Below are 72089 nucleotides of genomic sequence, written 5' to 3' on the forward strand. Positions count from 1 at the left end.
CACAGCCTCCCATGAAATACACAGGCAGCCTATAAAACGCAACCATACAGATTTTAGTATTTTCCCTAATAAGGATTTACCCATACAAATACATAAAAAACAGAACAATTCAGAAATATGCACATGGAGCTAAAAAGGTTTTAAAATTACCCTGAACAATCAAGTTTGAAAATTATCATGAGAATTGGTATATTTTTGTGTGTATTAAAGTCTATTCTCATTAATTTGGAGTTACCTTGTAATATTTTAAAATATGCTTTTAATACGAATTATAATTTGTGATTTTATTTAGAGCAACATATAGCCAATGACACTGACAAAATCTTTGAGGACAATGTGTTTTGTGGCCTTTTTCTGCCTACCAATACTCATACAACACACACATGCCCATACGCAAATACGCTCACACACATGCACACACCCCCACACACATGCACACACACCCACAAACATACACACACATGCTAGAAGTGCAAGAAACTCTTCTCAACACCAGTGGTTCTTCTGTGTGCAGTACAATTTGTAAAGTTAACGTTTATGTGACAAAGGCGAATGCTCCCAGCCATATCAGGCTCACACCCACACATCGTCTGGATTCAGAAATGTGTCACTAGAGGTCAGAATTCCGAGCCCCGGTCCTCCCAAGACAGAGGTGTGAGCACACACAAGTGTTCCGAATCCAGACGCTGAGGCTGGTGAAGGTGAGTGGGCTGGGTGGACATTTCCTGCTTTGGGCTTCCATTACTTTAACTTTCTGAGATCCAAACTTTCTCTCTCTGACTCCGAAAACTCAGCTTCTCTGCACCGGTGTCAAACCGAATCTCGGAAACAGAGTTTTGGGTAAAGTAGAAAAGAACAGCTTTATTGCTTTGCCGGGCAAAGGGGGACACAGTGGACTCCTCCCATTGAAAACTATGTGTCCCAACCAGGGAAGACTTGATGAGGACTTTTATAGCGATGGTTCAAGGATGGGGTTGCTGATACGATTAGGGTGTGCGCAGGGTCTGTACTCCTCTAATCTGGTCTCAGGTGATCTTCTTGATAGGTTTCTCTGGTTCCTTTAATGTAGCCTCAGGCAGTCCTTCTCTGCTATGAAGAATGCTGACATCTTAAAGAGCTTAAAGACAGTGTACTGTGTATCACTGGAGGGGGGGACCAGCAGACCCTGCCCCAAGGCTGCACTATCGTTTCCTGGCTGCCCCTCCCTTGTCTTCGCATCCCCTCCCTTCCTGGATTAGCAACTGTTTACACCAGCCCTTTGGGACTCAGGGATCGTCATGTAGGCTGGAGTGGAACAGAAAGGCTCCCATGCCCAGGAACCCCGCAGGGTCCTGCTCGGTCTCATCTCCATCAGATCCTTCTAAGGCAATTCCATATAGATTTGACATTATTGATTTTGAAATCATAATATAATGGTTTAAAAATAGAATTGTTCTTTTCATGAAATACCAGTAAATACATGCATTATCACTAGATTAGCCAGACCCATCGTAGCTATCACTGGTGTGAACATCTGTGGGGTCGTGTACCTCCCTGAAGTTCAGGTTCTCTGACAATAATAGGGCTGCTAAAAACGTAAGGTATTTCCTCTTGCTCCAAAATACTACGGTCCCCAGTGCCTTTCCATGGCCCTTGACGTGAACTCCTGGCCAGGGAACCGTCTACATGGGAAGGGTGCTCCTCCTGCCTTGTGAGCTCACTCAGCTCTCGCCTCTGTTTGTTTACACAGCAGATGCATGTTTACAGCTTTGAATGGCGCCTAAGTGACACTAGGAATTACTCTGCAAATGCCTTTCTGCCCAGAAGTGCTCCCAGAGCGAGCAGGACACGGCTGACGGCAGGAGAGTGTCAGCCTGCTCCGCCTTCTGCCCGGCCGACCCCGTGACCTTCTCAGCAGGTGTCACACACGGAGTTGGGGACATCCACGTCCCTGCCGCAGTTGCTTTCCTGAGGATCTGACTGTGAAAGGGACTTTTTTTTTTAAACATCTTTATTGGAGTATAATTGCTTTACAATGTTTGTTTCTACTGTATAACAAAGTGAATCAGTTATACATATACATATATCCCCATATCCCCTCCCTCTTGCGTCTCCCTCTCACCCTCCCTACCCCACCCCTCTAGGTGGTCACAAAGCACGGAGCTGATCTCCTTGTGCTATGCTTCCCACTAGCTATCTATTTTACATTTGGTAGTGTATATATGTCCATGCCACTCTCTCACTTCATCCCAGCTTACCCTTCCCCCTCCCTGTGTCCTCCCTGTGTCCCCCGAGTCCATCCTCTACATCTGCATCTTTGTTCCTGTCCTGCCCCTAGGTTCTTCAGAGCCATTTTTTTTTAATTCCATATATGTGTGTTATCATACGGTATTTGTTTTTCTCTTTCTGACTTACTTCACTCTGTATGACAGACTCTAGGTCCATCACCTCACTACAAATAACTCAGTTTCGTTCCTTTTTATGGCTGAGTAATATTCCATTGTGTATATGTGCCACATCTTCTTTATCCATTCATCTGTCGATGGACACTTAGGTTGCTTCCATCGCCTGGCTATTGTAAATAGAGCTGCAGTGAACACTGTGGTACATGACTCTTTTTGAATTGTGGTTTTCTCAGGGTATATGCCCAGGAGTGGGATGGCTGGGTCATATGGTAGTTCTAGTTTTAGTTTTTTAAGGACCCTCCATACTGTTCTCCACAGTGGCTGTATCAATCTACATTCCCACCAACAGTGCAGGAGGGTTCCCTTTTCTGCACACCCTCTCCAGCATTTATAGTTTGTAGATTTTTTGATGATGGCCATTCTGACTGGTGTGAGGTGATGCCTCACTGTAGTTTGCATTTGCATTTCTCTAGTGATTAGTGATGCTGAGCATCTAAAGGGACATTTTGATGAACTAAGTTCTGCTCAGATGACACAGGCATGTACCTCCCTGGCACTCTGAGTCACGACTGTGCGATTATCTACCAGCAGAAATGTTTCTTGCCTTTTTTCTCTCTCTAAAAGTTCTATGTGAGATTGGTTAAAAAGTGAGGTACATGTTTTGACAGGGCCTCTTCCTCAGAGTTACAACACTGAGTAATAAGAGCCAGACAACCCCTCCTCGGCACAGTTAGAAGCAAATCCTCCTCAGGGAACTGACTCGGAGACTCGGGAAGGAATCCGAAGGTCCTGACCGGACTCCGCTGCTCTCCTGGGACCCCGATCGGGGCTGGCTGAGCGAGAAGGCCTCTCTCTAAGTCTTCTGTGTAGTTCATTGGGCACCTCGGGGATGTGTGGTGGTCAAAAGAGTAGAGTGTGTCTCAGCCGCCATGTTGGGTGCGGCCCCGGCCCTGTTGCCCTCGCCGGCTCTGCGCATGCGTCTCGTCTGTAGCTGTTAGTAGAAGCCAGACCCCATTGCTCAGCGATCAGGTGAAGAAGAACCATCGCTTGTATGTGGTGGGTTCTCGGTCACTCTCCCCTGCTTCAATAGAGGGCTTGTTTCCCTCTGTGCCAAATTAAAGATATTTCAGTAAACTCCTTCCTTGAGGACATTCTTCCTTCTAGAATATGCTCGTGAGGGGATAACTCACCTCCTGGATGGCTATGAAATTCATGTCTACTTCTGGTTTTACAGAGAAAAGAAAAAGGATCATTTTCAGAAGACAGAGACGATAAGGTAGATAAGGAAGAGTTAACCATGAGTGAGGGAATCTTAGGAAGAAATGACAGGAAAGCAGAAGGATGGATGCAATTTTGAAATCATCCTTCTCTTCATTTTGAAATGCATACATCCCTCTTCTTTGTGTGTTCTGAATTGAACCTATCACATATTTGCCTGGTGACTTCTATTACTTAGATGGTTGGGACATATTTTTGACAATTAAGAAGGTCAACTCCCCCTTCCACACCTGGGCTTTCTGACCTCTGTATTTCTCTCAGATCACCTGGGTAATATCACTCCTCAGAACATGACCTTCATCTAAAGCTCTCAGCAAGAGGCTGTTGCTTTCAGCATGTTTACTAACGACATAAAAGGATTCCAGTAAATGCAATTTGGAGCCTTTATGGATTAAAAACGTCACATGCATGATCAAGTCTCCAGCTACCCTCCAATCACTAGGTGTTCCCAGGCTTGGACCACCATCTAAAGCAAGCATTTCATTGGTTCTCAAAACAAACACTGGAAAGGAAGTTCACATTTCCCACTGTGGTCTTTTAGGGGAAGCTAGCGAACCCCCAACCAAGAGGACAGGGGTTAGAGGCTGTGGCTTGCCCATGGTGACAGGCAGGGGTAGCAGGCTCTGCAGGCTTGCAAGGAACTGGGCAGTGATGATACATCCAGCAACTCCAACTCCTAGCAGCCGCCACGCATGTTTAATCGCACATGTGCACACAGCATTTCAATGCCATATCGTGTATAATGAAAAATGGAAAACCGTCAGTGGTGGACCCGTCAGATTACCATCATAAACAGTCTAGGGCTGGCCTGTATGTCTTGACAAGGCACAGCCACCAAGAGGTAGAAGTGAAAACTGTGCAGAGCAGCAGAAACAGCTAACCCCATCTATGTACAACAATGCAAATACAAACCTAATAATACATTGTACATTTACAAGTGTGCATATATAACCACACAGAAAAATGTGTGGAACGGGCATAGACCCAATGGGCAACAGTGGTTATCTTTGGAAAAACAAGTGAGATTTTGAGGACTAAGAAGGACTTCCACTTTTTAAGTTAAATAATTCCAATTGCTTTATGTTTTATTGCCAAAGCGAATTGATATAACATCTTATGCAGCAGCAACAAAAAGTATGGAAAAAAATATGATGATCGTTTTGTAGATCTATTACAATTGCTATAAAGAATGATTAGTAGGGGCTTCCCTGCTGACGTAGTGGTTAAGAATCCACCTGCCAGTGCAGTTGAGCCCTGGTCCGGGAAGATCCCACATGCAGTGGAGCAACTAAGCCTGTGCACCACAACTACTGAGCCTGCGCTCTAGAGCCCGTGAGCCACAACTACTGAAGCCTGTGTGCCACACCTACTGAAGCCCGTGCACCTAGAGCCCATGCTCCACAGCAAGAGAAGCCACCGCAATGAGAAGCCCGCGCACCGCAACGAAGAGTAGCCCCCACTCGCCTCAACTAGAGAAAGTCTGTGGGCAGCAATGAAGACCCAACACAGCCAAAACTTAATTAATTAACAAAAAAGAATGATTAGTAAATTCAGGTTAAAAATTATGCTTCCAAAGTCATAATAATTACAAGCAACTTGAACTCTCCAAAAACCCAAACATTCATCGCTTCACAGCCTATTTATAACCGGTCCTGGGATCTGCTGACTGTTTACACACCAAGAAACAATGCTACAAGGAAATCACATTTAGGCCCAATTAGATCATTCTACCTCATTAAAAAAATTCTTCCTGATTAAGCAAAATAATATAGAAAAGCAATTAAACATGGAGGCAATTAAAACAAAGGCCAGTCAGGGCTGGGAAGGAGGGAGCTGCTTTGACCCCAGTGCCCAGCTCCCAGCAGCTGAGCCAGCAGTGGGCACGTGGGGCCCTGGTAAGGGCAGGTCAGCTGTGAGCCTGTGGCCACCCGTGGATAGGGGGGATCGATCACCAAAGGCACAACCCCAGCAATGAACACAGCAAGGCAGAACAAGGGCTCTTGGCCTCACTGGACACAGAACCAGACGTAGCCTGGATGACCACTTAAGCCCCTCGATTTTCAGATGTGGGAATAGGCAGGGGGTCCAGGACCAGGCCCGGGTGGACTGTTCCCAGACTCCAAACTACATGAAAACCATCTTAGAGAAATCTAAGAATGTGTTTCTGGTAATCTCATCAACAATAACGCCAAGCTTTAGTCTTCAGGGCACCCGACAACCACTCCTGTGGCAGGGACAGAGTGGGGACCAGCACAGCCACAGAGCAGCATTCCCGGTTCCGCAATTCACATCTTACAGCATCGCCCCTCTGGGGTCTCAGGGAGTGAATTTAGGACACTAGGATTGACCTTTCACGTGCATACCCCTGCAGGATTGGACGCCAGGGTGGTTACATCCATCCCTTAAGACTTTCAGGCTCTGCCCTCTGCCTGCTTGTGAAACAAGAGGTGTGTACTAATCAAAGCTTCCCAAGAGCCAACGCCCAGGTAAATCCCAGCCAGAGGACTCAGAGACATCTGTAAGGCCAACTGGCCCGAGGCAGCGGAACACAATCAGGTTCACAGGTTGCATCAGACCGAAACTCTCCGGACCACCCAGTTCCAGGAACCGACCTGGGGACTTTGAACCCAGCCCAGCCTTCCCGCCTTTCGAGGGGCGGGACTAACAGTCCCCCAGGGTACCCGAAAAGACCACCAAATAAGGAATACCCTGCGCCCTCCCAGATTCACCACACCCCTTTCCCTTCTTCCCCTATAAAATCTTGCCCAACCCTCACCCGGGTGCGACTTCTCTGGCCCCTTTCTTTCGGACCAGTGAACCTCGCCCGGGAGCGCTCCCTAATAAAGCTCACTTGAAGCTTTCCTCTGTTTCGCGGTGCCGTTTGTTAAGATCCGACCTTACATCAACCCGCGTTCCTTTCTCCCCTGAGAACCTCTTTGGTCCAGGTCCCAATTACACCTTAGCTGAGTTCCTGTCACCTCCCCCACCTGCCGCCCCCCGCCCCCGTCTTTCTCCCTTCCTCCACCCACATGCAAATAACCTTTAAACTAATGTATCTATTACATCATACCACTGCTCAACAGTAAATCAACTCAACCCCATTAACAGCTATTATTATCGTTATAACATCTTACACACGTATCCTAATCCAAAGTTAAAAGGATTTCATATACACACTCGTGAATCGTGGCCGTTTTACAGGTGAGACAAGTGAAGTTCAGAGAGCGTTGCGTCAGTCTGTGAGAGCTGGAACCAGTCACACCGGAGGCTTCAGCCTGCCCTCGGGGGCTTGTGAGGCTCTGTTACAAATTATCTCTGGTCTTCAGTCTCACTCCTGCTCAGTGTGGCCTTTAGCTTAAGACATTTTATTTTCTCACTGTCCCGTGAACACAAAGGGCACTTTCTCACTTTGGTTCACACCATTCTCTCCCTCTATTTAAATATCAAAGATTTCTCAAGCCTCATGTCTAAACCCACCATTTCTCTGTTCAGACTCCCAAGGTCACTCCAGCCCTCAGCAGGAGGTCATTATCCTCTGGGGATGGACACGCCACCCTCCAGCCAATCATCATGGGTCCTGGAACGTGAACGTTGGTGATGTTTACATTTCACCCGACCTCACTGGTGACTCTTCCTTGTTTTCTTGCTTTGGCTGTAGCTGCTGTTGTTACTATTATAAAAGATGGTAAGTTTCTTGAAGGCAAGGATTGTGTTTATTCATCTTTGTCTCACCGGGTGTCAGAAGAGAGGGGATTTGTTAAGTGAGTGGATTTTAATAACAATAGTGATAAGCAGACGAGTCCCTTGGGAACACGGATGACGGTTCCTATTCTGTGAACTCCTCATGTTATCACATACTATGTACTCCTAAATAGTTACTGATCAGTTGGAAAAATATAAGTCATTTGTCTTAGTCTGTTTGAGCTGCTGTAACAAAATAACACAGATTGGGTGGCTTGTAAGCAACAGAAATTTATTTCTGACAGTTCTGGAAGCTGGAAGTCTGAGATCAGGGTGCCAGCCTGGTTGAGTGAGGGACCTCCTTCGACTTGCAGACTCTCCCTGTGTATTCACAAGGCAGAAGGGGTGAGGGAGCTCTCTGCGGTCTCTTTAGAAGGGCACTAATCCCATTATAGAGGCTCCACCCTCACTACCTAATCACCTCCCAGAGACGCCACCTTCTGATACCATCACTCTGGGGGTTAGGATTTCAACATGTGAATCTGAGGGGACACAGACATTCAAAACATAGCGTCATCTTTCAGAACAAAGCCAACAGGCTGCATCCTGAAAGACAAGGATGGGGCAGACCAGTTTGCAGTGCGTCTGTCGCGGGGTGACTCCCTGTGGCAGGGAGATGCCTCGTTGCAGGTGTGCGCACACTCGCCAAGTCCTTCTCACCCCTGCTGTGTCCGAGATGCCGCAACTCTAGGGATTGAATCCTGCTATTAACTGCTCACTGAACTCAACAGAGTGTGCGGGGGCCGGGGTAGGAGCCAGACTTGCAGCAGAAAGCCCCCGCTTTAGGCTGCATACAGATTACTGTCTGTCATGGGTTGCGATTGCAGTGTGAACTCAAATATGTCACTGGTTCAACTTAAACCAATGCCATGCGTTCTAACTGGAAACTCTAACCCTGAGGTGCGTGGGCACATGTGGAGGAGGGCTCGGGATTGGGGGATGCTCGCTGGTCCCCGAAACTCACAGCCATTCATCCGGGGGGCTGGGGAAGGTGCAGACTGAGAAATCCGGTTCCTCTGTGTCAGCACGTCCTCCAAAGGGTGGCTTCCCCAGTGACAGAAGGAGACCTTTCCTGGGAAAGCATTGTCATGCTAATTATTTCATTTGCTCCTCAAGACAATCATGAGAATAGGGTAAAGGAGATGTCATTAGCTCTATTTTTAGAGAGAAACTGATTTTCAGAATGGTGACTTGCCCGAGACCACAAGCTGGGACTTGGTCTCCACATTCCTGACTGAACATTTACGGAACCCCAGGCTTTTAATCTTCTCTGAGACTGTTTGTGACTCACTTCCAGAGGGACATTTGCTATATCCCCGAATCTGACTCTGGCAAACCTTGGGAACCACGACTAAGAAGAGGAGGAATCGGGGGGTGTTGTGTGCCAGGTGGAGAAGACACGCCTGGACACATCTGCCTCTGGGATGGGATTCCAAGAGTTTAGGAAGAGCCTTCACTCCAGTTGGTTAAACCAGTACCCACACCAGCCCCAGGCCCCAGCACTATAAACCCCTTCCCTTGAGCATTAATTTCTTTTAAAAATTCGCCTTTATAAAGTGCAAGTTGTCATGATATAGATAATACTTTAAGTCACCATTGATTCATTTTTCATGCATCAGGGAGGATAGCAGCGTTGGTGTGGGTCAGCCATCTATCTTCTGTCTCTCAATCTCTCTCTCTCTTTTACACACACACATGCGTGTGTGCGTGCGTGCGCACACACACACACACACACACACTAGGTCTGAATCTCTCTCTTTCCACAAAGGAGAACCCCAGAGCGCAATGACAAGGATTTGGTACAAAATTTAGGGAGAGCTGGAGACTGAACAGCATGCGGTTGTCCAGATTTACCAAAGCACAGCGTCATGGTGTGATCAATACTTTGCAGCTACCTGGAGAGGCGGGCTCTGCTCAGCACTTGGCTCCGGTCTGTGTGGAAAGCTCCTAGGATCAGCGGGGAGGGGGCTGGCTTGGGAATCCCTGGCTGTGGACCAAAGTGCCAAGGAAGAGCAGCCCAGCAGCAGCTGAGCCAGCGCAGCTGGAGCTGAGACAGACGAGGAGATGAAGAGTCAGGAGTCACGAGGAGGGCGCAAACACAGGTGATTACGTTCTAATCAGAAATGTCACAGTGGAGCCGTGCACAGGGTGCTCGGGTCACCCAAGAGGACCCAGCTCTGCCGTGGGGGCTGGGGGCGCTCGGAAGAGCGCAGGACTGAGCTTCATGTGGTTCCTACACTCCTGAGATATGGAGCAGAGGAAACTTCTGCGGGGAGGAAACAGTAGGTACCAAAGCGTGGAGTGATGAGAGAGAATGAGAATGCTGTGTTTGGAGAGAGGGCTCTGAGGGTCCTGAGGACGCAGGGAACCAGCACAGTGTTCATTGGGGGTGGGGGTGGGGGTGGGAGTGATAGGAGCAGGCTCATGTCTTAGATGAGAGCTGTGGGAACAGAGTTCCGGGAGAGAGGTGGGCGAAGCACCTGTGAGGAGACGCGGGGATGGGGCGGCAGCGGTGGAGAGGGCAGCCCAGGCAGCCTCGCAGGGAGGCGGGGGCCAGGTGCCCAGCCGTCCACCCTCTGACCTGGGAGGGCCCAGGTGGGCCGCGTGCACCCAGCCCACGACACCTGCACAAAAGGCTCACTGGATTTCCAGGTATCACAGGTTTCGTAAGCTTGCTTTGTTTTCACAGCTCTAGCAGCATAAAACAGAAAAAGCCTCTAGTTCACAGAGCTCAGAAGTGAGTAATATCTTGGGTTTTTGAAATCACATTGTACTGGTGGCCCTATGAGTTTATGACTAGCTGTAGCTGTTTGTAAAATTATCAACATACGGCAGTTCAAAATTCTCGATTTACTTTCTTGCAGAATATATACTAGAAAAAATAGTTTGGAAAGAGTTAAAATCTATAGAAAAACGTAAAAGGTAAACGTTCCTTTTTGATAAATTTTAATTCTGAAATGTCTATGGATATTAGGTCTTTGTTGAATGATTTCACCTCTTCGGTAAGAAGAAAGAAAGAAAAAGAGAAGGAAATAAGGCAATAAAAAAGGAAGGAAGGAAGGAGAGAGGGATGGAAGGAAGGAAATGATGAGAACAAGACAGATCAAGGTAAGATTGTTCACATTTTCAAAATTTGGGAAACACTGTGAATATCTACCTATAGGAGAATCACTAATAAATCATAATGTTGTGATATTATCCAATATTTAATTACTAATAATGGCAAACAAAGCGATAGATATATTTTCAGTGTAAATGCATGTAGGTGGTCAAACGAAATGGTGAATGGAAAGTAGAATGAAACCCCAGGCATCTGCACAAGCAGATGAAATGAAAGAGCCCAGTGTTGCCAACAAGGGGCAGAGGAACAGGGGAAGATGCACCTGGGCTTCCACCTCGCTGATGTCGGTTTTTATGCAAAGACACATTTTAAATGTATACATATTAAAACAGAGAGTTTAGGTGGCAACGTAGTATTTTCAAAACTTTTAAAAATTTGAGATTGCTTCACAGGACAATTTTATAAGAAAGAAATCTCCAGACACCCCAGTTTGCCCAACCGTTGCATCTAGACCCAGGCACACCTCCAGGCAGTGAGACGGCGGGGTTGGGGGGCTCCTGGTTGTGCCCACACCCCACCTCGCAGACGTGACCCCCGCTGGGGCCAGGCCGCTCAGCAGGTCCTGCAGGGCTTCCCCAGCTGCGGGGTGGTAGAGACATTGGGTTCTCTTTCTGTGAAGATGCAGCGGCTCCCCCTTTGCTGTAATCACAGGATTGGTGGCTTGACGCCGACAGCAACACCTCGCCAGCAGCCCCTGCACCTGAGCTTCACGCAATGGGGACCCTGTAGGAGACGGCTCAGCTCAGGGCTGCAGTGCAAGGCTCTAGGGGGGGACACGCTGGGTCACAGCCCACCTGCCACTACCCGCTGACTTTGCGTTTGGTCATCTGTGAAGTGGGAATGGTGTTAGCAACTGTATCTACCAGGAAGTCCCTGCCACGCTGTCAGCTCCCATCGGCTGTCAGCAGCAGTCTCAGACACATCCAGTGACCATTTTCTACCCCGCTCTGCCTCAGTCAGCTCAGGTTGCTGCAACAAGAATACCACAGAGGGCTAAAGGGCTGAGCGTCGGTGCACCTGCACCCAGGAAGAGCAGGAGAAAGCAAGGCTCCTGTGTCTCTACCAGGGTGCTTACCCTCCATGCAGCCTCCACCATCATGACTCAGTCGCCGCCCAAAGACCCGTCTTCAAATGCTTTCACATTGGGGGTTAGGGTTCAATAGATGAATTTTGGGGGGACACAAACATTCAGGCCATAGCAGTGCCTAATAAGCGTTTCACTCATGTGGCTCCTCATAAAAGGTATGACCTTTAAAAAATAATAATGGCAAAGGGATTGAAGGTAAGTGGGGATCAGGGCATTTTTAGCATACAGAGTTTATACAATATTTGTGTATTATTTAATTAAAATTTACTGGTTAGTCAGTACTTTATGCTTTGTTTTTACTTCCGTGTATTTATTTTAAAGGCTCTATAAAGCATGAATGACTCAGGATAAAGTGTATTATGTGAAAAGAAATATATTTATCTGATTGGTGCCCACATGTGGGCGGGATGAACCCAAGCCTTCCTGAATTCCACGTTCCTTACTGGTGAGGAATTTTTCATGATCCTTTGAAGCCACGGCAGCGTGAACCAGGCCAAAGAAATACGGATCATGATGGACAGAAATGGGCCAAATCCCACAAGCCTGTTTTAGAATTAGGCTCACAGCTTATGTCCCATCACACCTGTGACAGGCATACAGCACAGACGCCGGCAGACAACAGCACCTGCAGAGTCTGGACCAGCCATTGCCGGCCCTGCTGCCTGTGCTCCATCCCAGTCAGCGATGGTGCTCAGGTAGCTCCCGGTTTCTAAACCTGTTAGCATCTCACATGACATTTCTATAAATATCACAGAATCCAAATCTATAGCAAATGGATGGCTACACAATTCTACAGTAAACAATTAAACTCTTACATTCCAATCCTGAGATATTGTAAAATCGGAGTTACGTGTTAGTGTCAGTGCCTTTAGTGTAAACTGACCTCCACCTTGCTCTTTTTTTTTTTTTTTTTTGCGGTACGCGGGCCTCTCACTGCTGTGGCCTCTCCCGTTGCGGAGCACAGGCTCCGGACGCGCAGGCTCGGCGGCCATGGCTCACGGGTCCAGCCGCTCCGCGGCATGTGGGATCTTACCAAACAGGGGCGCGAACCCGTGTCCCCTGCATCGGCAGGCGGACTCTCAAGCACTGCGCCACCAGGGAAGCCCACCTTGCTCTTTATCAGCTGATTAAAAAGATCTATAACTCAAAGGAAGCCAAGCCTACCGATAGCAATGATCTTTCCACCAAAACAACTTAGGAAAACAGCCATTCTGCCCACATTTTAATATTTAGATGGTTTTGTTAAAACAGTTAGAAACTACTCTGAGGGGGAAAAAAGGCAGGTGCTAGTAAAGTGATTTGCTTCATTCTTCTATCAACTTATAGGTAAAAATCCAATAGAAAACCCCCCACGAAAGTAACCAACCTTAGTAACTCTCATGTGAAACAGAACGGAAGAAGTAACCACAGGAGCAAGTTTGTTGGATACATCAGTGAATGTAAAGTATAACTGGGCCTGAGACCGTACTTCTTCACCAAGGAGAATTAACCTGAGCCCAGCCAGGTCAGGATTCTGTAATGGATGTGTGTGCCCCTGCTTTGGAGCCATTGAGACTCGGAGGGTGGGAGGGGAGGGCGGGGATGGGGAATGGGCTCTGAGGCGTCTTGTGACCACATTCTTCTAGTTCCTCTTAGAATAAATGTCCCCGAGCAGGGATCTCAGCGGGTCTGCCTCGCCACCCTTTTCTACACATCAGTGCCTGCTCCGTGGACCTGTCCTCCACTCACTGGTATGGAAGCAGGAACGGATGTTTCCAGTCACAACTGTAACATCAGACTGCATTCTGGTATGTTAACCTTCTATTTGTAAATAAGTCTGTGAAAATTCTTGTCTTATTGCAAATATTTTAAAAGTCCATTTGTATAATAAAACCCAATGAAAAACATAGACATTTTGAGCCAATTTGTATAAAGTGAAAAGCATCAAAAACATGACAACCAGTTTGCACTCTCATACACTTAAAGTTTCTTTCTGTGGTGACAAGAATTAAAAGTGAGGCCAGGTAAGTGACCCATCCAAGGCCACACAGTGGGGTCTGACCCAGATCTCAGGATGTGAGGTCCCTTCCACCATCTGCTCAGTGCATCCGTAGTGGTGTGTAAACAGCAGAAGTGAGCCATCGGGCTGACTGTCTCTGTGTGATGACAGCAGCAGTGATGGACTGTTAGTCCAGCAGGTATGATGCGTGTACAGGAAGACTTTATACAGTACCTGGGACAGTCATCACCCTGCCATGAGGACACAGGTGATGTTGGGGTCTCTCAGCATTTGGAAGACGTGGTCCTGGTTCTGACTCTGTTCCTTGGGAACTTGATGAACTTGGGCAAATATTCCAGTCTGTGGACAATACTGTTCATGCTTAACGCTAAGTTCAATGAGACCATCACTATGGCCTTTACCAGCCCTAAATGTTTGAAGGCTGTGATTAAAACATTCCTTTCAATAGTGAGTTCTAACATGCGTAACGGCATTTGATTAAGATAAACTTACGCACACATTTTAAGCAATGCACTTTAAAGACAAAATAAAGTATATCATCTCCTGACTGAAAAGCCTCTTCTTTATTTTTATTTGCTTCCGATCCCCCTCTTTTGAGAAACAGAGAATAAAGAATTTTTTAAAAGGTGTTGCCCAGACTTGGCCTTAGCGAACCTAAAGAGGGAATTCATAATCACAAGATCCGGCCTGTTTTTGGACTGCAGACAGAAGGTAGAACAGGTTGCAGGCACTAGTCTTTCATGTAAAAGCAAATGTCAAAGGAAAAGCTCTGATATTTGGTCGTGGGCTCCCGCTCTCTCACAGGCATTTCCTAAATCCACGTTTGATGAGCTTTTGCCTGGCTATCAATTCTGTCAGTTCCCTCCGGAGCCACACAGAGTGTGCTTCATGGAAATGTCATCCGCCAGGACTGCAATTACTGGCACTGCAATCACGGGCACAATGCAGAACGGGTCGAATTCAGGTGAGAGCGAGAACCGGCAATCAAGCCTGGGGACAGAGAACAAAGCCATTTTCGCTCATTTGCCGTCAACACAACCATCAGGCCTTAATTACAGGCGAGTGTGGGGCTGGCTGCTGAAAGGCTGATTATTACGCAGCTCAGCTCCAAATCAGCTCGGTATTGATGGGCTGCAGAGAGAGGATGCCAGCTTGGCCCCGTGAAAAAGAACAGGCAGAGGGGACCCGCTCTGGGAAACAAAAATAACTCAGAAGGGAGGGGGAGCCAGTACCTGAGAGCCAGCTGAAAATAAGTCCCCCAGTTGTACGGTGCAACCGGGCGCCCGCCGCTCAAGTCAACACAAATGCACCTGCTCCGGTCAGAAGTGTTCAGTCCCGTGATGCCCTCTGTTTATCCTCCTGAAACCCTTCTTTTAAAACAACATTCCCTAAAGGTCCTCCAGACTCAAATATACTGAGTGCATTCTTTATTTCTATTCCTGATTTTTTGTAATCAACTTGAGAGCATTCTAAAACAAGTTCCCAACTCATCCCTCTCTCTCTATGTATATGTAATATGTATATATTTTATAATGTATGTAATATGTATATATTTTATATGTATGTAATCTATGTAATGTGTATATATTTTATATTTATATTTTATTAAATATATATATTTTTGCTTATGTCTACATTAAAATCTCAAAAGTTCAGTTCAAAATATCCTCTAGAGGCTGGGATATTAACAGTTAATTGCAAGCCCAATCATCTTTGAATAAAGCCTATGCATTAAAAATGAACGTACTATTTACTGGTAAGAACTGCACACACACACACACACACACACTGCCTATATCAAGGCACTTAAATTTCTGTATTAACTAAACACAAAATGCGTTTTCTTTAGTATTACTAAAATTTCATTGTTATACTGACAGCCCCACAAGAGTATGTGACTCAGAACTCTCGTGTTTGAAGTTCTAAAAAGATGCTGCTGTTGGTAGTGGGGTCACTTGGACATGGGTTGGGGGCCAGTCCCGTCAGGCTGGGGGCTCCACACGTCCAGCTCTGCAGCCGGCCGGGCTGGAGATTGGCCTTGCTCACGAGCAGGCGCACGTTTCTCGGACTGGAGGACCCCACAAGCTCTACGGTGCTTAACGCCAAAGTATTCAGCAAGGGAGCCTCACGTTTCCCGATCTGTTTTAAATGGCCTAGAGAATCAGCCCACCGTGTGCCTGCACTGGGTCCTGACACGACAGGAAATGACTAGTTCCTTGCAGCCCCTCTCATCCCTTTTTGTCCAGACTTTCATTCCCCCAGGATCTGGGGCAGTCAGATGCTCATTTCCCCTATCTTCTTGCTTATGGGGGATGGTGGGAGTTTAGGAAAACTAGAGGGAAGAAGCTTTCTTGCCAGTGAGCTGGCCAAGTGCAGGGGGGTCAGAATTCTGAGTGATGTGATTTTTGTAATCTATCTCCAAGGTAAAGTGAAAATACAAAAGCCTTATTCTGCTGGATGGACATCGGATTAATTTCCTAGTACCCTTGGTGACTGAAGACCTAGAAAGTGCAATCTCTTTGCAGATTCTTTTATGCTTGCCTAGAAGCAAACAGGTTTACTACTGGAAACTACAAGCAGAGATCAAGCTAAGCTACTGCCCCTGTGCTCCCTGCACAGTCTGGATATGAACATGAAGAGGGGCATCTTGTCACACCACAGTCAAGATATGAGGGACAAACCCTCACTGGTTCTCCAAGTCTGTCCCTCCCTCCTCCAATCTATCCTCCACCCAGTGGCAAGGCAATCTCTCTATGAATTAAATTGGACTGTGCTTCTCCCCACTCAGGATCTTCAACAACTTCCTAGTGCATCACACATAGGCTTAAACCTACACTCTGTATCCTGCCTACAAGGTGTCATGAGAACTGACGCTTCTTATCTCTCTTAACTCTTGGGTTCCTTACAATGGTTGACTGTAGCAGTTATCAAAGTGGGGTTCCAAGAACGCTGGGGGGGTCCTTAGTCCCTTTCAAGGAGTTTGCCAGGTCTTCCCTCATCCAGCGATATAATCTGTGACTGGATCATCTTCATGTGCTTCAGTCAAAACAATTTAATGCCACATGTTGACTGCAGACACAGAGGAGACTTCAGCTGTTCCTAAAGGGATTTGCTAAATGTGAAACACCCCTTTTTGATAATTTTCCTTTGTTTCCTTTGTGGAAAACATGGTTATTTTTCATAAAATTATGTTACTTATATTAACAGGTAATGGGTTTTTTAATTTAAAAATAAATGCATTTTAAGAAGGCTCAGTTTTCATTTTTAATGTGGTAAATATGACTCTCATAAATGAAATCTCTTGGAGAGCCTCAGAGTAGGAAGAGAATAGGAGGGCCTTGGATGCAGAACCCTTGAGCATCACTGATCTGAAGCATCAACTCCGCAGGCTGTTGCGCTTCTACACGTAAGTAAACTCTTCGTGCCTCAGGGCCTTTGCGCATATGCCATCTCTTCTTCCAGGAACACCCGTTCCAAGTCTGAATGTAACCCACTTCTGGTAAGGGCTTATGCCTCTTTCTTTGTATCAGTGCTGCACTTTTCCTTTATTTAGGACCTCCATTTCTGTTTTTCTTGATTGGTTATTTATTCTTTCTCTTCTCTTACGGGAAGAAAGTTCACTGAAGCCCAGGACTCATCTAACTTATTCCCTGGTGTCTTCACAGTGACCAGTGCATGGGAGGCGCTCAGTGAAGATGGGAAAAGTCAGTGCACAGGTGGATGGATGAGGTGAAGGGGTGTCACATCTCAGAACAGGTTTTACTACAAAGGTTCGGAAGCTTTGCTGTCCATATTCAACTGTGTAGTACATTCTCATTTGTCTAAGATGTTTTAAGTGAGCTCTTCCTTGGTGACTAGAGGCTGTGTCATGCCAGGGGATACTTCTGGAAACCCTGGGAGTTGGTGGAATGTTCCCTTTGGTGGTTCAGGATGGAGGGAGGATGAACTGAGGGAGCCCAAGAATCTTAGGTCATTTTTAGGTCACAGACTGTAAAGAACCCAGTCATAGATAAAGAAAAAACTAGGTCAGGTCTGAGTTTGCCAAGCAGATGCCATGGGCCTTTCTTTTGGATTAGGGACCCTGAGAAAATGGCAGAACCGTGTCCCTTATGAAGAAGATGTGAGATCATTCTGTGATATACCTTTTAATCTAACTAAACAAAAGGCATGCCAACCCAAAGGTGCCTGTACTTAGTGTCATAACACAGGTTCCTCAACGTTCTGCAGAAGGTAGAAGACTCCCCCTTTTCTTGAGCAAAGAGAAAGTGCTTGAAAGTGATTCGGGGGCTGGGGGGAGTGGTGCCCACTTGCTTCAGTGCGAGGGGAGTTGGGTTAGCACCCACGTCAGTGAACACATGTAAAACCAGCTGTGTACAAAGAAACAGCAGAAAAATCAAGACCCTCTGATTAGGTAGATATGAAAGGACAGAACCTTACTTGGTTATCGATTTCTTATTTTCCCCAAAATCCCATTTTCTACTTCTCATCCTTTCCAGCAGAGGATGGCATGGAGGAAGAATCTCCAGGATGTAGTTAAGCCCAGGTTTCATGAAGTCAGTCATTCAACAACCACTCAAGGTGCCAGAATGTTGTAGCTCAACATCCAGTATAGACCGTTAATCCATTTCCTAAATATAATATATACTGAAGTCCTTCTTTGTACCAGACACCATGCTTGTTCTTACAGACAAGATGACAGACAAAAATAGTGTCCCTGTCTGGAGAAAATTAGTCCCATTCACACCTTGTAAAAACCTGACTCTTTCTAGAGACTTTGATATCGTGGATGCATCCTGCTCCTGGAACTGGAAGGCTTATCTTTAGATACCACCCCCTAGGAACTCTGCCATGATTTTTTCATAGATTTCAAATCTCTAAAATAGAAGGGCTAGACTGAATTCTCTTACATCCCAGTATTAATATATGTCAGAGGAAATGAGCTCAATGCAGGTACACTTGGAGTGTGGTCTAGCAGGAGAATATAATCCAGAATTCAATCTCCCACTCTACACTTTGTACAGCAGTTATAAGGAACAGTAAGGTAACACTTGGGAGCTTTCTAGGAGAATGACTCAAAATTCCAGCTTTGGCCTTTGTTTCTTTTTTCTTCATCCTTTTATCCAGATTTGCTTTTTAGTCTTAGACCTCCTGGGTGCTGGCAGTGGAGAGGTGTCTGTTGGTACCAAGAGTGGGTGCTGATTGTAATATACTTAATCTTGACTCAGCGGCTGCCTCTGGTTTTCAGCTCTTCTCAAATGTCTCATTGTTTCTCTCTATTATGTGTCACCTGCGTTTGAATTGACTCTAGAAGAGCACAACGTCTTGATCAAGAGTCTCCATGGTTCTCCATTGTGAAGGAAGAGCCATCCTTTGCCGTGGGAGCCCTGGGGTCTGGGACAGGGTGGCGTTTGCTGCAGCCCAGGATCAGAGCAGAGTGGACGGTGTGCCCACAGCGGGGCCCCACCCTTGAGGAGCGGAGTGCAGTTGACCTGCGAATGAGCAAGTCAAGGCTTCCAGACCTGTCAACACTAATGTGCTTGGGAATCCTGCTTTTGTAAAGTTATACCTGCCAGTTCCACCCCAAGAAACATGTTCTCCCACTGTCATGAGGTGCTCAAGTCAGTATCTGGACTGGAAAATCATTTCATCTCTCTGGACTTTGAGGATGAAAGCAATACTTTTGCCAAAAAGTTTTGATAACTAAGAATCATAAAAATGTTGAAATGTTTGAAAACACGGTGAGATAATGCCCCCTGAATGCCAACCCCCTTGTATTGCTGCACATGGCCCATAATAGCTTATATATTTTGGCTTTTTGCCTTGATGAAATGAGACAAACGCACACAGTTTGCATGGGTATTGAAGACCAGCTTTGAACCATCTCAATTCCTGATTTTACTGAAGTGATTATCCCTAATCTAGATGCCTGAAGGAAGCAAAAGCAAATCGTTTCTGCAGGAAGATAACACAACATATAGCCTTGACATACAATTAGAATTTTAATCTACAATGTCTATCATTCAAACAAAATAAAACAAGGCATACAACAAAATAGATTTGACCAAAACCCAGGGAAAAACAAACAAACAAACAATAGAAACATTGGATAGATACATTGGAATTATCTGACATGAATTTAAATTAGCTATGATGATGATGCCTAAAGAATTGAACACAATGTTGGATTTCAGGAATAAATGAAAATTATTTAAAAATCAAGTGGAAATTTTAGAATTAAAAGCTATAAAAATTAAAATTAGGGACTCAATTGATGGTTTTAACAGAATATGCCTAGATGAAAAGAAAAAACTAATGAGCTGGAAAGTAGGTCATGAGACAATATCACAATTAATGTACAGAGAGATAAAATAACATAAAATTAATAAAATAATATTTTAAAAATTAAGACTAGAAATATTCCAAACTGATGAAAGACATCAAATTCAAGAAGGATTAGAAGGATTAGAAATTCCAAATGGGATAAATACAAAGAAAACTACACCTGGGCACCTCAGAGTAAAACTGCTGGAAACCATACCAAGAAAAATAAATTAATTGCCTGTAATTACTTACAGCAAACTTCTTAACAGAAACAATTGAATTTAGAAAACAATGGAATTCTATATTAAAATGCTTAATGAAAGTAAATGCCAGTTTTGCAAAAAAAAAAAAAACCCTCCAAAAATGAAGGTGAAGAACATTTTCAGACAAATAAACAATGAAAGATTTTGTCATTAGTAGATCCACATTAAGGAAAATACTAAAAGACTCTTTATTCAAAGGAAAATAATCTGATTGTAGCTCAGAGATGCATAAATAATTGAAGATCAACCAAAATTGTAGGTATGTGGATAAATCTAAGTGATCATTGACTGTATAAAATAAAAATAATATCTTTTAGGAGCTAATGTGTTTATAAGAAAATAATTATGTGTAATTCATATTTATAAGATGTATTACTTCCCCTCTGATAACACATAAAATAGGTGGGTATAGGTGGATTAAGGGAATCATAAGGTCATTGAGTTTTTGGAAAGTGGTAAAACTACAACTGATATCAAATTTTAATAGGTCAAGAATGCATACTGTAATTTCAGAGTAACCAGTAAAGAGTAGTAAAAGAAAGTATAATTAACAAGTTAATAGAGGTAAAAAGGAGTATTATAAAATACTAAATCCAAATAAATTTAAGAAGAAAGCCATGGAGATGGTGGAAAAAGTAGAAAACCACAGTAAATTGTAGGATGCGAGCAACATTAGCATACACTGAGGTGTGAAAGTACTAAATAGTAACACCAAAGGTTATCAGATGGGACCAAGCACAAGACCCAGCTCTGTGCTGCTCTCAAGAGCCTCACCTTAAATATAGGGACACACACAATGTATGAAGAAAGACATACAACGTGACACACAGTCTCCTATAGATTTCTGAAAACTATGGACGCTGAGGTCTAACTTTAGCTGTCATGATTTTAGGAGTCTTGGCTGGGGCGTAGGTAACTGTATTATTAAAAATGCATATGACGCTCCTGATGAACAGTTAGGCTTGAGACATGGTGATCCAGTCTTACCGATGGGAAAACTGAGGCCAGAAGAGAAAGTGACTTATCAAAGTCTTTCCAACCGTTATTTGTTCAGTAGTTAAGGGACAGCTGCTATGAGCTAAATGATGAATAAAGTACATTTCCTTAATTCATAATTCATAAAAAGTTGTATATACATGTAGAAATAACTACAAAACAAGACAGAAGAGGAAAAGGTCTTAGAGAATGGACAAGATAAAATGTCATCAGTTGGAGAAGTGAAAGATGGGTATTGGAAGAGGGTAAAGTTTAGTCTTCACAGAATAAGGGATTTTTAAAATCTGGATTATCAAGAAATGGGTGGGCTTGAGGCAGGCTGAGAAGCAGGGGGAAACACAAGGAGCTCTCTGCAAACAGTGTCCTCAATAACAAAGTAAGCTGGGACTCTGCTTCTCATAAAATGCTCATCCTTTGCTTTGAAAAGCAAATACTCTTTTTGATTTGAGATATTTTGAAATGCCAATTTCTTAAGGTAACTGAGTTTTCAGAAAAACTGTGCCTGAAAGCAGACTGAGGGGCAGAGATGCTGACCTGGGTCCTCCACTTCTTCCTCCCACACAGCTGACCTTGCGGGAGGTGAGGTCCTGGACCAAGTCTGAGTGCTGGTTGCAGCAGAGGTGAAGCACAGCACATCCAGCCAGCGCAGGAGCATCTCCAAGGCCCTATCCCTTGGCACTCGCTCCACCCGCCTTTCGGGTCAACGGAGGATGGTGGAGCCACGTGACAGAAGGAGGGCAGGACCCAGAATGACCGTGTAGGGCAGAACTCTTCCCCCAGCCAATAACGCACCTGACTTGAGCGAGAAATGCACTTGAGTGTGTCAAGCTGCTGGCGTTTCAGGCTGACTGCTCAGCAGTCGGCCTCCTCTGCTACAGAGTTGCCCCCCTCCTGACTTGGTCCATTTATTCAGCTCTATTCTCTGACCCACCTGCCCTCCTCTCTCTAAAGAACTATTTCCTTTTCTCCCCTGGGAACTGCCCAGTAAAGTACGTCATCCACGTGTCAAGTCCTTACTCAGCTGCCTGAGGAGCAGGCAAGACACACACACGCTGTCAGCCACGCAAATCACCTACTCGAGGGGGCAGGCGGCACACAGGCACTCAGGAGGAACGTCTAAAAGTAAAGGTAAGAGTGGTTCCCATTTTTCATCTACAATTTCAACGTGCAGCTCTCTGATTTCACCAAGTGAATACAACTGAGGTGCTGTTCTGCCCCAGGGCGTGCCTTCATGTGGGCAATGCCCTTACATTCGTGTTGGGCCTTACAGCTGACAAAGTGCATTTCTAGAAAGTGTCGTTTGAGTCCCAGAGTTGTGCCACGAGGATGGTAGGCGGTTATACGGGTAGGCAGGGTAACGTACCCACCTCACGATCCTTAATTGCAAAGTCCCTTTTGTCATGTGAGGTGCTGGGGATTAGGACATGGGCATCTTTGGGGGCCGCTGCTCTTCCTTCCTTCCTTCATACATATAGAGAATATATAGAGAATATGGAGGGGAGGGTATATATAATAAATGGAGGGGAGAGTCTGAGCCTTCTAAGGTCAAGTCTTGCCACTCTACAGCGATGCCTCTTCCTTAGAGAGAACTCCACCAACCCCAGTAACAGCTGAGGAAAGAGAGGTGGTCCTGTGCCTGTCTGGCCTAGGGCAGGTGTGTTAAGAAAGCAAAGCTCTCTTGCTCTGAGACGTATGGGAAAAGCCACCAGCGCAGGAATCAGGTTTCTGTGTGTTATGTGGTCTTCAGTTCCTGCCTGGGCTGTGCCGATTAGAGTCCCACCATGGTGCGATCCACTCAAAACCGGTGTGTTTCGGAGAAGTAAACAGAGCACATTAATATTTAATCAGTAAGATAGGGCAGGTTGTGTACCACGCGTGAATGCCCTGACCCTCTGTGAGTGGCCTGAAGTAAGCTGGATACACTGTCATTCCAGTTACTGAAGCAGAAAAAATAGATCAAAATCCCGAAAACACCTGACTTTGAAACAAAGGTGTGTGTGTGAGTTAAGTGGTTGGGTGGCTCCCTACTGACCATGGCGCACAGACACAGTTACTGGAGATGCCCTTCTGGATCAGGTGACCCCCTCAGTCAGCTGCTCCCAGATGGGCTGAGATTAAATCTGTGGTCCTGATGGTCCAGCTCGTTTTTCCAATTCAAATGTGATCTGAACTATTGTCTGACAATCTTCCATTTTGCCGTTAATGGTTAGTGTTTTTAACTTGAAGCCAGTTTAACTTTTTTAGTGGTATTTTAAGCTAAAGGGCTTACTCTGTGGCTTACCACCAATGACAAATTAACTTTTACATTTTGAAAATACTAAAACCCTCCAGAACCATCCCTTGCAGCCCTGTCTTTAATGGCTTTTAGTCATTACTTCAGAAGCAAGAAATAGAGCTTTTTATTGGAAGTTAATAGCTAAAAGTAAGCATTCATATACACAAAGCACAGTTATTGCACAACATAATTGCTTTTCTTGTTTTTAAATTCTATTTTATTCATTTTTTACAATGTGAAACGTAAGCAAATCTTAACCTACGTCTTCTTTTATTCAAGTCAAATACAGGTTGTTAATGGACCCTAGATTCTGTCATGTCTGTTTTTCATTTAAAAATGGGAAAAAAGACTGTGCATGACGCATGTAATAACGCACGTGACATATGGGAGGGAGAATCCAAAGACTGAGCGATACTCATTGTCGGGTTTCTAGATTGCTTGCTTCAGCATTAGCTCTGTTAGAAGTCCCTCTCCCTCTGCACACAGCCACCAATGTCATCAGCTCAGGTGTTTACCATGCTTCACCGGACAGCGGCAACAGCAGTCTTGCTGGCGTCCAGACCACCGTTTGTATCCAGTAACCCACTATTCTCAATGCCACTGGGGTTTTCTCTCTAAAGCACGTTCCTAATGATATAGCTCCATCGCCTCGCTTCTCTTCACCTAAGGGTCAAAATCCAAAATCCTTAGATGGTCAACCAAGCCCTCCGATTGGGTTCTAGCCAATGCTTTCAGCACTGGCACCTCCATCCCCACCTGACGTTTCATATGATGGCAATGTCACCATCATTGTGAGTTCCCAAATATACTAAGATGTGTCGTATCTTCATGTCTGTGAACATCTATCTTCACTATTTACCTTCTTCTGTTTTCCTAAAGAAGTCATAGACATCTTTCAAAATCCAGCCCGTTTGGAAGTTCTTTTGGTAAGACTTCTGTGATACTGGAGGAAAACACGAGTGTTATTTGGTCCACGCTTCAGTCCACCTTCACACTGCACTGGCTTTATTTACCTGTCTGTCTGCTTACCTGGGGTATGAACAACTAAGAGGCAGGACCTGTGTCCCACGGATCTTTCTGTCTCATCACCGAATACGACGTCTGGCGTGTTGCAGGGACTCAAAAACCAAATTATATGAGGCAATATAGTAAGAGAAAGAGTAGAAAATTGTTCGTCCTTCAGTGCAGACGACCTGCAGCGTTGCCTTTCTGAAATCCACCTCCACAGAGCAGATGAAATGAGTACACAGTCGGTGCTCATTATTTGTGACTTCATATCCGTGAATTTGCCTACTTGCCAAAGTTTACTTGTAACCTCAAGTTCAATACTCGCTGTGCTTTCTCAGTCTTTCATGGGCTTGAACAGAGCATCAAAAAATTTGAGTCACTTGAAGTTCGCGGTCCCAGCTGGGGTTGAGTAAAGCCACACTCTGCCTTTGGTTTCAGCTCTCATGCTGCAAATTAGCGTCCTCTTTGATGGTCTATTTAGTGCCACACTTTCCACATTGTTGTGCTTTTTGATGGTGATTTCTCTGTTTAAAATGGCTCCAAGCACAGGGCTGCAGGGCTGCCTGGTCTCCTGAGTGTAAGGAGGCTGCGACGTGTCTTATGGAGCAAACACGTGCGTTAGAGAAGCTTCATTCATGTGCCGCTGGCTATGAGTTCAGTGTTACTGAATCAACCATATACGTTGAACAAAGTGTCTTTAAACAGAAATACACAGTACGAAAAACAAGGCTATGTATTGATTGATTGATGAAAATGTGACCCGAGGCTGGCAGCAACCTAACCCTGTGTTTCCCATCGACACTCTGGTCCAGAATTTGCTAAGTGAGTGTCCACAGTGACTTATAAACATAACAGCTATGAATAACGAGAATCAGCTGCATTATGTATAATTTTATACATGAATTACACATATAAGACTAATCTAATGATGTCCTTTCCTGCCTAAAACGGCATCTGTTTATGAGGAGCAGTGTTTATGGTTGCTTTTCCTGTCTTTACGGTTGGCAAGGGGAAAGATGTCTGAAATGTCATACTGGCTTGGCAGCCTGAGCCCGGCCCAGGCTCACACTTGGTTCGTCTTGTTTAGTACAACACACAGTTTAGTATAATGTCTTCACGTCTGTTCTAAGTGCACAACCAACTAACCAGTTAAGTTTGCTGAACGCTGCTCTTCTTCAAGGTAGAACAGGACACAGCTTTGTTTGGTTCAGCTCTGAGCCTGGAGCAGTAGAAGTCTTCTCTATAGAGAGTCACTGCCAATTACAGCAGAGACTCTACACTGAGACTAGTTTTTGGTCCTGGATTCTCTCAGGACCTGGTAAAGGCCATGGGTTTCCTCATCAAAAACATGCAAGTGCACAGACCCACACAATTTTACACACATTTTCTGAAGGGTCATAAGCTGCCCGGAGCACGGCCATCTCCCCAGACCAAGAACCACGGCGACTGAGAGGAAAGCGGGGGCGCCAGCCCTCCACGCTGCGGACCTCGCGCTCTGGCCCCGCCCGCCTCAGATCCTGGCCCCGACGGTAACTCCCCTTTATGCACCCCATCGTCCCCTCTGGCTGGACGCTGACGGAACGCCACCCACCCAGCCAACCCTCCCATCCACTAGAATTTAGCCAGGTTCATTGTTCACGTGCACTGATGTGCCTCTAGCTGCCACCGTCTGAGGGGGCAGGGGCAGACATGTCACCAACCCAAACAAGTCTCCCTCTTCCTGATCGCTGAAACCCACCACCCTCTCACGGGAGGAGGCTGTGTGGCTCAGGGACAGCCCCAAGACCCGGGCTCTGGCTGAACTGAAGCTCTGCACTTGCTATAAGTGTGAGCCCAAATTTTCTCTCAAAGAGTCAAGGCTCCTGATGAAACCTGGTGATGACGCTTGGTCCTCAGACATGTGGTGAGGATACCATGAGACAATGTGCTACCACAATGCCCATCGTGGTCCAGGCATCACCACGCAGGCCAGAAGGCCTTTCACCTTTGTCGGCTCCCAGCCCCACGGGCAGCTGGTGCTGTGTCATTATAGCTCGTCTAGAGCAGCCTTTTGAAACCTCAATGATCAGGCATCTTTTCTTTTCAGCAGGAAATTTTTTAAAAGTGAATGATCCTCTATTATACACACACATACACTCTTAGGTACTGACATATAATAATTAACAATAATAACAGTTGTGGAATACGTACAATGAAGAATTAAATTTTAAAATGCTTATTTTATCTGTAAACAGTACAAACTTTCTCTTCTGAAACGTATTAAGGATATTTTTAAATGAGGAAAATATCTTTAAATATACATTATTTTTAAAAATCTTGCCTATTTCTTAGCTCAATTTATATCGATACTTGATTTTAAGAACTGACATAGTTGAAGAGATACGTCCCAAAGAAGCACTCACCTAAAAGTGGAAGAAGAGCGACTTCTTTACTGGCTGCTGTACTGAAATCATGATACTTATGTTTCAATTATGTCTATCCTTTATGCTGAGATTTTTATTGAAATTCAACTGATCAATTTCCGTTGATCCCAAATGCCATAATTTGCTCTTGCAACCCAAGCAGAAGGTGTTAAGTATATATATTTAAATAGATGAATTCAAAACCCACTGAAATTATTATTTTGACAATTTAAGAAGATTGCTTAAGGCTTTTTGTTTGCAAATTGTTAAAGAGGGGAAATTTGAGAGTTCTTAATGTCTCATATATCACATATAGTAAAAATTTAAAATCACATAACAATGACAGGATTCCTGAACACCCGTTTTCAAACGCTCTCTCCACAGCACAAGTTTCTTTTTAAAGAGATTCTCACTAATTGTTAGAACATCATGTTTCCTTTCAAGCAATATTAAATATATTTATTTTTCCACAAATATCTGCTGGTACCATATTTATTTAGCCCCTGTCCTCATGCATAAATAACAAATTTGGAGCATGTGTCCTTTTGTAAAAGAACAATTTAGCTCACCTTTAAGGTTGACAACTTTAAGAATCTGACACTAAAAACAAGCACACATCTTTGTGGTACAAGTAATTTTCACACTAGTGCTCCATTTCATGACAAAATACTGCAATATAGTTTATAAATCTATTTACTGAGACCCTCATAAACTGAAATATGGAGCAAAATGCCAAAGCCAATGGAAGCCTAAGGTTCCCAGTTTCAAGCCTGGCATTTCTTGCTACTCAGTTTCTCCGCAGAAAACCTGCATGCTGTCTGGAAAAGGTGAGGTGTCTGTGCCCATCTAGGAGAACCGAATGCAGTTTTTAATTTTATACAAGTAAGTTCAAATGTCTTTCTTACACCCCAATACCCTGTGAATCCTCTGAAACACAGGCATTCTGCTTTGAACACCAGTTCTTAGATTCCCACATCAGTCTTCAAACTCCCCCAAGATGACTTACTCCCATAAGCAAGGATCAGCTTATAATTCAGGAAGATTAGCTAGTGCCCAGCTGAGGCCCACTGTTTATTAAGTTATGAACAAAAAGCATGATGAATAAATTAATAAATTATACACAATGTTATATCTGTATATAAAATTTAATACACTCACATACATTTTAAGTTGCATGGATGAAATTAGTATCAATTAGTAATATCACGTTTTGGATAAATCAGATATTTATCTTTTCCCTTCCCACTTTTAACTGCCACGTCATCTATAATTAATCTTAATAGTTAAAATTTCTCTAGTATCATGTACTGCATTCTCTGTTTGTAGTCACTGTCATACACAAATCAACAAACTTTCAAACACAAAGATCTTGGCATTTTCCACCAAAGGGTCTGACATCCCTTTCTTCTCCCAAAGCTCACATTCTACCACCCTCCATTTTGACCTTGATGAAGTCACCTGCACTCTGTGGGGAGGCCCAGTGCTGGACGGCCTGGGGAAGCAGAGGTCCCCAGGCAGCTGTCTAATGTCTATCTGCTCTGAGGGTCAAAGTAGGTTGATCATCTCTCTTTCGTGAAGGGAATAAAGGGAAACACATATGGCAAAGAAGAGTAGAGAACAGTGCACTTTACACTCTCATCAGCTGGAGACTTTGGGATAAAAAAACTGAAACAGATGAATTAAGAAAAGGGGGCTCCTGCTCCCAACAAAGATGGAATATCAGAGACTGGATTTACCTTCTCATCAGAAACCACTAAGAACAAAAGTACAAATAAACACCTCACATGAAACAATGGTTCTCAAAACACCAGACATCAGACAATGAAGGAGAGTGATCCCTGAGAGATGAGAGTAAGACAGGGACCCTGATCGCCCTGTCCGTCTGCCTTGAGAGAATTTCCAGGATGGGTGGCAGGAGGAGGGGTCCAGGAAGAGCCCAGTGGGCCCCTGAGGTGAGGAGACAGAGCTGAGAGTCCATGGACACCAGGAAGGTCAGAGTTGTTGGGACAGAGAACTAAAGAGGAGAGACCCCTACACACCGAGCCCTGGAGGTGGGCAGAGGGTCGCCTAAGAGTACTTACTAGGGTGACGATCATCGCAAGTCTGAAGAAACTCTTTGAGGCCAGGGGAAGACTACAGGAAGACGCACCCCCACGGGGCAGGGATAACTAACGTCCGCCCCCACAAGCCAGGGTGTCAGACCTCAGAACTCACAGGCATGGGGTCGAGCACTCAGAAGAATGTTGACTCACTAGCAAGGAATAATTGGTTATAGACTGAATATTGATTAGATGATGCCTGACAAATTTTAAAAGCTACACTGTGAGGGATCAAACAGTAAATTAAGAACAAAGCTCAAAAATATTTCTAGGAGGGCTTCCCTGGTGGCGCAGTGGTTGAGAGTCCGCCTGCCAATGCAGGGGACACGGGTTCTTGCCCTGGTCCGGGAAGATCCCACATGCCACGGAGCGGGTAGGCCCGTGAGCCATGGCCGCTGAGCCTGCGCATCCGGAGCCTGTGCTCCGCGACGGGAGAGGCCACAAAAGTGAGAGGCCCGCGTACTGCAAAAAAAAAAAAAATATATATATATATATATATATATATATATTTCTAGGAAAGAAAATGTACCCAGCTCTCAAAAAGGCAAAATTCACAATATCTGAGATTCTTTTAAAAATTACCAAGCAAGGAAAGAAGTAAGAAAGTAAAATTCATAGTGAGGAGAAAAATCAATTGAGTCAAACTATTGCAGAATTAATACAGACATTAGAATTATCAGACAAAGATGATAAACAATAATTATAGTTGTATTCTATATATTCAAAAAGTTAAGTGAAGACAGAGGATTAAAAAAAACCTGCATCATACTTCTACAAATGAAAGATACAACGTCAGAGATGAAAACTGCACAGGATGGGATAAATGACAGATTAGTCTTTGAAGAATTAAAGATCAATGAATTTGAAGACATACCAATGGAAACTATCCAAAATGAAACACACAGAGAAAGAGAAAAAAGAATTTAAAAACATAAACAAAACACTTCTGGTGGCCTAATAGACATGTAACTGGAATAACCAAAGGAAAAGAGAGAGACAGGGGACCAAAAAAAAATATGAAGTTGATGACTTAACATTGTCCAAATTTGATGACAACTTCAAACCCACAGATCCAAAATAACTCACCCAAACCCAAACACAAGAAACATGAAGAGAAGTACACAGCGCAAGTAACAATTAAATTGCTCAAACCCAGCGATAAACAGGAAATTTAAAAGGAGACAAAGGTAAAAAGGTCATGCTACATGTAAAGAGGATAAGGAAGATCACATTTAGCATCAGAGAAATGCAAGAAGACGGGAGAACACCATCTCTAAGTTCTTAAAGGAAAAATAATCTTGTTAACCTAGAGTTCATTACCCAGGGACAAGATCGTTCAAAAATGAAGGTAAAATAAAGACTTGTTCAGACATGTAAAAGCTGAAATGATATATATCATTGGCAGACTGGACCAGCAGGGAATATTAAAGAAATTCTTCAAGCAGGAAGAATCTAATACCAGGTATGAATCTCCACAAGGTGACAAAGAACACCAGAAATGGTTAGAAACAGAAGTGTATGTTGTTAGGACTCTTGTATTATATGTGAGGTGGTATAGCATCATTTAATGGTAAACTGTAAAGAGATGAAATGTATTTTATAAACCCAAAACCACAACTGACATAATAGCTACTACAAGATAGCTATAGTTAATCAGACAAAAAAGAAATAAAATAGAATTATAGATACTCAATCCAAATAAGGCAAAAATTAGGACAAAGGGACAAAGAACAGATGGAATAAATAGAAAACATAAAGCAAGATGGTAGATTTAGATCTTATATTAATAATCACATTGAATCTAAACAGGCTAAAGACCAAAATAAAAAAGCAAAAGTTGCTGAATTAGATTAAGAAAAGCAAGTCCCAACTATATGCTATCTACAGAAAGGCACTTCATATATAAAGACAAAAATAGGTTAAAATAAAAGGATGAAAATGATATACCATATTAATGCTAGTGAGAAAAATGCAGGAGTGACTATGTTAATAACAGACAAAGTAGCTTTCAGAGCAAGGAATATTACCAGGGATGAAGAAGCCCACTTCATAATGATGCATTAATAAAGAGACAACAATGTTTCACACTTATGCACCTAATAACCAAGCTTTAAATTACATGAAGAAAAGCTGAAAGAACTGCAATGATAAATAGACAAACCCACAATTATTTCAACATCCTTTTCTCAGCGGCAGAGCAAGTAGACAGAAAATCAGTAAGGATAGGGTTTTGAACAACACCATCAGCCAACTACCCATAACTGATATTTACAGAACAGTCTATCCAACAACAGAATATGTACTTCTTTCAAATGCACACTGAACATTTACAAGGTCAACCAAATTCTGGGGCATAAAACAACTCACAAAAAAATGTTAAAAGATTCAAGGCATGCTAAGTGTATTCTCTGACCACAGTGGAATTAAAGGAGAAGTCAATAATATTCAACAGGAAGTTATTTGTGAAATCTACAAACATTTAGAAATTAAATAACTAATGGGTCAAAGAAGAAATAAAAAGGGAAATTTGAAAATATTTTGAACTGGATGAAAAACAAAAAAAAGTCCCACAATGAATCAATTTGTGGGTTGCCGCTAAAGCAATACTTGAGGGGAATCGGTGGCACTAAATGCATATGTCAGAAAAGAATGCAGATGAATGACTTCAGCTCCATCTTCAGCAACTAGAAAAGAAGAGCAAATGAAACTCAAAGTCAGTGGAAGAAAAAAAATTATAAAGATCAGAGCAGAAATCAATGAAATAGAGAAGAGGAAATAAATGGAGAAAAATATTGAGGGATCAATAAAATTGATAAATCTCCAATCAGGCTTATCATGAGAGAGGGAGAGAGAGGGAATTAATTACAAATATGGATAGGGAGAAGGTGAATACAGAGTACACACATATTAAAATATAACAAAGGACCATTATGGATGACCTTAGCTAATAAATTCAACAACTTAGATGAAGTGGAAAAATTTCCTTGAAAGACACAAACTACCAAGTCCACTCAATAAGAAATAGATATCATGGATAGCCTATATATAAATAAAAGAAATTTAAATTGTTGTTAAATATCTTCCCACAAAGAAAACTCAGTTCCAGATGACTTCACTGGTGAATTGTACCAAATATGAAGAAATAAATAATACCAATTATACACAGATTCTTCCAGGAAATGTAAGAGAAGTGAGTACTTCTCAATTCATTCTATGATTCAGCATTTCTTGGATTACAAAATCAGATAAAGATATTACATGATAAGAGAAGTACAGAGCACCATGAACATAGATGCAGAAATCCTAAACAAAATTTAACAAAGTGAATCCACAGCATAAGGTACGTCATGACCAAGTAGGGTTTAATCAAGGTTAGTTTAACATTTGAAAATCAACTGAAGTAATTCACCACAAATAAACTAAAAAGGAAAAAAATCCACATTATCATCTCAATAAATGCAGAAAAATCAGGCGACAATATCTAGCATGCATCTCTGATTAAAACACTTAGTAAATTAGGAATAAAAAGAAACTTCTTCAACCTGATAAAGTGCATGTACTTAAAATCTGTAGCTTAATTTATCCCTAAGATCACGAATAAGACAGGATTCTCCCATTATCACTTCTAATCAACATTACACTGGGCATTTGAGCTGGACTGACAAAGAGAAATGAAAACTGTATTTGTAGATGACATCATGGTATATGTAGAAAATCTGATGGAATCTACAAAAATGCTACTACAATGAATAAGTAAATTTAGCAAGGTTGCAGGACAAGTTCAATACTAAAAATCAACTTTAATTCTGTATACAGGCAATGAACATTCAGAAATTGAAATTATAATAACTAACAAAGAATCAAAAATGTTAAATGTGTAGGCAGAAACTTGACAGTAATCTGCAGGACCTATATATTGACAATTAAAAAAAAAAACACTTCCTAGAGAAAGTAAAGAGGACCTACATAAATGAAGAAATATATCATGTTTGTGGTTCAGAAGATCCAGTATTTTTAATATGGCATCCTTCCTGAATTGTTCTACAGTGACAATTTCAATGCAATCTCAATCAAACTCCTAGCAACCATTTGCTAAGGAAATTGACAACCTGATTCTGAAATTCACATGTTAAAGAAAAGGACTGAGATTAGCCAAAGCAACTTGGCAAAAGAACAAAGTCAGAGAATTAACACTACCTGATTTCAATATTTATTTTAGAGCTTCAATAATCAATATAGCATGGCACTGACATAAAGACAACCATGCTGACCAACAGAACAGAATTGAGAGTCCAGAAATAGACCCACACGTATATGGACAGCTGATTGTTTTCACTAAGATGGAAAGGCAATTAATGGAGAAAGTATACTCTTTTCAACAAATAGGGCTGGAACAATTGGATAACCATAATAAAAAATTAAATAAACTTTAATCCATACCTTGCACCATAAATAAATTAAAATAGATTATAAACCAATAGTAAAATATGAAACACTAAAACTTCTAGAAGAAAACGTAGAAGGTCTTTAAAACTTTGAGTCAGCAAATATTTTTAGATACAATATCAAATGTACAATCTATAAAAGAACATAGTGTTAATTCAGACTTCATTAAAATGAAAAAGGTCCATTCTTCAAAATGCACAGTTGAGAGAAAGAAAAGATAAGCCACAATCTGGGAGAAAATATTTGCAGATCGTATGAAGGACTTGTATCTAGACTACATGAGGGGCTCTTAATTCAGTAATAACAAACACTCATCCAGATTTTTTTTTTAAATATGGGCAAATGAGTTGAACAGATTCTTTACCAAAAAAGACATATGGATGGCAAATAAGCACATGAAAGTTTATGTTATGGAGCACACGTGGAGTTTATATCAATGATAACTTAATCAATCTGCTAAAACAACAAGAGGAGCTGGTCAAGCAGAGGGAAGAGCCAGTGTAGACACTCAACTTTATCTCCAGGGTCTGTCCCTTCTCTCCTTTTGAAGGCCTGAAATATTTACTGCAAAGGCTCAAAGTGGGCACAGCGTGATGGAGTCCCAGCTTCACTCATATTCTTGGTCTATAAAAGGTCGTGTAAATTTAGGGCCTTTCCCTCCGTAATGTGAAATAAAAAGCATACAGACTTGACTATCTGAGAGACAACATTTTGGCATAAGTGGATAAATCTGGTCAAGAGGAAATGGCATCTCCTGTCTTAATGGAAAGAAGGGATTTTTGAGTCAGGAAGATGCTGTCACATTGGAAAGAGTGACTGGTAAACGGTGGGGTTGAGGGCGGTGAGAACCAGTCTTACCGCTGGGCTTGGTGAGCCATGGTGCTTGGTGTCTTCTCATTCCTAGGGTCCCAGAGGAAAGCTCTGAGCAGAAGTTCTTTACATGGCCAGCAGCAAATCCCACAGGCAGTTTAGTGCGGGGCCTGGGTACAGGAACTAGGAGAGACTTACAACTGCCAACGGGGAAGGGTGTAGCAACGGGTGTTTTCATAATTTTGTAAAAGGCACTCGGCCTCCAGCCCTCTCTCGCTTGCAGAGGGTGAGCTGAGCGTTCCATTCAAGGCCGGCCCCGACACACAGGGACATGGGCAGGGGGAAGTGCGTGTCAGTGGACCAGTGTGGGGAGGGAGGCATGGAAAAACGGGAATGAACGTGCATGGTGTCCCCAGTACCCAGGACAGTGCGAGGGCGTCATTGTGATGATCTCAGTGTAAAGAGGGAGGAGGGGGAGAGAAAGGAGTGAATTTACAGAGGAGAACAAGCATGATGAAAGCAAGGAGTGACTGGGTGAACGCCTATTAGCCGTCAGCAATGGGAAAGTGTGTGCCTGGGAACATTTGTTTTTGGTAAACTTCTCCCCGTGACCACTTTTCTTCTGTTAAACTGTGCTTCTTCCCAGAGATGTTCATGATGGCTCCGAAGGTGTTTTTCATGCAACAGTACAGTCACTTCAGATGTTTCCTGAAGGACTGGGGGTAAACCACATTCCCCCAAAGGGGATGGACTGTCATGGGCTAGGTTTGGGAATCTCTTGGGCTTTCTTGATGGTGAATTATTAGTCTGTGCCTGCTGACTTTTTCTAGCTAACTAAATTCAGGTTCAAGATTGTCATAAGGACTGGCAACATAAATCTGATTTGGGCAGAGAAAAATCCTGTTCAGAGCTTTTAAGGGTTGCAGAGAGCATCTGAGGTCCCTGATGGGGACTGGCCGGTCTCATAGCCAGCGTGTCCAGCCAGAGCCACTGAGGAAAAAGTAATAGGATGGGAAGCAAAATACTATAATTGAATAATATGAGAGAGAGAGAGACGGGGAGGGGGGAGAAGGAGTTGGGGAAAAGAGAGACTGCAAAGACCAGATTCCTCCCACAGAGGTAGATGCTGGGTTCCTTCACCTTTAGTTTTCCTGAGACAGGAACTCTGACTCTACAAGTGTATAACCTGTTCTCCTTTGTTAACTAAACTGTAGTAAGATTGTACCTGATCAAAACAAAAACACCTTGGAATATGAACAGCTTAGGGAGATTTGCATTAAAGGAGAAATTTTAGGTGAAAAAGTCTTCAATTTCCAAAAGAGTGGAGGTCTAAAGACCCAATTCCTGGGTGAAAATCTTACAAGCCTTTTGTAAAATACCCAGCACTTCTTGTGGACACCACATTTCGTGCCAGGGCTGCAGTGGGCAAGCCCGAGGACCGCACACAGACTCAGATGGAGAAGTAAGTGATGGACAAACTTTGGGGCTTCCAACCTTGCCTAAAGTCAGCCCATTAACATTGTGCTGTCTTCTCTCACTTTACCTTGTTAACTGTTCATGATTTTTCCTAAACTTTAATTGATAGAACCTTGTTTTCTTCCCACTGTACTTTAAGGGCTATTGAACTTTGGGGCTATGAAATACACATATATGCATATGTGTATAATATAATATATACTTTTATATAATATCTTATATAATATTTTAAACTATATAATATTTGTTTATTTTATACATTTTATTTATTTTTTAACATCTTTATTGGAGTATAATTGCTTTACAGTGCTGTGTTTGTTTCTGCTGTATAACAAAGTAAATCAGCTATACACATACATATATCCCCATATCCCCTCCCTCTTGCATCTTCCTCCCACCCTCCCTATCCCACCCCTCTAGGTGGTGACAAAGCACTGAGCTGATCTCCCTGTGCTATGCAGCTGCTTCCCACTAGCTACCTATTTTACATTTGGTAGTGTACATATGGCAGTGCAACTCTCTCACTTCGTCCCAGCTTACCCTTCCCCCTCCCCGTGTCCTCAGGTCCATTCTCTACATCTGCATCTTTGTTCCTGTCGTGACCCTAGGTTTATCAGAACCATCTTTTTTTCTTTTAGACTCCATATATATGTGTTAACATATGATATTTGTTTTTCTCTTTCTGACTTAACACTCTGTATGACAGGCTCTAGGTCCATCCAACTCACTACAAATAACTCAATTTCATTTCTTTTTATGGCTGAGTAATATTCCATTGTATATATGTGCCACATCTTCTTTATCCATTCATCTGTCAATGAACACTTAGGTTGCTTCCACGTCCTGGCTATTGTAAACAGGGCTGCAGTGAACATTATGGTACATGACTCTTTTTGAATTATGGTTTTCTCAGGGTATATGCCCAGTAGTGGGATTGCTGGGTCGTATGGTATTTCTAGTTTTAGCTTTTTAAGGAACCTCCATACTGTTCTCCACAGTGGCTGTATCAATTTACATTCCCACCAACAGCGCAAGAGGGTTCCCTTTTCTCCACACCCTCTCCAGCATTTATTGTCTGTAGATTTTTTTGTTGATGGCCATTGTGACTGGTGCGAGGTGATAACCTCATTGTATAATACATTTTATAGTAACAGAACTCAATGAGAAAGAGTTCGGTATTTTTAAAAATATGTTTCTGCGTTCTGTATTTTTCTTAAGTTATGGATTTACAAACATCTGTAGGAGTTAAGTATTTTATACAGATGTTTGTAAAGGAAAGAGTAGAATGCTGCCTAGATCCTTTCTCTGCTCAAGAAGACCACCTTAGTGAGGGGTCAGGTAGCCCTAGACTAGATCACGGACACACTCGGCTTTGTTAATGTTCCCCCACCTCCTTGACAGGAGGGATCTTACATTCCACGATACCTACTTATACTTTTAAATAAAACTTTAAGTTTGTCATGACAAAGTTCTAATGTAATGGCAAGAGAATGTAAAACATCAGATTTTTTTCCAACAAATAATTCTTACAATTGTCATTTTAAAAATATTGGAAAGTGTCATAAAAAAGACAGATTTAAAAGACAAAGTACCATGATGAGACCCGAAGCTGAGAAGCAGTAGCCTTCATGGCATACAGAGTGTGGGCATCCTCCCTTGTGTCCTGTCCACTGTGTGGGAGTGGTCCTCAGGGCCCTTTAAAATACGCAGTGAATGCGGCGGGCGTGGCCTCCCCTCGCACCAACCAATCACCTTCAGAGGAGAGGCAGCCCCTGGAAAGATGTCTGGGCTGAGCCTCAAGCCACTGGGGCATCATGCCTCTACCTGTGAGGCAGCCTTAAAGACCAGAGCTGAGTCAAGACAAGCAAAACCAATAATGGATGAAAGTACTAGGCTAGCGGGTTGGACAAGACCACGCACCAGGCCCTCCATGTCCTTTCGTACTAATGAAGATCTGCTGCAGGCTTTTCTAGGTAAATTTCTGCTATTAAAGATAATTTGAAGAAGATAATTTAAGTGCATTTATTGATTTTGGAGTTAAATCAGGCACAAATGAAGTCAGATTCACGGACTTTTACATTCCTCCTACAAAGTGTATTCAACGTTTTGTGGTTTTAAGAACTAAGATCTCATTCTTGTTTGGTTCCATAGTGACATGTGGCATTAGGCATTTCCAAAAACAGCTGATTGGTTAGACTGCAGGAAAATTTCAATTTTTAAATTACTCCCTCTACACGTTCAACCATTTGCTTTCAAATATTTTTTACAAGACTTCACAGGCCAATTCCTGTCTTTACAAGATTGAATTCAAAAAGTGACTAGAAGTTCAAAGTCCAAAAGTCTTTTTTGCACTTAGCTTTCAGATGGGAAAAATATCTACCCGGCATATTTTGTTTCTTTATTTTCATTTTGGAATGTCTTCAATTTTTTTTTAAGTACAATAAAAAAGAGTTTTAAGGAAAAGCTTTGCAAACACAGGAAGTCTCCGTGTGAAAACAAGATCATGGTTGAAACTACTCCACCACCAGCCTACTCCAAGTGGGTCAAAAAAATAAGACATGAAAAGTGAATCAGACTCATTGATGTAAGGTCAAGGATGGTGTGACCCTAGCAGACTTTTGTTGCTTTGAGTTGAGGGGTGAGATGTGTCTGTTGTGTGATGCTCTTGTAAGATGACTATCTGGAAATGGCTCATCTAAACATGCTATCGGGTAGGAAAGATAGTGAATGGACACGAGTCATTTAAGGAGAACAGCCAGTTTGAGTTCATAGACCAACTTCCAATGAACTGGATCTTCTGCCTTCTTTATAAGGAAACATTCTATGAAAAGTCCCTCCCTCCTTGCCTCCGTGGGAGCTTACAGTGCTCTCCCTTATTTAAAAATAGAAGGCGTCATAGCAACAGATGGCAGCCCGGAGAAGGAGTCCAGCTGAGATTTTCTAACAGACAGCAAAGGACGAAGGTTGACAGGCTCAGCATTAACTGTGCAAAATTAATATCCCAGAGAGATGGAGAGAATTAAGTGACTACAACACCGCTCTTTTCTAATTTTAAGTGTTTGCAGGTGAGAAGGGAAGGAACTAGAGCAGCATCAGTCTATTTTTCCACTAAGAAGATAAATAAGGACACGTTTGAAACCAAGAAAGGTCCAAGACCACGCTGGTTCATGGGCATGTGACCTGGGCAGTCAGAAGGGCCCTGCACTTGGTTGAAGTTTCTGCTGTTGCTGTCTTGGAATTCTTAATAATGTCTGAACAAAAGACCCTGCATTTTCATTTTGCACTGGCCCCACAAATCATGTAGGTAGTCCTGGCTCAGGCATCCACCTTTAGAGAGGTACCTTTTTTGCTATCATTAAAAGGTTTCTCCCCAGTCTCCTTGCTTTAAACCAGATCTGCCCTCTGGTCCATGAGAAGACTCAGCTCCAAATCTGTCCTTGCCTTCACCTTCCCTCACCCCCTTGACCAATCAGAACCACCTCCTCTGGTTCATCTGTACATCAGTGTTTGTCAGTCTGGGAAGGGGTCATAATTACCCTCCCACCCCTGCTGCCAGTGTCTGAGTCACAGGTAAGGACAGGAGTTGGGAGTCTCTGCCCTTTTGAAAGCTCCAAAGGTAATACTCTGTGCACCTGCCACCTTCCTCCCTCCCTCCCCTCTCTCAGCTCCAACCCCACCCACAGCTCCCGGGCCACTTGCCCTCGTTTCTTTCTTTTTATTTTTTTCTTTTTTGTCGCTGCATTGGGTCTTTGTTTCTAAGCATGGGCTTTCTCTAGTTGCGGTGAGCGGGGACTACTCTTCGTTGCTGTGAGCGGGCTTCTTATTGCAGTGGCTTCTCTTGTTGCAGAGCATGGACTCTAGGGCTCATGGGCTTCAGTAGTTGTGGCGCACGGGCTCAGTAGTTGTGGGTAGCAGGCTCTAGAGTGCAGGCTCAGTAGTTGTGGCACACAGGCTTAGTTTCTTCACAGCATGTGGTATCTTCCCAGACCGGGGATCGAACCCGTGTCTCCTGCATTGGCAGGCGGATTCCTAACCACTGTACCACCAGGGAAGTCCCCACCCTCATTTCTTGTGGAATTACTCCAAGAACCTGGAAACTCCAGCATGACTTCCCTCAATTCATTTTCCATAATTCAAGCAGAGATATTATGAAAGTGATACCCTCATTCCACTCTGCCCTGTCTTTGGGGGCAGGAGGAAATAGTTCCCAGCTTTCTCACAGAACCCCAGAGGTGCGCAATCAGATCTCAAGGGAAATAGCTGTCCGTTCACCAGGAAAGTGAGCTCCTGGGTGGTGGGGACCTGGCCCCAGCCAGGATTCATGATCATCACCGTGCTCAAGTGCAGAGGTCAGAGGTCAGTCATTGAGCAGTGCTGTTATTTCTCCCCGCCATCCCTCTCTTCACCGTACACATAAGCACACACGTGCACACACACACACGCACACACACACACGCACACTTGCATCCACACCCCACAGCAGACCCTGAGGGTTCCCACACTGTTGGCATAAAGGCATCTCCATGGACAAACGTTGGCTCAGAGGACATTTGTGCACGTTTGAGAGAAAGAGAACTCTGGAGACAGAGAGGGAGGCAGTGCTGGTGGGACCTGGACACAGGGAGGGACTGGGGCTCCAGGCAGGCAGGATGCCGGGCCGGGGGCGGGGCTTAGAGGAGGGAGGCCCAGCGCGGTGCTCTCTGCCCTGGCGATGGATGGCCCATGAGGAGGCAGAGCCGACCTACAGGGTCAGGGGACCGTGGAGGCTCGGACCAGGTGGGTGCCAGCCGCACCACGATCTAGGGGGTCGCAGCTCTGGAGGAAGCACTCAATAACTTGCTCAGCAGCTCACCAGGTGCAAGAAGAGGAAGCGTTAGTCCTTGCGTGCCTGGGCCTCCGTATTGACGGTCCCACTGTCACACAGCACAGGCACCCAGTGCAGGGAACAAATAAAGCTTCTCCGTGCCCAAACCAAAAACAAAAACAAAAACAAGTAACCGGGTCCAAACAACACAGTCAGCAAGAGCCTGCCTTCCAAGGCACCAGGCACCCTTGGAAATGGGCTGATGGGAAGGGACCTGCCCCACAGTCTCTGGGCTGTGACAACCCCCTGGGACTGGGACAGGCACCAGCCGTGGGGGCAGAAGGGAGCACACAGCACCCAGCCCAAGTAGCACCCCCGGAGTTAATTTAGGGAAACGGTGAGTGCCTTGGGCTGGCACCTGCTCACCTTCCCCTCCAGCTGTACAATTGGTGTAGCTTACACTGACCTTGGGGATCACTTTCCAATCCACTGCATCATGCCTCCCTTCGGGTGGCACCTGAAGACACCAAAATAACAGGTCGATTTCCTTCTAATCAGTGGAAAGGAGAGCAGGGTTGGAGGGAGGAGGCTGGTGGGTGGGAGATGATAGACAAGACTTGATCTTAGTTTAACAGTCCTCCTACAGCCCTGGGTGAACCCCGCGAGGTTCTCTGTGCCTTGCAGAGCCGCTGACGGGTCACAAGTGTTCCGCAGCCTCTGGATTTGGGGGCCAGGTCAGCAGCCGGCACACCCCAACATCTTCGTCTGTTGAGTTTTCTACATAGCTGCCTGGTCTTCGATGCTGAACCCTTCTCTCTGGCTCAGCTGCTCCCCTACACATGGGGACTTGTTTTTCAGGTTAATGTCCCCCACGAAGGCGAAGTCTGGTATGGGTGCCAGATCAGCGTGTGCTAACTGGGCATATGAATTATAAGACAAAGGAGTATCATGGGAAACCTGAGACGGAAAAGGTCCTCAGAAAGCAACATGAGGAGGAGTTTAAGTCTCTGTAAATGAGAGGAAGGCTCAGGTCTGTTTCTCCAGCCTTCCGTGGGGCTTGCTCTGTGCCAGGCACCCGTCTGGGCTCAGTGGGTCCAAGGGACAACCTGTGAGTCAGGAGCTCTCCTGGCTGCATCCTCCAGGTGGGAAAGTCAGTGCACGAGAGCTGAGCAGCTCGTCCGGTCAGAGTAAGGACGGGAATGGGACTTGGACATGGGCTGGTCTGGCTCCAGATTCCAAGTGTGTAGCCTCCGTGCACTAAGTCATGATGAGGCAAGAGGTGGAGGGATTGACCACTGTGTCCGCTTCTGCTCTTTTTAGCATCTTGTCTGCCTTTTCAGTGTATGCATGAGCCAGGCCCTGGGGGCTGCACAGCAGGGAGAGCCCCAAACCGAGGCCAGAACCCACTGTTTGGACTCATTACACCTAAAACTCTCAGTAACAATTGTGAGGACATTTGTACACTTGTCAGTGTGTTGGTTTGTCCATCACATGTGAAAATCACGAATAGCTAAGGGCTCACCGCTCAGTGCCTTTTCAACATCATAAATCATGAATAATAAAAGGTAGATTAATGAAATATAATTCACCTACAACAAAATGCACCCAATTCAAGGGCCAACTGGAGAGTTCTTAGAATATCCACAGAGCTCGCCCAGAGCCTCTGGCATTTCCCGCTGATGTCCTCTTGCCCTCCCAAGGGCAGTGTGTCCGGCGTGCCCATCCTGCCTGTGACCTTTCCAGCATCAGTGTCCCCATGGCCAGGGCAGAGTGCAGCTCCCCATGGGCCTCTCCAGCCCCCGACCCGTGGCCTCTCTCTACAGCCAGTTGCATCTCCTGCTCTGTGCCCAACGTGACCACCCGGGTCCAGTCCGGAGCCCCACTCAGCACGCGGCACACACGCCTCTCCTCTCCCGCCATCTCTGTCTTTGTGAAATTCAGTCTATTTTTTCTGCAACGGCCTCCCAGGCGTGCCGCAGGTGGATGCCGACTTCAGGCCCTGTTGTAACGCCTTGAGTCTTCCCGGAAGGCGTGGAGGGAGATCCTTTCCACGTTGAATAAAAATGGAGGTTCCACTTTGTCTTTTACTCAGAACCTGCTTTGTCTTTTAGAGCTCTTCTCAGTGGTAGGCACCCTCGTCTTCATCTTGCTTCACCTGTTACCAGTGTCTGACTCAGCAGGTCACTCATCCCTCCTACAAATACCTTCCTCTCTTGATCGCCAGGCGTCACCATCCCGGGCATCCTTCCGCTGGTAGGCGTGCCGCTTCCCAGCTTTCTGTGCTGGGTCCTCTTTCAGCCTTTACCTTGGAGTGTCAGGGCTCAGCACTCAGACCTCTTCTCTTCTCCTCTTTTGTTTTTTGTCCATCTCATCTGGTCTCAGGGCGTGGAATGCCATCTCTATACCCATGACTCCCAGAAGCATCATTCCAGACTGAAACTTGTCTCTTAACTTCAGGAGACCCGCTTGGCATTTCCACTCAGTAGGTAACTGGCATCTCAGACTCCACATTGGGCCTCCCTGTGTTTCCCACAAATTTATGCCTCCTAGACTAGCTGCCAGGTCAGGAAGATGTTTGACTGAGAAGCCCACCAAGGGTCTAGTGCAGAATGGGGCCAGCAACCAGGGTCTCCATCAGGGGCGCACACAGTCACGAGGAAAGGGAACGAGTATGTGCTGACCCCTCCCACTTGTCAGACACTGTGCTCTTCGATTCAGGTATTGGCTCACTGAATCCTCCAGATATTCTGAAAGCATATATATATATTATTAACTCCATCTTGTAGCTGAGAAAATGGGCACTCAGAGACATCGATTAAGCTGCCTAACATCACATAGCTCATCATGACCAGTAAACACTCAGGATTAGGCGCAAGGCTGCTGATTCTCGTACCTGGTCCATCCCTGTACGAGGATGGGAGACAGTACACTCAGCACTTAATGTCAAAGACAGGGCAGGGGTGCAGTCTGTACGTATCCTCTGCCAGGTTCAATATCTCGGTAGGTGTTTTAGCCTCATAATAAGCTTGAGAACAACTATGCAAGAGAACAGATTTGTGGCTGCCAAGGTGGGAGGTGGGGAGGAGGGATGGACTGGGAGTTTTGGTTGCTAAGGAGGTGGGTGTGTGGGAGAGGTGGGTTCGGAGTTTGGGATGAGCAGCTGAAAACTATTATATATGGGATGGTAAACAGCAAGGTCCTACTGTAGAGCACAGGGAACTATATTCAATATCTTGTGATAAGGCATAATGGAAAAGAATATGAAAAAGAATATATATATATATATATGTATATGTATAACTGAATCACTTTGCTGTACAGCAGGAATTAACACGACTTTATAAATCAACCGTACTTCAATAAAATAAATTTTTAGAAAAAGAGTGTAACTATGCAGAAGTCTATCATAAGACTTCCGAATCATCACAGGCGATATATTTAAATTTAAAATGTGTGCAACAGGCTTAAAATAATGACTTAACTAGCGATTCAATTCAATCACCACTGAGTTACATTTTAAAACAGTCAAATGGAAAAGAAACTCAGTATCATCTAATGAATGGGTGTCTTGTCTAAATGATATCAAACGTTTTTGATACTGTTATTCATTAGTGTAAGATGTCTTGCCCAAATCACAGATATAGAGAATTTTAGAGTTGGAAGGAAGGTAAAGACTTTTTTTTTCTGTTAAATCTTCTTATTTTACAGATAAGGTATTTATCTTTATACACATGATTTTTGAGTCGAAAACAATTAAATATTTTTAAGAATACGCATTACAGTCTAGAAATACATTCTCTTCATAAAACATTAAAATAGCCTCCATTTATATAATTTAACACAAGAAAGATTTCAATCTTAACATTACACAGATGAGCTGTAAATATGTCATATCATCTTCTGCCAAACACCTTAAAATTCACAAAATATTGGGTCATTTTAGTCATTTCTTTTGAAGGTAACAGGTAAGGACTGAATATTTACCCAGCCAATACAAAAAAGTTATGCCAGACTAATTAGAATAATTAGGCAGACTAATTACACTAGCATATTACAGGAATGTTGTGCTGGATCTCTGTGTATATTAACTTTATAATTTTAAAACATTTAGGAAAAGTGCAAGCTAATAACAAGAACTGTATGTGGTAGATAAGGGTATAAAGTAAAGTGTGAAAGTCTTCTGAAGTACCCAGTTAGGGCCCTCATTCCCATCCTTCTGTAGAAAGCAACTTGTTGGGAGCTCAGCTAGGGATGTCCCGCGCCTTTACAACCATATCTGTATATGTACATGTAAATACATGAATATACATATGCATAGGTCTATGTTAGAAATATTTCATATATCTAAGTGTAGATACATGTTCAACATGACATTTTATACAAGTGGACTTGTGACTCAATAAGGCTGAATTGACTTCTTTATATACGTATATACAACCTGTATTAGCGTTTCTAGATCTGCTTCAGTTTTTTAATGCACAGCATCCCTTTTTTCTTTTTATGTTCCCTGTTTAGAACAGTAATATAGACAATCCAGTTCATTAAACCAGAGAATTCTTATCAGCACTTCCCAGAGTCCTTTGGGCTTGATAATGTAATTTACAAGCTTTGATCTCTAAGCATTATAATAGCAGAATGGACTTCATTCTCTCCGCAGGCCCACACTTGATTAAGCCCACCTCATGTGACCGTTGCGGGCAGGTGGAGAAGACAGCATCTCACGTCCTCTTGTAGAATGAATCATTGACTGGAGGGCCAGCTCTTCAACCTCAAGCCGGTTCAGCTGGTGGTGCAGAGCTGCTTCTAAGCAGAGCTACGTCTCCCCCTCCTTGCACAGCTCCTGAATCCGGCTCAACATCACACCTCCAGCATCCCCTTCTATACCTGGATTGGGATCCAGTCATCGTCTCCCCTCCATGTGAACACTGCAGGGGTTTCCATGGTTTTACTACTACACACGGAGCACAACGAACGTCCCCAGCCATATAACCTTGGGTATTGTGAAGGTGTTTCTATAGGATACGTTTTTGTCAAAGGAGCCGAGAAATTGCCAGTTCAAAGGACATTCACATTTAACCTTTGGTTGACGTTACCAAATTTATCACCAAAAAGCTTGCACCAACTTGCACTCCCACAAGTAGGAACTTGCTACCCAAAGCCTTTGTGCTCTACAAAGGATGGAGAACAGGATAAGGAGCTTCCATGGAATGAACGTGTGCTCGCGACAGGCAAGGCTCTGTGTTAAGGATTTGACCTACATCATCCCTAAACCTCACACCAGCCCAACCAGTTGGGCACACCTGTACCATTTTCAGCTCACCTGGGAGCCAAGCTACTCCACGTTGCCTGACTAAGGAGGGGCAGAATCAGAATCTGGACCCAGAATTACCTGCCTCCAGAGCCCTTGTCCTTTCACAACAAGGTGACACCTTATCTAAATTAAAACAGGAAAACCAGGCTTACAAATTTATGAATTAAAAATTCCTTTTGAGAAAAACAATTTGTTTTAAAGTCCTTGACGTTATTTAGCATGGGATTGTGCCCAGCATTCTGTTTATTTTCACTGTTAGTTGTTTATCTGCCTGACAGGTTTGACTCCAAAACAATTGCCCTTCCTCCTCGTTTACACCCCATCTTGGGTTCTCTGGTGACCCGTCAGTACATGGAGCCTCGTGACTGCTCCAGCAGTGCTTTTATATAGTGAATGCTGATTTCGCCACGTGAAAAATCGGGCAATTGACTTTGTTTTATAATTGAACACCGTATTTATAGAAATGATAAGGAAAATCAGACAGCTGTTTGAGTCTGTGATAAAGGGGAAAGAACAACTTGCGGAGGGCTGAATGGGCTCAGCTCTTGGCAGCCTGGTTCTCCCATTTCTTAGCATTTCGAAGATACAGTCTTATTTGCCTGGCAGGGACTGAACTTGCAGCCCTGATGTCGGAAGGTAATTCATTAGCCTGCATGCTAAGTAATCTGTGTCTGCCTTTCCCTGTGAGTTAATTGACAAGCTGACTTCAGAGCTGTGAACCCCCGCTGTATGTGGGACACAGAAGTCTCTTATGTGACTATTTGTGGGTCTTGCTCACTGTGCTGTGCTGGTAACACTGGAAAATTCCCTGAGCTGCGTCCATCCCCACCCGCGAGCCTAGTGCTGGTGAGGTGACATGTGACAGTGGAAGCCGGCTCCCAGCCCAGATGTCAAGCTGTGGAAAATCTCTCCTAGCAGCAGCAGCTGGGTCATCGGGGGGGCTCAAGGCAGCAAGGCTGACAGCCCTGCCGTTGCCTGTGGCTCTGTCACGCAGGAAGGCTGCTCGATGCGCTGAAGCCATTTGCCTCTGACTTATGTTTGATCCTCAGCTATTTGCATACTGTTATGAGCTCAGGGGGCAGAAGAAAGCACCTGTGGAAATACCTCCTGAGAGCTCTCTGTCTGTGCATGCTTATGGTGGAGAAACTAGATGCCCAAGCCCTGAGGGGCACCGCATTGCACAAGCTTTGCTATGAGGTAGACTTTCGCCCACAGATCAAGTGGCTCCCCAGTGGTCTGTGGAAGGAATTACCGAGTCTCCCCAGATGCAAGGACACAGCGAAGGCGCTTCTCGAGGGAATCAAAAAGGAAAGCAAGGATATCCATTCCTTCCAACTGGGAGCACGGCTTCATTCCTGCTTTCTACTTCAGTGGTTCCCAGGCTAGCGAATTGGATTGGGAGAAAAACAGTAGCAGCTAAAATGCGAGCAGCAGAGAACTGCTCCACACTGTGCAACAGAGAAGGGAGGTATTCTCATTTGTCTGTGTGTTTACCCATGCACCTGCCGTCTGTCATTTACCGACCTCTCTCTGATTCTAACTCTCTACCATCTATTTCTCTATGTCTATCATCTCTCTGTTCCTATCTCTATCTATCTATCTATCTATCATGTTCTATTTATCTTAATCTCTCTATCTTTCATTGACTGGTTTTAAACATTTATAGGTTGACTGAGTCATTACCCAGGATGTTCAAGGCTCGTTGGGGAAAACAATAGAAACTAAGCAAACGCAAAGCAGTGGCACCGGATTTGATGGTCCTCACGATCGTAGTTCTATTTACCTCCTCTGAACACTCCCTTCGTCTTGCATTTAGTCTTTTGTTTCATTTTTTCCTTTATATCCGGTTTGGTTTGATCTTGAAAGTAATTGGAATAAGCACCTGGTTCTGGGGGCTCTTTTCAGAGGCTTGCACAAGTTCTGTCTGAACCAGGAATACCCAAAAATGGATACCGCAGATCCACTTAACAATAGAGGAAATTTTCATTGCACAATTACAGCAAAGGCTTATTCTGCAAATATCCCTAGGAAAGAGAAGACAGTGCCAAACACACAGTAGGATGTAAATTACTAGGTTCCTTCACGGAAGGGTGAGGGAAGGGGGTACTCAGTAGTGCAGATTGCTGCTAGGCAGTGAAAGGTGAGCTGGGTGAGGAAGGGGAACAGGTGTCAAAGGAGGGAAAAGGCATTGGTGATGGACTTTATCTGCTGGGAGCAGCCCTGCCCTCCATGCAGGTGAGCATGGGTCCCACACGGAGTTGAGGTGGCATATTCAAGAAGGTCAATGTTCACAGTGCCTAGCCCTGCTGGGCTCTCCTTTCCAGCCAAGGCTCCCTGGTAACAGGAGCTTTGGACTTGTAGCCCTGCTTCCATCTCCCTCCTTAACTTCTCCTGGTCCAGGTAGGCGCATCTGTAAAATGGGCATAACAATTCCTTGGGTTGCTCTGAGGGCTTCCTGAACTACAAGCCCAACACAGTGCACATCAAGAACCGCGAACAGCATCACTGTGTCTGCAGGAGGAAGGGAAACGTGCTCACCCCTTCATTCGACTCATGGGACAAAGTGACCCCCCTGGGAGATACGGCACACTTTTGGGATGGTCAGCTCCTTTGTTTAAGTTTAAGGAAGGTAACATGTGTTTGAAAAAGGAAGGTGGTTCTGTGCAGTGATGGAGAGATGGGACCCGGGACGGAAGATGTGGACTCGAGTTCTCACACCACTGCTTACTAACTGTCACCTTGCAGGTGAAACTTCTCCAGGGCTATTTTCTCCTCTTTTCCTTGTCTATATCTGTACAGCATCTTGACCCGTATTTCCTCCTAAGCTACATTTCTTTTACCTTTGGCCCTTCAGATTGCCTCTGTGAAATGGAATAGCAATAGAATTTAGCTTGCAGAATCACTAGGCTGATTGGGCTGGATAATGTTTATACAGCACTTGGCTTAGTGCCTGGCATGCATTCACATTCACCAAATAGCACTTATTCATTCCCCAAATGTACTAGGTGCTCAATAGCATTTTTTTTTTTAATGAATGAACGAAGGATAATTTGAAAAGGTCTCACGTTTCATGTCTTGGAAATCTCGGAGAAACTATTTTACAGAGCTGAACTTTCTCCAGGTCATTTAATGAGCTGGTGACAGTGTTAGGACTAGACTTTAATTCCAACTCCTGGTTCCGTGTTCTTTTCACTGGAATATTTTGGTTTTGTATTTGTTTAATTGAATTGAAATGAACGTTAAAAAGAATGGCAAAGGGGATCAGACATTGACGTGGAGGTGTGCAAAGTTTTTCTTTTCTTGCATCACTTAAGAACTGAACCTCTCCTGGATGGGGGTCATGCTGGGCATCAGAGCAGCCCCTACCGCTACTCCCAACCAGGCAAACAAAGAAAATGACCAGGATGCAGAAACAATGGCCTGCCTTGTTCTTGGGGTGGTCAAGACTGCACCAGACACTTTGAGACTGTTGTGACACCCACGGAGTTGTCACCTAAGGAGTCCCACCGCCTCTGAGGCTCCTGGCGGTGTCCGCACATCTAGTGCAGACTAGTCTTGGACTGGATGACCACTGGCATCTACGACCAGTGGTGTGCATATGGCATGTAAGAAGGGAGAAAAAGTGGGAGCCTTTGGCACACACAATAGAATGAACACCTTGGAGTCCCAGATCCTATTTGCCTCACATGAGCCTGGAAGATAGCACCCTTGTGTTGGGTAGTGAGAAATTAATTTTAGTAACTGTAGTGTTGAACAGAAAGAAATCCACAGTGGACTGCAAACAAAGAGGAGTCTAGATTCTCACAGTGTTTTAGCATGTCAATAATTTGGCATTTTGTTGCATTAAATAACAGCCAGAAAAATAGGAGGAACCACCACTGCTCAGAAATATTTTCTGTTATGGAGAGTTAGGACTGGATATACACAGGCACGTGTCTCATAACCAGGCTCCTAACCCTCACGTAAGTCCCTGCTTGTTTTACATAATAAAATGTGAAATCAATCTGCCAAGGAAATCTACTCTGTGCGTGTTAAATGGTGGCTTGCTTATATTTATCAGGTCAAGAAGCTGGATGGGTGAAATGCAAGGGCACATTTGTCACTTTAGTGTGCTCACATCATTCTACTCATTACAAATTGGAATTAAACATATAGTAAGGAATGAGAATACAATTCATACAAGTTGCCGGTTTCTAGATCATTTCAATTAAAAATAATAGCATTGGATGAGCTTACAATTTCATACTCATCTTGGTTTTCCTGCTCTGAAGACCATAAATCAGGGAAGGGGCCCGATTATAGTCTGCAGGCTACAGAGGTGGAAGAGCTCGCGGGATGCTGAACACCGAGCGCTCTGCTGTCCTGCAGGGGCCTCAGACAACACATTCTCAAGGGGGCAAATCTTGAAGTTTTAGAGATGATCTTTGGATCTATAATATGTGCTTCTGCTGTTTATTAATGATTGAGATGGACAGATTAGAGGTCAGGAAAAAGCCCATTTGGCACAGAGCTTCTGTTACTGGGGCTGGTAACGCTGGTTTACACTGTCCGCACAGTGTCTGGCACCTCGTCCCCCAAGGGTCTACTTCACCTGGAACTCCAGGACTTACAGGTTGGCAGATTCTAAGAAGCAATGACTCCAAAAGAGACAAGGACTGTCCTGCTTGAATCACAGAGTCTCTTCTGAGGTTGAAATCTCGGTGGGAAACATGAAGCCAGGGGCATTGGGAGCTTGGAGGACTCCAGTGAATAATCTAGATGGTTCTTTACAGCAGGTTTTGTTTGTTTTCTGTGTGTGCATGGAAATGAGATGAATGCTCAGGACTCATTTCGTTCCCTCTGATCCGCCTGTCTTTATGCATCTTTCTGATCCCAAACTCTGCTTTGCTTTGTCTGCAGCCCTTGTCCACCCTCTGGACCCAGGCTGCTCCAGTGTTGTTCTCTTCCTTTGTCTATTGTCTGCCCACCAAAGCATTTGTCAGAACCCATCAATTCTCCGTTCTTTCAAGCTGGGTTTGTCGCTGCAAACTCATTACCCCTCAGAGGCGCATCTCTCAGCTGGCTGGTGTCGCTCTTGTCGCTGGGTCTCTGAGCTCCCCTCCCTGTCTTTAGCGATGCTCCTCTTGGCCAGTGTTTCCACTGAAGCTGTATTTCTTGGGTCCTTGGGCCGCCTGGGGGGAATGGTTAGCACTCATCACTGTGCTGCATTCTGATCGGTGAGGGTCGGCAGTGGCTCAGAGCGCAGCCCCTCCCTCATGCCATCCCCCCCAGGAAAACCCGCCACAGCCTTGGGAACACGCGGAAACCTCACGTGACCCGTTCATTTCCATGAGGGAATGGTGAGCTCACACTGTTCAACTTACCTCCAGATTTCTCACAATGTGTCCCCCATCTACCCTTATCCTAAATAAAACAAGATGTCTCTTCAATGCCAGGTAAGCTTGGCTGTGAATGGACCTTTCTGCTCGCAGGAGAGAAGCAGATACCCTCTTCTGCAGAGGAAGACCAGTTACTCCATTTGCCTTGCATCCGAGTCTGAGAGGTCCAGTGAATCATCACGCTTCTCAGCATCCTTCAAGGAACCCAAGAATCTGCAGGTTGGCTACAGCCCGTTACATCACCATGGCAGCTTCAGAGCTGTCCTGTAGTTCCCGAAACGGCTGAAGACCGGCTTTCCTGTCTGTAGATGGCAGGTGCTTTCGGAAGGAGGAACCCGCGTGTTCTCACCCCACGTTTCCCTTTCTGGATCCTGCTTCCCCTCTTCCCTTGCCTTTGTTTGTTTCCTTCCTTTTCCTCCCAGCCACACCCTCACTCAGTTCCATATGAATCTCTTGACAGCCACACCTAACTTCTAACCAGTGCTGTTAACAGAGCATGGGACCACGCAGGGCCTGCTGTGTGGGATGCCACCTGCCCCAAATGGCTCCATGGCACCCAAGCCAGTGTAGACCAGGGTACCATGAAAGGCCCTTTCTCTCACAGTAAACACCAAAAACTTTCTGCACATCACAGTTTTGGTGGTTTGGATAGAGAAAAACATAGTGAAGAATACAGTTCTACAATCCCAGTCCCTCAAACATTGCTTTCTTTCCTACCATAAAGCAATTTTGGTAAGTGTTTTAAACTGTGCCTGCCCCATCTTACCAGACTTTCTCTTAATGACCCCTTTACTCTAAATGTCCACAGAAGGGCAGAGAGGATGCACCTCCTTTGGAAGGTCGGAAAGGTTTGTGGTGTGCGGTGCCAGGTGGAGCCCCTGGACAGAGGGCAAGTCCTTCCCCCAAAGAGGGGCAAGGCCCCAGAGCTGAAGCCACTTCTGGGAGTCACACAGGTGAGGTCTGTGAGGGGCAGGGGTGACTTTTAAAGCTAGGTGCCTCCTCGCTCGGTTAGGGTGTCCTGGGGAACACCGAAGTCCGGACAAAGTTCCGGCTGGTCACCCCACCTTGACTCCTGCCTGTTTAAAGGGTCAGGGCACAGAGGCAAACATCCACAGCCTTTTAGTTTCATGTTCAGGGTCCTTCTGACCAAAAGTTGTGCTGTTATTTCTCCATAATAAGAAGACAAGGGCATTGCATGCTGAAGGAGACAGGTTTTATGGGTTCTTAGTTGAGCTATTCGTTAGGTCACTGGATCTCAGGTTTTTCTCTGGACCATGGAACACAGGGAAAATCTAATTTGCTGTGCTCATCTTAAAGGAGCAAAGGTTAATCAAGGCCTGGTGACGAAGATCTGCTGGTGATGAAGCCGCCCTGTGCCCCTAGAGTTCAACCTCCTCACCCACGACATGTGGATGTCAGGCTCTGGAGGAGACCTCAACTCCCTGGCCAGGAAGAGGTGGCCTCGGGGACCCACACAGAAGTACCTGGTGAAGTTACAGATTCACCTGTAACATGCATCAGGCTTCAGCAAATATTTACTTGCTGAAAAAGTGTTTGCAGATGACTATTTACCAAGTGTTTGAAATCAGTGTGCTGGGTCACACAGGAGGGGTACAGTCACTTTTACTCGTGGGGGGTTCCCTCCTTCGTACCTGGGGAAGCTGAGGGCTTAGCATCTTCAGGGAAAATCACAGCCTGGGAGAGAAACCACACACAGCACATACCTGAAGGCTCCGGGCTTTGAATCACTGTGTCAAAGCCCCATATTAAAACAGCCTTGGAGATTGACTTGTGATGGAAAGGCTCTTTGCAAATACAAAAATCACAAGCACAGCACATACACATGGCTCTACAGGGACCAGACAGGACAAAGGCAGCCCTACCCCATCCTCCTCTGAGCCCTTTCCAAAGCAGCCCCAGAACCACACACATCCCAGTCTCTTGGCAGCTGGAGCTGACCTTCATTTTGGTCTTTGTGATTTGGAATATCAGAGGACAGGACGGATGGGGCATTGCAAAGGCCCTGCTCCAGGGTGTGGAGGGAAGACTCAAGCCTCAGGGCTGCCCGGTGCCTGCTTCCCAGTCTCTAAAAATGGTGATGACAGTAGTTCTTTTAGACCTGGGAACATATGTGTAAAAACAATGCTAATTCAGGAGCAGGACATAAATGAAAGTTATTATTTCTAGTTTAGAAAAAACATGCTGGTTCCTCTGTAGCGTGCCCATGCCAGTTTAAGGGGACACGGACCAGCCAGTGCAAACGTGTCAAATGCACGTATGTGCGCAGATGTGGACAGACAGAGGCGAAGAGAAGGCAACGTGTCTCTCACGTGCACCTGAAAGCAGAGCACTGCACCTGGCCTGGTGAGCACTTTCACAGGCGAATAATCCTGCTGTTATGCTCTCCACCACTGTTGCAACATACACTGCGAGTGGGTAACACAGTTCCAGTTCTCCATGCAGAGAAGTGAGTGCGCCAGTTTTCAGATGAAGAAACAATGCACTAGAGGCACGCAGAGTTCCTGATCAGTCACAAATGAGCAAAGTTCTCTTGACTTTGAGGTGAGGATGGGCAGTGCCCCTTCTGTGCCTCAGCCTGGAAGACAGGCCCACTTCGCAGGCTGGGAGCAGAAGCTCATCTCCATGGCATCTGTTCCCAAATCTGCTCTCCTCACAGCCGTCATGGCCCAGACACTCCCTTCCCCCTCTTCCCATGGGCCTGGTTTGACCACTGCATCTCTGGTCAAGCCACCAAAAATGAACAACAACGACATCAAGGCAGAAGCAGTTGGTGAATCAGCTAATTAGCTGTTTCACAGGCGGAAATGTGAGGCGCGTCGTACCAGCCCAAGCAGGGCTGCTGGTGGGCGTCCCCCTTCTCCTCTCTCCCCTGCGTCCCTTCATACTCCATCTCTTTTCTCTGAGTTTTTATTCCTTTTCTGCCATTTTCTCTTCCATTCTTTTCCCACATTTTCCCCCATTTTCCTTATCTCTTCCTCCATTAACTGACCTCCTTATTAAGGAGAATGTAAACTTAGCCTGTGACAAATTTGTTGAGTAAGATATTTCATTCCTCCTCTAAATACTGGTTGTCATACAGAATCTTGATTTTTTTTAAAAAAAAGTATATGTACACAGAAAAGATGGGATAGGTCAGTTCAAGTATGGCAACAGTGGTTATTTCTAAAAGGAGAGATTTGGGGTGATTCTCTTTTTTAATTGCTACTTTGAAAATCTTACATAATTAGATTTTTTTCACAGCAAACAAATAAAATATATGTATCTAACTCCTGTGTAAGTCTCTAAACAAAACAAGAAAAAAATGAATGTGTCTTTACTTCCAAATGGCCTTGAATCACGTTGTTTGAAATTGATGTTTAGGACCCCTGGATAGAACAGTTTCCCCTAAACACATCGTAGCTTTTCTCCCATGGACAAAGCATCTGGAGGTCAAGGATGGTGCCGCCATCCTCCCTGCTAGCCCCCAGGGGGTTCTCTGCAGGCAGAAGGCCCTCAGTCAATGGCTGAGAGCATAATTCTTTTCCTACCATTGTCATGGGGTTGCTAACAACTTAGACATTAGGTCAAAATCTACGCTGTCAAGAGGTAATTCAGTAAAAGAAAGACAAATACCATATGGTATCACTTATATGTGGAATCTAAAATACAAACGAACTTATCTATGAAACAGAAACAAGACTCACAGACTCGTGGTTGCCAGGGCAGGGGTTGGGGAGGGATGGACTGGGAGTTTGGGGTCGGCAGATGAAAACTAGTATATGTCAAATAGATAAACAGCAAGGTCCTACTGTAGAGCACAGGGAACTGTATTCAGTAGCCTGGGATAAACCATGATGGACAAGAATATGAAAAAGAATGTATACATAACAGAATCACTTCACTGTACAGCAGAAATTAGCACAAGATTGGAAATCAACTATACATCCGTAAAATATACAAACAAGAGCTGCGCTGTCAAGAACCAGGACCAGAGCAACGTCCCAGTTTCCACTCAGATTTGCATGCTGCTCTTAGAGTTTAACTTGGTGAGCCCTACAGTCCTCGCCGCTACACACGTCTGGGAGAGGTACAGGGGGAAAAGAAAGACAGAACATTATTGTAAATGCAGTGTATGAGCCCTTTTTATTTCTTCTTAGTGTTTGTTGCTGGAATGTTGCCGGGAAATATTTTTGAATTCTGAATTTTACACATCAGTGAGTGCATTACCAAAAGGATAAGCTCATGGGCGCCATAAGTGCACATTTCCCTGCTAAGCATATTTGAACTTGTTCCTTCTTCTTTCCTGCTATATTCAAAGGGTGAGGAAGTGTGATCTTAAAGGGGACCTTTAAATACTTTTTGGTTTCTGTAAAATATGTCTTCTTTGAGTAGCATAGAAATAATCAGAAAAGAGGGAAGAATAGGAACCATTGTGATGTCCCATGCAGTGGACCATCGGCCCTTGTCTGTTCACTCACCCTGGCTACTGCATCACCCCAGAGGTGGCATCAGCGCTCCTCAGCAGGACTCCTGCAACCTCTGAGCTGCCTCTGCTCACACACTTTCCTCTTAGGCCAGAGTCGAGTTTAAATACATCTTTGTACCACGTCTTTCACTGTGTTTAGTGGAAGGTCCAATGTGCATTGATTGGTTGATTGAAAGAAAGAGGACAGAAAAGAAGGAATGGAAAAACTTCAGAAGTATAGACTTTATCATTTGAGTAACTGGAAGCTAAGAGCTACTTACTGGGAAACTTCAAGTGGACAAATCTTTCCTACAAAGAAACTCATTGAGCTCAGGGCCTAGACTTGCTCCTTTGCCTCTGTAATCCCCACCTAGCTCGAGGCCCGAGGAGCAGAGACCCAGCAAACGTTTATGAAATGGACAAGTAGGCATAACTTATGTGTTTCATGGCCCAGTATTATTAATATTGCTCCAATGGAACTGAGTAATACAACTCCAAAAGCCTCCCGTGCTTCTTACTAAAGACAAATTACACATTCTCTCCACATACCATGGAAGAAATGAGGCTTTGGCTAGAAGAAAACGTCCTATTCTAAGCTTTTGCCTCCGTCGTCTCCTATTTCCTTAGAATTTGGTTTCATGGAGATACCGTCTGGAGCAGTGGCTGGCACACAGTAGGGGCTCCATAAGTGCACATAGTTAGGATAAATGTGCTCCTGTCTTCATCCACTCAGTCCATTTAGGGAGCCCTTGTCACCCTGAGGAATACTGTGGACCTTCCAGAAAAGAAGAAGACAGGACAGCTGCTCCCAGAGACCCTCTGCGCAGAGTAAACCAGATCGTGGGGCGCCCAGGAGGAAGGCCTGTTTCAAAAAGCACCAGGGCCTCAGAGAGATTTTATCTAAGGGGTGGGCGTGATCTTAAATCACAATGAAATGAAGAAGAATGTGATTAGAGGGGGTTCGTGGCAGCAAATTCTGAGGCTCTAGAGAAGGGCCGGGATGAGGTTATGGCATCCAGGGAGGCACCAGTGGAAACCCAGGTGTGTCTGGTGACCGAGGAGACCCCAAAAACTTCAGAAGTTAAAGGAGGACCCAGAGGGGGAGAGAGAGTGGGGATCACGCCGCAGAGGAGGTGTGCAGGGGGGTTCTGCCTGTGTACTGGCGAATAAAAGAGAGAAGAGAAGCCGACTGGAGTTAGGAATGAAACTGCATTACGTAATACACGCTTTGTCATCGTTTCCCGAACAAGCGTGTTAAAAATCAAGCTTTGGGCAGGTGAATCAGGTTCTGAAGGCCCTAAGAGAGAGTTTACTATTCTAGGACATTCTTGCTGAATTCTTTGCAAATAGAGTCTGTCATGCAAATAATAATTCTTTCCTAAATAAATAATCTGCTACACAAACTTATCTTTTTACAATTGCTTAAATGCGACCATAGCCTCATGTGGCCTCTTCCATAATCCGGACAGCTGGATTTAGGGCCGGAGAGAGAGACACAGAAACAGTGACAGACAACAGACATGGAGACCAGGAGGCACAAACTTATAGACTTTAGAAGATATTTTTTTTTGAAGCTGGCTATGGGCAAATGCCATGGAAACTCACAAGGTCCTTGGTGGCCAGTTACCTACGGTGCAGAGTAGAATAAACATTGGAACCTGTACTTGGCACGCCCAGGTTCAAAGAACCACCGGTTTGTGCATATCCGTTCCAACTTGTTTCTGTTCACAGGACGCATCAGACTTGTGAGGTAGAATATGCGGGAACCTGAACATGCATATTTCTTCTATGATTAACTATCTTTTAGCTTTTGTAAGGAGACTAAGTTGAATTAAGTTGTTTTCTTCAACTCTGGTGAGAGCTGCAAGCAGCGTGGTTACACTAGACATTTCAGTACGTGAATAGCTATGACTCTCAAGTTAGTTTCTGGTGAAAAATGCTCACATCACAGAAAAATATTCACCCTAATTGGCAACCTTGTTAGCAGCAGTTTCAGCAGAAAGGCTACGTGCGAGACCAACAGCGACAGCATATCCTGACAGACTCAGTTTTTTCAATGACTAAATTTCGGACACACCACAAAGCAATTAAATACAGTCTCCATAACAGAACACTCACAGGAGCTTGGAGATTATAATTTCAAATACGTTTCTATTTATGATATTGTGTGTTTAGTCCATAAGAAAACATTCAAGCTCATTCAAAATGTTTATGTGTCAAACCACACACACGCACGTCTATGAAAAGGCAAATCTGGGAAAAAGCTGCCATCTCTGTTGGGGGAGGGATGGTTTTCCCAAAGACCAATCCATGTCCTTCAGGTTTGTTTGTTTCTATTTGCAAAACTAAACAGTAAACATTTGCAAGACTCTTGGTTGACGGACATGTAAGGGGGAATAAAGGAAGTCCTCATAAACAGACAGGAGCCAGCAGGATTCATTTTGGATTTCTGACCCACAGAACTGCAAGGTCATGAATTTGCATTATTTTAACCACTGGGTTAGTGGTACTTTGCTACAGCAACGGTGGGGAAGAAGCCAGAGTCCATGGCTTCTCACGTACCTAGTCCAGCCTCATCCACCTGGGGGCACCTGGTTCACCTTCGTGCGACTTGAGTACCTGAAAAAGCGCCAGGAAGAGCAGCGACAGCGACAATGAACCCAGCAGGCTCGGAGGAAACACGCCGGCATCCTGGGGGGCGGAAAACGTCAAGTGCCAGGAGGGGGGAGCGTGCTCCTGGGACTGGGGGTTCTTGGCCTGAAGGAGCATCTCCGGGGCCTGCTTCCTTCGCAGAGGCTGATGGATGGAGCGGGCGCTGGGGCGAGGAGGGGAGACCGGGACCCCGCGGTGGCCGGGGTGGGGGCAGAAGGGAGCTTCTGCGTCTCAAAGCTCGAGCGTGAGTGCGCGGAGCTCTCTCTCCTCCCGCCTGCGTGGAGCCCCCCAACCCCGGGCGCGGGGCTCACACTGGGCGCTTTGCTTCTTTCAGAAACAGCCAGTGTTCCTACTTACTGATGTGAAGTAATTCTCGGCGCCCGAGCGGAAATCAGCCAGAAGGCGCCAGGTGAGGGCTGAGGATTTTTTTTAAATGTCCACCTCCGTTGACCTCTGCAGGTAAACGCCGCTCAATTTTAGGGGCCGCTGACTTAGCAGCAGCCGAAGTGTCTGAGCTTCTGCTGATCGTTGCTCTGGAGTGTGTGAACGCCGCTGGCATCTCTGGGAGGAGCCGGGGCGAGGGTGTGCCTGGCGGGGAGTCCGTGCCTCGAAGGGTTTATCCCACTCGGGCAATTCCACACGCTTCCTAATGGGGGCGCGACTGTCGGTAAGGCCTTTCCAAAAATCACCGCGAGTAACTGATCCAGAGCATCTCACTAAGCCTCTTACACTCCCTTTAACGTCCCCTCAGAAAAGAAAACACTCTCACACGGGCCAAAAACTTGAAGAAGAATGTAAATCAAAGCATTATTTATAATTGAAAAACACTAAACAAGCCTCATGTTTTAACTTGGAGAACAGGGTAAGTTTGCTAAATAAAATAGTTTACAGACTCTTAGAACAGTGTTTACACAGGACTTTAAAGCCACAAGAAAGAAACATAATAGAAGGTAAAGCGGCAAAATCTATTACATGTTAATTACATGTTAATCTATTACATGTTAATTACATGTTAATATATGTTCCAAGTTGTTCTAATGGTGAAGTCAGAAGTGGTTTTATTTTTCTCTTATGTGCTCCGCATTTTGTATAATTTGCTTATATTCCTGTTCTCATCAAAGATAAAGTAAAACATTTTAAATGCACTCGAAATAGAAATGGGCCTGATTTGTTCAGGCCTCGCTCCCCCCATGGTTTGCCTCTTGCCCTGAGACCAGTGTCCCTCAGGAAGCTCCTTCCGCGTCCCCGCACGGACGCCTGTCTCAGCAGGCCTGGGGACCCACACCACCCTTCAACCACACAAGAAGCCTGCTGCTGGGTGGTGGCGCCCAGCAGCCTGTGCCCCCGATAAGCGACCTCCGTTCCTTCTTAGGAAGCCCGGTTATTTGCAAAGAGCGCACTCAGCAGAACCCCCCAGGCATTAAAGGAGAGTGCCCGTCGGCCAACCGGAGGGTACTGTCTCCATCAGCGCTGGATCAACACACGTGAAACTGGGCCACCCCAAGCCACTAGCAAAAAATTCATCCAATGATGAACGATCTATTACTAGGGTCTGAGAGCATTTTCAAGAACGCCCTATCCTCACGGCAAACTTACCCATGACCAATTCGAGAGCTTCTTTTGAGCATTTGATAAGGGCCAAGTTCAGTAGGGGGAGAGAAAGAAAGAAATCCACTTAACCTGGTGGTGAGCATAGCAGGCACTTAATGAATACAAAATATGAAAAGGCATTTGTCTAAAGTTACCCCAGTTTCCATCGAGGCAAAATTTGAACTAAAATTTAGCCCTTCTTGTGTTAGTACTTTATTCCTATGTCAGGTGGCTGGAAGGAGGACCCCTGGCTCTCACCCTGCCCCAGTCTGCTCTCTCTTCCAGGTACTGTGCCCACGTGCTCTGCCCCAGGTGCCTGGGTCCTTTCCCCCTCCTGTCACCTCTAACTCCAGCCCAGGCTGCCGATTCCAGGCTAGGACACACCCCCACCAGGAACTTTTCCCAAGCCCGAGGACTTTCTCAGTCATCTAACCTCACAGCCCTGGAAGGGCTGGGGTGTTACTGACCTTCAGGGTTGCACCTGCACCTCCTCAGTTCTGCAATCTGGGACCAACGACATATCTCCACAGAGTGGATTCTCATTTTAATTCTGAAACTGATTTCAAAATTCTTAAATACAAGAGCATGCCTTGTAGGGCAGGTGTTTGCAGGTAGACTGGACGGAGATGCAGGGAGGAAGGTCGGGAGCTGAGGGACAGGGCGTGGTCCTGACTCCATTCCCAGGGCACCGAGGTCGTTGTCCTCTGGACAAAGGAAGTGTCCCTCCTCCTTCTGCTTCTTCCCCACCCCTAGGGGGGTTCTGGGTGTGCTCTGTGGGGTGCCCTGACTTCCAAAATTCCTCCTCTCGCTTTTTTCCCTTGTCTATCTGGATCTTTCCAGAACATTCTACCAACTAAAAAAGACATCTGTCAGATCATTCCCTCCTTCAGGCCAGAATTCTTAATGCTCGTATACTAAATCCTCATTTACATGTACAAAAAAATGTTTTAAAAGGTTTTAAAAGAAAAAAATATATTTAAACCAAATTTCCATGTCTTACTTTAAAAAGTGACTTTTTCTGCAACATTTTAGAGTCAAGCAAAGAGAAGAATTTATAAAAATAACCTGGCTTGTGTTATTGTGGCAAGAAAGGAAGGAAGGAAGGAAGGAAGGGAGGGAGGAAGGAAAGAAGGAAAGAAGGGAGGGAGGGAGGGAGGAAAGAAGGAAGGAAGGAAGGAAGGAAGGAAGGAAGGAAGGGAGGGCGGAAGGAAGGAAGGAAGGAAGGAAGGAAGGAAGGAAGGGAGGGAGGGAGGGAGGAAGGAAGGGAGGGAAGAAGCCAGCCGCCAGCTGGGACACATCACTTTCGAATCTGCCTCCTGCCTCTGGCCTCCAGCTCGAGCTGGTGCATTTGGCTTTATCACCAGGCGCCTTCCGTTTCTGAGAAGGGCCACCACCCTGTGTGTTAATTGACAGGGAAGATGTGCTGGCATTTCATACAACTTTGCCATGAAAGGGCTGAGGACAGTGTCAAAGTACTTTCTTAATTCTTTGACTTTAGACTGAGTCAGCAAATGAAATTTCTGGATAATTGTCAAAACTGAGAGCTACCCGGTGGGGAATCTTTGGCTAATGGCTGTACCTGGGATCACACTGTCACATCTAGTGCCCCACAGGGGAAAGAGGGACGTGATTAACAGGAAGGGATGGACATGTGTTTGTAAAAAATAGTGCCCCAAAGTGCGTGTGAAGAACCTCTCAGGGTAGCAGAAGAGAAGTGGGTCAGGGCAGTGGACACCTGAGACAGCTCAGCCATTGGAGTCCCACGAAGGAAGTGGGAGCAGGACAGTGGCCAGGGGTCTGTGAAAACGCCTTCCCATCACCAGCCTCCCGACTCTTCCTTCAACACAGGCTGGGAACGCCTAAACTTCCTTAAAACAGTGTTTTGGATAAAAAGACTACACGGTGTCGGGAAAAAGTTCCAGAATATAAACACACACGCACCATGCCTGTGGGTACTTCACGGATTGTGTGTTGTATCTCACACTGTATGTGGTACCCTTTGCTGATGTGCGGACCTGCACGTACGACTGTGCACATATTTGTCCAAATGCATGAAAACTGATGACTGAACAGATGGTGTGGTTTCTTGTTAGGCTCCGTTAGCGGATCCACGGGAATCCTCCTTCATGACCGTGGTCCAGACTAGATGCTTCTGTCCGATGCCCAGGAGGTGCACCTCTCTCTGAGTAGCTGCGGAGCCTCTGGGAGGCCATGGGCTGGCTGCTTCACGGCCCTGTATGTGGGATGCTGCGGTGACAGTTGAGGGGTGTGCGCCACCAGGGTGTGGATTCTGGAGCTGCCAGGCCCGACTGCCTGGGGCCCCGCCCAACCTCTATTCCCTGTCTGTGAAATGGCGCTCGTGGTCACTTGCAGAGCTGTTGTGAGGATTAAATGAATTCACAGGAGGACATTTCTGAGAGCCCTTACTGGCACTTAGGTCAGTAAATCTCAGCCCTCGTTACTATTACTATTTGGTTACTTTGGTTTAAACTCCCACAGAAGTGATAGAGATACAGAATTACAAAGTAATAAATACCTTAGAATGTGAGACACTCATGTTTTCTAGTGAAAATGCTTACTGGTGTCTCCTGTTGCAGGTTTTACTCAACAAAGTGTAGTTGTCACAGTTTCCTCCTGCTGCTTTAGGAAAGGGCCCTGCTGCCCCTCTGCCCTCTGACCCAGCTCCGACCAGCATCTCCCCTCTTCCCCATCCTCGACCTCAGGCTCCAGGGAAATGAGCCTTACCTTTTCTTTCCTACTTCCCTAGTCTACATATACACATCCTTTCTTCTACATTTCCAACTCGCTATTCTTTTTTTTCTCTTCTGTCTTTCATTTATGGCTCACCCTATATCTCATCCTCCCTGAAGCCTTCCTGGACAGCCTTATCACCTGGCGATTTCTTACCCCCTCAAAATCCCAGCAGTCATCCATTGTTACTTAGTTCAGGTAACGCAACTTATCAAGAGGATGTATGTGGGTTAATTAGTTTTAAGCACGAGTCCCTTCTTTCTGTCCAGCCAGAAGTCTCCTCGCACACTTATCTTCTGCTCTGTTGCCTACTGGGTGACCAAGCAGCCGTGAACCATCTAGAACAGAGGGAGGTGAGGAGCCACACAAGAAGGAATTCTACTCCTGCCACTGGCAAATCAAATTACTTTGGAAAAAATAACGAACCCATTCCCCAATTGTTACTGGATATTCAAAAGATTTTAATTAAGAATATTATTTTCGGGCTTCCCTGGTGGCACAGTGGCTAAGAATCCAACTGCCAGTGCAGGGGACACGGGTTCGAACCCTGGTCTGGGAAGATCCCACATGCCGCGGAACAACTAAGCCCATGCGCCACAACTACTGAAGCCCGCACACCTAGAGCCCGTGCTCCACAAGAGAAGCCACCACAATGAGAAACCTGCACACCATAACAAAGAGTAGCCCCCGCTCACTGCAACTAGAGAAAGCCCATGCACAGCAACAAAGACCCAATGCAGCCAAAAATAAATTAATTAATTAATTAAGTAATTTAAAAAGAAAAAGAATTTTATTTTCCCCAAATACGAATCTTTTGAGCATAAAAGATTTGCAGAACTAAGGCTGGGTCAGTTTTCCAGTTTTTAGCTATCTGTAACACATATACGTGTAGATTCCCACTGGGACATGTACAGACACTGGTTCATCCTCATAACATCCATTATCGTACTACACTGGCCACTGTCAATTAAGGAAGCCCAAGACAGCTGTTCCTGAGGCCGCTGTGTATTTTCCCATTATGGACATTGTCATTCATCTGGCTGTTATGAGCAGTAATGGCCTGTATATATAAAAGAGGACCAGCTGAAGTCTTAAAAGTTGTGAACATCCACTCCTTCACTGAGTGAATTAATTCATGACAAAAGCACAGCTTTGCCCCACAACGCTTTGCAGCTGCTGGGAAGACTCATAAATAGGGAGACATACCAGGGTAAAATGTCAGTTTGTTTTCTAAGAGAAGGTCCTCCTGGTGTCTCTGAATGTCAAGATTACTGTTAATCATCTCTTTGACTCTCTCTAACCTCCTCTGGCCAAAGACAAAACAAAAGGGTGGACAGATAGGCTTCCACAAGTAGCTGTACACAGAGTGTCCTAAATACCAACAACACTGCCTGAGGGAGATTGGACCTTCAAAGTCATGGGAGGCCAAGCTGGCCTGCAGGCTCCCGGCCACCATGACCAGCTTGAAAGATCACATGTGAAAAGTAAAACTTTTTTGACCCAATTGGCAGATTGAAATTTCTTAGAAAACTGAGTAGGGTGCTTAAATCCAGGGGTTAGCAAACCACAGCCACAGGTCAAATTGAGTGCTACCTGGTTTTGTACATAAAGCTTTTTTGGAACAGAGCCACACCCATCATTTACATATTTTCTATGCTGCTTAGCACTGTAACAGCAGACCTGAGTAGCTGTGACAGGGACCAATGGCCCAAAAGTCGAAAACATTTACTATCTGACTGTTTACAGTGAAAGTTTGTCAACTCCTGTTTTTGGTCATTCCTTGAGAAACAGAAGCCCAAAGAGAGGCTACAGCCTTGAGAACATGGCACACAGGGACTACAAAGAGACTGAGCCCCAGACAATGAACAACATTCGTGATTTGCATGGCAGTGGAAAATGCATTTAAAAAAGCAGGAGAGAAATAAGTGCATTGTACCATCAGGTAATGCTGACATGAACAGCCAAAGCTGTAACAAGAAGCAAAGGCATAGCACTCTCTGTGTCAGCAGTGACAAATAGGTTAAGGATCTGATGGGGAGAAAGTACAGAGGGGACAAGCAGATGCCTTCGGTTAGTGTCTGTTTGTGTGTGTGCATATGCATGGTTGTGCACACTGCTGTCTTCCCAGCATTATTGAAGAGCTGTGACTTTCAAACTTCTCCTTGCTTCATCTGGAAAGATTATTACAATTCAGATTACCAGGCCCCACCACGAGAGTTTCTGGTTCTGTAGATTTGGCGTGAGGCCCAGAATTTGCTTTTTTAACAAGTTCCTGGGTGTCGTTGCTGCCGATGGTGATTTGGACACCCCACTGAGAACACTGCTTAAAAGCTTAGCCACTGTGATTAAATTAATAAATCCTCCTGATGCTTCTTCAGAGCAGCAATCAACTCAGGTGAAAAGCAGCTCCTGTGATTTGTGATTATGACTTTGATTTCAGAGTTCATATTTAAAACACCTGTTGTCCAGGTTTCCTTCATGACTAAATATGGGAAGATAGGTCTTAAGGTACTTAAGATCTCTCCCAGGTCTGCTGTTCTATGTCCATGTCATGCCCATGGCTCTATCTTGGTCTTCATGGATACCCTGTGGGTGTCATACGGTGAAAAGTCTAGTATTACATCTAGCAGATATATACAGACTCTATAAAACATGTTTTGTATATAACAGTTTATAAGATGACAGACCAGGCTTTCTATGAAAGGTTAAAAAGAATGTAAAAATTCATTGAACTAAAATTTCTTTCCACCTTGTACTCATAACTTATTTCCATTGCTTTACATAATTTTATTTCTTAAGAAAGCTAACTTCTCTGTTTGGATGCATTTGCAAAGTATGTTCCAAAAGATCAAACTTTTTGAAACTGGTATAAATGAAAGCATTACTGATTAATCCAACAAGGAAAAGTAACACCTTCCTTTGACTCTCTGCTTCTGCTGAGATGAAACTCTCATGTTCTTTGATGTTTATTTCTACTCCAATTAATGCCAGAGCACGGATCAGATCTAGAATCATATCTGAAGTCATGTTTATTGATTGAATTTTTTTTAATAAATTTATTTATTTTTGGCTGTGTTGGGTCTTCGTTGCTGCATGTGGGCTTTCTCTAGTTGTGGCAAGCAGGGACTACTCTTCGTTGCAGTGTGCAGGCTTCTCATTATGGTGGCTTCTCTTGTTGCAGAGCACGGGCTCTAGGCATGTGGGCTTCAGTAGTTGTGGTGCGTGGGCTCAGTAGTTGTGGCTCGCAGGCTCTAGAGCTCAGACTTAGTAGTTGTGGCCCACGGGCTTAGATGCTCCACAGCATTGTTAATTGACTCTTGATTTGCAGCCAACGGGGATAGTAAAGAAATAGTTGCAAAATCAAACAGTTTGAGTCAGGAAGAAATTGCAAATCTTTATCAAAGATTGCATCAAGTGGTCCTCACAGTAATTGAAACAATTTATGGTTTTGAATTTCTTTTTCAGGCTCAAAAGCCCAGTGGAAAATACCTGAAAATTCTCCAAAGAGGTGTTCTCTTTAGAAATACAGACCAGTCTTGCTAAGTGAAAACCAACATATCACATGAGACCTTTGGAACGGGAAAGCAATCTACCAAAAGGGACACTCCCTCCTGCACAGAGTGACCTTTCTTCTTTCTAGTTATTTTTCACTAGAATTTGCAGAATGCCACCTCCTGAACTTCCAGACATCTGTGGCCCTCTTGGTCTGGGAGACCCAGCACTTCCTGTCCTATCTAAGGGCACATTCATGAGGAGAGCAGGAAAAAAACAATTCCAGCCAAAAAGAAGGAGTAAGTCCTGGAGAGAAATATCAAATGTCAGGAGTTGTTTCACCCTTAGGTTGGATATTTGAGGAGTTATATAGTCTCATTACTTGACGTTCATGCTAAAGTGTTACATTCAAAAGACTAAGAACCAGGAATGCATCGCAAAGTGGAAATTCAGACTTTTGAAAATCTTTAGAATCAGTGGAAAGATATTCCACATCCTGACTGGCCGCTGGTCTTATAGGACATACATCTGGCATTGATCATTTCAGTGAAGTGCTAATCACATCAGAAGGCATGGTTTGGGGGCCTCAAAGCCAGGGTGTGTTTGGGGCTTTCGTCCTGTCTATTCACGTCACTGCTGGGTGTGCTAGGTCAGGGTCATTAACCTTTCTGAGCTCCAGCTTCTTTTACCTAAAAAAAGATGTCGATAACACTGTCTAGGGGTATTTTGAAGATAACACGAGCTAACCTATGAGGAAAATGTTTGGAAACAGTCAAGTGCCAGCCTGTCACCTGCCCCCACTCAGCTCCGGGCAGACAGGTGCAGAAGGAACGCAGAGCTGGGAGCCCTTCCCACCCGAAGCTGCGTGTCAGCATCACACGTCACGGGCCCTCCTCGGTCCTTCTCAATAAGCTGCCGAACCCACTCCTTTCCTCAGTGCTCTCAGGTCTACTCACTAACAGGAGAGTATGTTACAGGAAAGAACAGTGATTAGAGTTCACTTCCGGCCCCTCCTTCATCAACAGGGGATCCTGGGAAATTATTATCTAATTCTGCGCCTCTGTGACCTCATCAACAAAGTGGGCATTTGAGTCATAAAAAGTCATAAAATTTTCCTGATTGAATTAGACCAGGTTTGTGAGTGAATTATTGAAATTTTCGAGGCATAATCAGACTTCCATGTGTGCTACTACATCACAACTCTAAGAAGTACTGCTATATCACAAATGAAAATATGCTTTATCAAATAGTCATAACTTCTAACCAGAAATTGAATACTATGATTGTGACTTATCACCTCATAGCTTTAGATCACTCGTGCTTCTAATTTTGAGTAATTGAAACCGAATCACCATACACTCCAGCCCAAGTCCTCTGTGTCTGGGTGGAAGTACTAGGGAATTCCTTTATTTCTATCTATCTTACACTTTTCCTTCTATCTAACAGAAGCTTAATTTTCAGTAGAATTTTTTAAATTAAATTACACCCAGACCCTGATCTATTTAAATGTCCTAAAAGAAATACCTTTAGTTTCCTTTCTTTGTACAGTTCCATATTCACAATAGAAACATGGTTTCCCATCTTTATGGTGTCACCATGTGCTGAGTCTCTTCAGAACCAGAAACGAGATCATCACCAGATCATTCGTTCGATCCAGTGAAGAAAGAAGATGATTCCTTCTGTTTTGTTGTGTCATTTTAACACCCTCTGGTACAATCTCCTGTCTGTTCTCTTGGGAAATTCTGCCAGATTCTCAGGAGCCTTTCCTTGGTCTCATGTTGCAACGTTCTTTATTCTAAGAACTAACCTTGCTTCCTAGCTCCTCGCACTTAGGTTTCTCAGACAAGCTGAGTGTTACCACGCCCTGTCTAAGGGAACCCTGGCTGAGCAATATTGCATCATTCTAGGACCCTTCCTCGTTTCACTGCCCTTCCTCCCCAATGTGTGTGTTTGTTTCTTTGTCTGATTCTTTGTTTCTTGGTCTTTCCAAAACATATCTTGCACAGTCCTCCAGCTGTTTTATCAGCTTTTGGTTTTTGTTTTGTTTTTTATTTTCCTTTTTGAACATGGCTCTTTGCAATTACTTCCCATGACATTGTTCTTGGAAATTATCAAATCAAAACAGAAAACTACATTTCTGACACTTATACACGTCTTTTGATATTTTTGCTCATTTTCATTATAGATCTGATTACAGTCGTTTAGACAAATCAGAAATGAAGGAATGTCATGAGTTAGGAGTATAACTATATCATCTCCTAATGTTAAGTAGGCACAGAATCATTCGAATGGAACAAAGAAGGTAATTAACAAGTGCCTGGATGCATGGTCCTCTCTCCTAGTTGGGTCTGAAATGGAATTATCTCCCATTGCTGAGCCTTCAAAATTGTTATCAGTTGGGTATTGGCTGGTGAGGAGCTTCAGATTTGGCCAATTAGACAGAAAGCAGAATGAGGTACATATTTATGGTAGAAGCAAACTAAAAATAAATAAATAATAGCATTGTGCAGATACCAGCACAACTTCTACAATTAAAAACATAATAGAGTTACGGAGATCATTAAAACCATTTAAGTTGTAGGGAGTGGCTGGATTATGGTGCACTTCTGGTAAGATGAGACTGAAATAAACCTACTTCGGGAAATTTATGCTAGATATTAGCATAATCTTTTCTGGAGCCAGCCAAAAAGTATATGCAGTGGGAACATCCTTCATTCCTTAAAAGAATAAAAATAAATTCAAAAAACTCTCATGCAAACAAATTGGAATGAGATAAAATTCAAGTACACTGACTCATCCATAGGCTTTGTGAAATATCCTAGCCAATATTTGTTTTTCTTAAAGGGTTTGAGCAACACATGATAAAAAGGGGTCCAGTCAAAGGGGAGCAGTGGCAATTCCGTGACCCATTGACCACGGATTAGGCCACCCCTCAGCCAGAGCTCAGGAGGCTGAAGTCTGTGCTTTTTTTTTTTAACTGTTAAATTCCAACACTTAGAACAAATGGTGTCTGGCACATAGTAGGCACTGAATGATTTTTTGTGTGTGTGTGTGGAAGGAAGAAAAGGAGGGAGGGAGGAAGGGAGGAAGGGTAAGCTTTGGGACAAAATAATGAATAAATTACTCCAGTGAGTCCTATATTTCCCACATACTCTAACTTTCTGAAATTCTTTATAAACTTTCCAATTTGCTTTAGTATCTTGCCAGACAAGTTTTTCATTAATAATTATGATAGCTGCAACTATAACATTTGATCTGATTGTCTTTGCAACTGACTTGAATCTTCTAGCAAATTAAGTGACTAAATGATTTCTGCCCTAATCCAAATAAAGACACTTTTTAGTACACAGCATTTTGTTTCCTTCATAGATCATGCTGTGGGCAAGAGGTCTTTTTATTTTCAGTGAATTGGAAAGGATTTTGATGTCCTACTTCCATTGAGGGCACAAGTACATACATCCCAGGTAATAAATAATTTATCTCTTCATCTGAGAATACCATAAAGGAAACAAATAAAACTGTTTTTCAAAAGGCAGGATGAAAAGCACAAATGAATTTTTAAAATATAAAACAATTGACACTAATAACTTCTAAACGAGAAGCACCATTGCTCTTGGAGACGGTAGATACATTCACTTTTCCTTGAACAAACAGATGTAACTCCTGTTTTTGGCTAATTAAGTGATGGTTCCCATGAAAGGTCCCTCTTTTAGTATTTAAGAAAATCGTATGCTCATATGCACCTTGAAAAGGGAAGAGTAGGAAAATCTTACTGGCTTGAGGCTCAGCCTAGAGAGCACATCACCTCCCAGTTCCAAGACGCACATGGTCCTTGACTCAGCGCACCGGAAGGAGGGGCCAACACACATGTGCAAACCGATCCCTGAAGGTATTTCAGGATGACGGGAATTCTCCCAATGTAAAATGGATAAACGCTAAACTGTGGTGCAGATGAACTTTTGGTGGGAAGTATATTTCTAAAGAGGCTCTTTGCACACAGATATTGAGCAGCTCCTGGATTAGTACAGCCCAGCCAGTAGCAGGATTTGCAGCAGAATCTCTTTACATGCAGCCCCCGAGAGCTGACAGAAGCTCACAGCCCAGGACCCTGGTAGGTACGCAGAAGAGATCCCTCCACCCTTTCATTTGATACTGACTCTGATTTAGTCTTTTGTTCCAGAGTTCTGGAATGTTGCAGACTTTTAGGAAGCTACATCTCAGGGAATAATATCTGCACCTGCTCCCTATTTGTCAGGTAGGCATCATTTGTACCCTGTGTAATTTAATCCTTGCAACAATTTTATGACGTGAGTCCTATATCCTTGTTTCTTACTTGAAAAAATTGGGACTCAGGAGGTTAACTTGGTTGACCAAGGACCTCTGGCTAGCAGGCAGTAGGGCCAGAATTTGAACCCAGACCCAACTGATCCAGAAGCCCAAGATCATCCCAGCACAGCCTCTGGATTTAACCCCTGGACTTCTAGCACCGTGCACTTGTTCTGTGTTTCTGGATTTTGGACTCATCCCAACCTGACTGGTACAGGCCATGCTCTCCCTTCAGGTAACTTGGTGTGGAGACACAGGGTATGGGCCGCCCATGGCTCCCCTGCTCCCCCGCCAAGCCCAGAGTGCTGAATGCCCAGAGTCTGATGCCTTTTTCTTTATTCATATCTATACAGTGCCCTGGGACATCAATAGAGATATCATGCCTGATTCCTCCCACGCCACCTTCCCCACAAAACACCCAGTGATCCTTGAATTAACCAGAATCATGCTTTGTATGTTACTTTACAGAGAAATGAAAGTTGGACAGTCAGGGCACAGCCCAGTGCTCATATAACCTAATAATATCAGTCAGGCAAGGAAACAACGATGGATTACTTCTGCTGTGGCTGACCTTGATGGACTCAGTTCCAGATTCCTTACGACACTGACCTGAGACCATAGAGAGGACGGCAATCATTTCCTTGAATGGATTGGTCATGCTCGCACTGAGGACCATTCCTCCAGGAGGAATGGCTGACATGGTGAAACCCAACCTTGAATGTCACTGAAAGGTCAGAGCTTAAAGTGGGTTCAGGTGATAGTAAATCATGAAACGTCTGGAGAAACTTAGTGCTCTGTGATGAAGGTGTGGACACTACACACAACAAACCCAGTGGACCCAAATCAATCTGAAAAACTTTTTAAAGGGCATTTCTGACGTGCAAGAAACCAGGCCAAGTGCTAAAGTGGGCACAAAAGTTAGTAAAAAAAAGATAATAAGTAAAATCATGAAATTTGTAGCAGTCGGACTTGGGTTCAAATTCCTGCTTTATCACTTAATGACTATAAAATCTTGGGCAGCTAGAACTCAGCTTCTTTCTTTGGAAATGAGAATAATGACATCTACCTTTTAAAGTTGTCATTAGAGTTAAGTGAGATTATGTAAGTGAAACACTTAGTACATTGTCTGATACAAAGAAAATTCGATGTATGGGAGCTTTTCTTATTTTAGTAAAATAGAGTCCTTGGGGCTCAAAGAGACATAGTATTCAAAGCGGAATAGACTAAGAGTATACAGTAGGCACAGAGTATGATCTTTGGGGACTCAGATGAGCTAACGTCTTTGAGTCCAGTTAGGGGTTCTAGGTGATTTTAGATTGCAGAAATTTAGCATCTGAAGAAGTTTATCCTTTAAGAGCATGTCTTCTGCAGTTCTATGACCATCAGAAAATTATTTAACCTTTTAGTGACGATTTCTTATCTGTGAAATGTTGATAGTAGGTGGTCCACACCTCACAGGGTATGGTAAGCTCTAAATTTAATGGCTTAAACATGAAGAGCAATTCATGGTGCATAGAAAACCACCAATGCATTTAGCTTTTGACAGTGATGATGAAAAGGAAGGGAAGAGGGCTTCCCTGGTGGCGCAGTGGTTGAGAGTCCGCCTGCCGATGC

The sequence above is a fragment of the Leucopleurus acutus genome (assembly GCF_964270905.1).
Source record: "Leucopleurus acutus genome assembly, chromosome: 12".
Taxonomy (NCBI): Eukaryota; Metazoa; Chordata; class Mammalia; order Artiodactyla; family Delphinidae; genus Leucopleurus; species Leucopleurus acutus.